The 72,089-nt window shown below is 41.9% G+C and overlaps 2 protein-coding genes across 5 annotated transcripts; both read right to left on the bottom strand.

The window, feature by feature from the left end:
• Nucleotides 1–26,505: 26,505 nt before the first annotated feature.
• scn3b (sodium channel, voltage-gated, type III, beta) lies at nt 26,506–42,561 on the bottom strand. 4 transcript variants are annotated; one of them, XM_061216188.1, is made up of 8 exons: nt 42,314–42,555; nt 42,046–42,091; nt 40,366–40,454; nt 37,595–37,758; nt 36,362–36,587; nt 32,695–32,833; nt 29,723–29,808; nt 26,506–27,854 (listed from the first exon to the last, which is right to left on the bottom strand). In XM_061216188.1, exons 3-7 carry the CDS (start codon nt 40,415–40,417, stop codon nt 29,745–29,747), a joined length of 645 nt encoding a protein of 214 aa, XP_061072172.1. In that variant the 5' UTR covers nt 40,418–40,454; nt 42,046–42,091; nt 42,314–42,555; the 3' UTR covers nt 26,506–27,854; nt 29,723–29,744. The 4 variants fall into 4 exon arrangements, with proteins under 4 accessions (XP_061072172.1, XP_061072171.1, XP_061072174.1 ...); XM_061216187.1 differs by having other exon boundaries at nt 42,318–42,554; XM_061216190.1 differs by lacking the exon at nt 29,723–29,808 and having other exon boundaries at nt 42,318–42,561.
• Nucleotides 42,562–49,262: 6,701 nt separating this feature from the next.
• LOC133107550 (uncharacterized) lies at nt 49,263–59,007 on the bottom strand. The gene is made up of 20 exons (XM_061216540.1): nt 58,850–59,007; nt 58,080–58,227; nt 57,831–57,963; nt 57,478–57,639; nt 56,944–57,070; nt 56,439–56,650; nt 55,807–55,969; nt 55,596–55,672; nt 55,231–55,391; nt 55,045–55,132; nt 54,140–54,291; nt 53,368–53,449; nt 53,151–53,279; nt 52,450–52,773; nt 52,149–52,246; nt 51,964–52,067; nt 51,324–51,403; nt 50,594–50,619; nt 50,079–50,195; nt 49,263–49,975 (listed from the first exon to the last, which is right to left on the bottom strand). The coding sequence occupies exons 1-20, from the start codon at nt 59,005–59,007 to the stop codon at nt 49,340–49,342; spliced, it is 3,177 nt and encodes a 1,058-aa protein (XP_061072524.1). The 3' UTR covers nt 49,263–49,339.
• Nucleotides 59,008–72,089: the final 13,082 nt, after the last annotated feature.

The raw sequence follows: 72,089 nt of genomic DNA, 5'->3' as shown, positions 1-72,089 counted from the left end.
ACGCCGGTAACTGGCTAGGTGGAGCGTTTGTTTTTAAACTGTGTTGTATCCGCCTTTTCCCTGGGATTCCGTATTTATTTCTAGTTTTAATAGTCGTACTATTGACAAACCAACTATTGATCAAGTTAGGTCTTTGGGGCGGCTTACTGTTTACGTTACAAACTATTTCCTTGGGCGTAATTCCCAAGGTGGCGTAATCGAGTGGTGTTATGCCAGGTCACATGCATGACTGTTTTAATGCTCAATGTGTTTTATGGTTACTGTACAAAATTTGTTTTAAGACATCTGCCGCGCTGTGTTGGATTTAATATCCATCATGCATAGACAGGATCTTGCATGTGGTCTATTTTAATTACTAGCCGGTCATAGCACGCCATTACTGATCTCCACACACACTGATAACCGTAAGGTTATCCTTAAGCTGTTTGGCAACTTTATGCGCCATAGTTTCCTCATTAGCTCCAGCTAGTTTAAAACCTCCCTCCATCTTAGCTTCCTTGTTCTGTTTGAACACATGTCCATGGTGCGCAGGTACGCCTGTATAACCGCACACATTCAGGAGAACATACAACCTGCACACATCCAATGCTAACACGCATATGCATGCACACACAGATACACACTCACACATTCATTGTACATCACTGTAGTGAATTGTGCTTTACCCAATTTGGTACTTTGTGTATAATAAATATTTTCCAAGATTGTTTGTATTAATATTGCTCCTGTTTTGAATGAAGTCAGCCTCTAGTAATTTAAAGAACTCCAAAAATGCCTTCACCTTCTTAGCTGAATCATTTCTATTAGTTCGGTATTAGCTGAATGTATATTTTATTCATAAAATTATTAATTGAAATAAAGTATTTTCTAACAACTATAAATTGCCTATGAGACTGATATTTTACCAAACGCCACTCTTTGCAGAAGGATGGTATAACCATCTCTCACATAATTGGCGCCATGTGATCCTCCTTGCCCAGCCCTTGGTCCTCCGCCCTTCTCCTCCTCCGAGCCCAATCTCTGTTCCTGCCTTCCCCCTCGGACTGCTCTCCTGGTTACGACCCTCACCTGTGTTCAACTTAGTCTCGCCTACTCTCCATTGCCTCTGGATTCTGACCCCTGCCTGTCCCTTCACCACAAACTGCTTATTCTTTGTTGTTCCCGTTTACTGGCGATTGATCCTGGACTGGCTGACCTTGAAAATAAAAATCAATTTTCTACCAGTTGAGTCTGCACTTGGTTCCAGAGATTCTGCCGGTGACAAGTAGTACTTGTTAAACTATGCTTATGAATGCAAAAACAAGAAATGCTTGCGTCAATTTCAAAGTCAAAGTGAAGGCAAATGTTTCTGAATCTACAAAATGTTAGCTCAGTGCATTTCCTGAAACTAATAGCCCAAGCCTGTCAATGAAAATGAGGGCAATTACAGAGAGTATGAATTGAAAGTATCCAAAGTCCAGGCACGGACTTTCAATGCACTGGAAGGCAAGGATATATTTTTACATTTACTGGTTACAAGGATGCAGATGTTCACAGATGTAACACAGATGTTCTGTCCACACTCATTAGCACATAATTAGTACTTTAACACTTGCTCTAACACAGATGCTGGCACCTTGCAATAACCCCTCAATCAATCAGAGGAGTCACTTGCAGAGTCAGGAGTCAGGAGTCAATTGTGGAGTCAGGAGTCACTTGCTGATTGAGGAGTCAGAAGTCAATTGTGGAGTCAGGTGTCACTGAAGCCCTCCCTCCCTGGGTGACACTACGGCCAACAGCTGCGGCCAGCAGCATGCTCTTCTGGAGTGCATTTGCATTGTGTGCTCTCCCGAGCTGATAAAGGGTGAGGTACAGCCAGGCATCTGCTTAAAATGAATATAAAAATATTAATTTACAGGGGAAGCTATATGTTACATTCAAAAGTCAGATATATATTATATAAGCATTGCCCTTAGATTAGGGTAACTTAACTAAAATTAAAAAGGGGGTATTCATTCTGCTTGAGAATGCTCTCCACAGACAAGTAATGACCGTAGTTGATATCAGGGTACAATTTCCTTGGTTTTTAATTAATTCATGCATCAACAAAGCTCTGTGTGATGAATACCAAATTACTGCAGAAGTTTAAGCTATGCTATTTGTTTTATACATTAAATAAATATGAGAAAAGGTATAGGCAAAGCATCTGAGGCTACTGTGGCTGCTGGTTGCCTGGTCCTGTAAAGGAACTATGCTAATGCCTGGATGGGCAGCACAATTTGGTATCAAATTGAATCAGGGTTCTCCAGCACTATACCAACCTTGCCCCCTACAATACATCCCATCTGATCACCGTTTAGAGGTGTACTTATCAGTAGGCATACACATAAGACCACTGAAAGTAAATATATTCATAATAGTGTTTTTCATTGAGCAAATTTGTGTTCAATTGGTTCTTAGTTAGGTTTATTCAAATGATAGATGTGTGTGTGTGTGTAATTTTCACACAAAATCTGAGTGGTAATATGTGTAAGACAGTCATAAGTAACATTTGGTCTCATGCGCTGGTCAGCTTGCTGACTTCCCCCTCCTGGAGCATACATTGTTAGCCCCCACCGTTGGCACACATGCCTGTGGGGGAGAGCTAGAGAGGGATTCTTAGAGGCACCTTCTTGGGCCCTGGGGGCCCCCCTTTTCTCACATTCCTACAGAATTTGAGTACAGGAGTACTGGAGATGGCATAAAGATGTTTCATGATAATCCCAGGTCAGAATATAGTGATGTTTGGTGTTATTCTGATTGGTTCAGTGCGACTGGTGTAATGGTCTAGTTTTTGTAACAGTCTACCGTTGATATCATAACCATTCAGGAGCCGAGGGGAAACTGGGCAAAAGCTAGCTCTGTAGAAGCCATGTGTTTTAGCCCCCTGCCTGGTGGGCCTGGCTGTAAATTATAGATGGGTGACTCACGTTTAGAGTCAAGAACTAAGGCCTGGATTTCGGAGATAAGGAGAAGAAACCAAACAGTCTGGGATGTCTCCTTTCCTTTCATTCACCCAAATCAGGTTTATCCAAAAGGTATATTACCATGAGAGGCACAAAGACATATTTACAGCATAATGCAGTTATCATGAAAACTCCCAACTACAGCATTCATAGATATGATGGGGCGGCCTGTAGCATAGTGGTTAAGGTCAGGAAGGGCTGCCATTTGTGAGGGGCCTGAGAGCTGGGGTTTCAATGTTGTTTAGACTACCTGTTGGGGAGTTAAGATGTATGAGTGGTCCAAGGCCAGTTGGGTCATGGGAAAAGAATCCTCCCGAACATTGGTGACCTCCCTGTGACCCCATACCTGGTCACTTCCAAGGGGGAAGACTCCGGACAATGCCACAGTGCCCTCATTTGGGCACTGCTGTCATTAAACTGGTGACTGCTCTCTTGGATTAAATATTCAAAACTGCTATTAAGATAGTAAATATACCCGGTAACACCTTGAAAACATTGTCCATGTGATCCTTGTATTATTGCATTAAGTCTTATGTAATGGTAACAGGGATTGCATGTAAAATGGATAATCAGGAGGGAAGTTTAATGATAACTGCAACATAATAAAACATAAAGGTAATCTGTTTGGTATGGATGTGATCTGGTAAAATCAAGGAATCGGATGAGATACATTTCATACCAAATGGATGTTAATAAACCATAGTTTCAGTATCCCAAGGGAAAACCTCCACGTCCTCTCTTGGTAATCATCTCATTTTCCCTACTCAACAACCCCCAACGGTGGGGGTCTAAATTCCAGATTTGACCACCCCTCCAGGTTGATTTATGGCACTGCCGCCTGGTTTCAAACGTATGATTTGGCATAAAAGCAAGGGAGACAGACCAATCTGGGAAGATCGTATTCGACTTCCCACACAGCATATTGTACGTGTATGTAAGTATCAGGAAGATCGTATTCGACTTCCACACAACATGTCTTATGTATGTATGTATGTATGTATGTATGTTTAGCAGCGGAAGATCGTCTTCAACGTTCCACACGGCATATTCTATACTCTGTGTTTGTGTGTAGTCCAAGCAGGCTAGGTGTGATTATTTACTCTCTCTATTCTTAATTTGTGTATTTTATACTTGATTGTGATATTCTAAAGCTAATAACCTACCTGTCCGCGAATAAACTATTTTGTTTGGAACTTGCGTGATCTCCATGACTCTAATTCATCCTGTACCTTTTCAGCCTAAGTTACAACTGAATACTCAGGGGGAAATGGTGGCCGAAGACCGACCGATCGGCAGGGCGGTACACCAGTGGTAGTTCTAAGCTGTGCGGCCAGCAATTTCTGTCCCTTAAAGGGTCGGGTGACGCACGGCTCTTGTGATTTGGTGCGAAGGGAACCCTTGGGCGTTACGGCGCTGGTTCCTGCCAAATTAGCTCTAATGCTACGCCAACCTGGGCTCGCAACTATCATGGCAGGTTTGCATGTACTGTGTTGACTGGACCCGCAGCCTCTGAGTTCTCCACCGAACTGAGATTTCAGCAGTAATGCTAATCCCGGGAGCATCTATTGAGTGATGGTGGCGCAGGTACAAGTCGAATGTAATCACTCCCGAGGTCCGTGTAAGTTGCAAACCCAAATTTCTAAATTATATTTTAAATGGAGTCAGATAAACGAGTAAAACTATAGTAACCACTAAGCGTACAATATGGCCCCGTTTGAGAACGGAGAATATTAAGAATTGTACTGATCCGTTTCTGGCCAGCTATAAGCGGGATATGGGGCAGGTCAATCCATAGCCGACCCATGGCAACGGACCCAGTATATTCTTAAACATAATTGTGCTCTGTTCTTGTACGGAGGATAAAAATTAACCCAACTAATGTTCTCCCAGCAACGCCAGAAGGACAAGCACGCAAAACCCCCTTCGGCCCCCGCTAAATTCCGTCATTGGGTTAGCTGTGGGGTTTTACATATGGTTGACAGAAAAGTTGGATTTAGCCAGAGGTGTGTGCAGTTTCCAGCTTTGTTAATGGCATAGAGATTTTTGTTTAGAGTTTTGAGAACTTGAGGTATGGTTTCAGAAACCGATTGGCATTGGGTAAACAATTGAACAAAACCGTAAGTTTGACTTGCAAATTGATGCAAAGAGTTGCTTGTTTTTCTGTATTCATAAGCATAGCTTATCAAGCTTTGCAATTACAACATTCAAAGACTTCAGTTATACCAAATGAACAGACATGCATGTGGAGGCTAATGACCCATTGATTTCATTGGGTCAGTTACTGTCAAACTATGATATAATTTAAAACAAAGCAATGTCACAAGATGTAATAATCTTTCTGAAATCACATCAGATGACATCAGGAATGGAGATGATTATAAAAGAATATTCAGGAATAAAATATTATAGAAAGGTATACTCAGGAAAGACTTGTGATAAAATGGGTCAAATACAAAATACGGTGGATACTGCTGAGTGAACACCAAAATGAATTTATGAAAGCACCACCCCTATTCCAGGATCTGTGCCTACTGAGCTACATGAGATACAGTATGACATTTGATGGGGATCAGTGCTAAACCATTAACCTGGTCATAGCACGCTTGGACAGGAGACAGTTGATATATTCATTAAATATAACCTTGACAGCGGTGTGTACTGTGGATTTTCTGTAAATATTTTCTTCCCTTTAATTGCATTCATTGGATTTTGACGACTTGGCATATCTAATTTGCTCACTTCACTGCTTTCTGATTTTCCATCAGAAATAAAGTCTTGATTCTAGTATAACATCCATAAATATTATTCCCTCCACATTGCAAATTCACTCCACGTCACACCTTACTCTGACATGAAAGGGCTGCCATTTTGGAATTAATTTGATTTTCAGATTACAGGTAGAGCTCCTGTGACCCAACTTCTTGTTTTTTTTAAAATCATTTAACCCCAGCAATAGTGTCCTAAAAGAAACTAAGGCATTGAAATTAATTTGAACAATTATGAAGTTATGGAATGGAAACACAGTCCTATAGTAGCGCAGATTGTCCCGAGGGAACCTGAATCCAAATGCTGTTTTCCAGGCATTAATCATTCCTAATTACTTGATGTCTGGGGTTCTCAGTCCAGTGGGGCATTTTCAATTATTCCAAAACAATTAAGTCAGCACAAAGTTGAAACATTTCCAACAACGATGTTATAGCCTAAATGACAGATTTCCCATTTGGATCACTGGATTAAGAATTTGCAGGCATTGTTTCAGCCAAAAGTTTAACCATAGCCAGCTAACTAGCTAGCTAATCATCATTTTTTGCAATTATCACCTGTCACCATCTAGAAATGTACTCTTATCAAAACATTCAAAAGCTAGAGGGGGCAATAGGCAGTCAGTCCCAATCCAAGATTGACACCAGCAAAAAAATGAACAAGCTCCATTACATAATTTTTGTCATGTGTGACATTGATGTACTGTTATACAAATGTAACAGGAGGCTACAACTAATTTCTTATCAATAGTAAGATCAAAAAGATTTACTGAACACACCCAACTTAGTTTTGGAGCTTGAAAATTCAGATGCTTTTACTTTTATAAATGGTGCATGTGGATTCATTGCTCACACAAATCGAAACACAATTATTGATAGCACAGTGGCAGGTAACTCATTCAAACTAATAATGAAGTAACATTATCTCTGTGGGGCCTATAACTCCACAAACCCCTTGGGAAAAAAACAAAAAAACAAAACATTTAACACACATTTGAAGGGCATCAGCTCTAGAGCATGTCTGAAATGACAACACTTGAGTAGCACTTACGGACTGCACTGTATAAACATTCACTATAGATCCATTTGCTGCACACGCACACACAAGGCACTCTGAAGGTACAGTGTAAACAGTAAATATGAAAATATAGGACGCATCATGGGAACAAAATGACATCAAGACCTGTATGGCATGACCTCCAGCTGCAGCATTCCTGTGCTAATCGCCCCACTCCCCAAGCCTTTGCTCCTGAAGATTAAATAGACAAGCCCTCTGTGTTCATTTATAATACTCACCGGGGCACGTTGTTTACTGTAGATCTAATCTTGCTGCGGATCGAATGCGCTTAATCCCAGGATCCCAATGCTCATACCAGGTGAGATCAGAGCTTGTTATTAAATTCAGATTTATCCGTTTGCACAAGGTTCCCATGCCCACGCAGCCATGTCTGGGAAATAACTGGCAGTAATTCTAAATGTTACTGATATAGATATATATATTTATTTATTTTTTGTTCTTTTTTCTGCTAGCATCTTAATTGATAGAATCAAATTTGTCTTTTTATTCACTTTGTTTTTTCATTAGAAAATTCACTTTATCCTCACTTCTTCATAAACATACGAACATTCTTAAACTATACATTCTATGTATTCTTCCCCCCCAGCATCATAGGTTACAGCTCTGCTCCCCCCTCCTCATTTAACACCAGTCGAACTGACTCCACCACCCTGCACCAACCCCCCCCCCCCCGAAAGAGCAGTTTCACTCACGTACATTTCATATGGCTGAAACTAGTGCGGCTCTACCTTCCGTTTCAGCTTGTCTTTAGGGGACAGAAGGCACAGTCAAGCGGCCAGTCTTCCCGTTTCTCAGAGCTGGCCATTGTAGCAGAGGTTTTAATTTTATTTCTCAGACAAAAACTATAACTTTGATTGCTTGTAATGTAGATGCAATCTTTGGCTTGTTAGGTATTACTAAGGCTATCCAGTTTTGGGGTAGAACATTTTTGTACCATTAATCTAGCTGAACAGGCAACTGTATACTCATCCAAGTCCGCAAAGCAAATGTAAGGCTGAGTACTGGAGTGACATCACAGCCAATACATACTGGTGTCTGTGGGATTATCAGACGTCCAACAGCCAGGTGTTCTGTTCATCTGAGGTCCAGATGTCAGAGGTGACCAGCTTGGATGAGCGTATTACGAAGGTAATGCAAAGATTACACATTACACAGGGTGGGATGGCATTATTTTTGTTTAAGGTGTGTTGTAACCACAAGTCAAAGTTCTGTTTGAAGAATGTGTGTATGAAATAGTTGAAGAGGAAGGGGACATTGCAATATACTTCAGTCAGAAACCTTGGAAATATATTTGGATTTTTTGTATACATGTTACATTTTATACAGTTTGGTTATTTAGCTGTGAATTCTTGGATGTTCCTACACCATGGTCTGTCCTTTGCTGAATGAATGTATTAAATTATAGAGGGGGAAGTACAGTAAAACAAATGTACAATGTTCTGTTATTCCATCACACAGACTAAACTCCAGATCATCTGCTCTCCCAAGCTATAATCAAGATGATACAGCTGACATCTGAAAAAAGATCTTCATGAAAGGGGGAACCACAACCAAATTTGATTTGAACATAGGAGCGTCACCTCATAAAACCCAGGGAAGTCCTGGGTTGTGCATGTCCAATCAGGGTGATTTAAAGTACTATTCATTGGTTGCCTGGGCAGTTTCTAAATTCACTGTTGTGTTATTCACCAACAGTGGCATTGGGAGTAATATTAGATTAGAAAAAATATACAGGTATTCTTTATTTATTTACTTATTATCCACGCATGTGGAGATGTGGCTACACATGCAGCAGTGCCGTTTCAGTTCGGCTGGAAGAAGCTTGAGCAACAGCTCCAAGCCACAGAAAATAAAAAGGGAAAGGGAAGAATTAAGGATAACGAACAAATGCCTCTACAATACTAACAAACAAATGCCTCTGTAAAAATAAATAATTATGAGGGGCTCTGGAGCTTATAACCCCAAATAATAATAATAATAAAAAAAAGTAAATACATTTTTTAAAAACCACACGCACACAAAATGGTGGCTCACTAAACCTCACTACCCCGGGTGGATCAAGGTTGCTGCGTGTTCAGCTCCCATACCCATAACCACCACTAGGAGGTAAGTTTGGACAGTCAGCCCAAAACAAACAAATTTTACAAACAATTAAAGCCTGCAGGGATGACTATTAGGGCTGTCCAAAAGGTTCTAGCAAGGCTAGGCCCTCAGTCCGGAGACACAAGAACAGTGGAACTAAGCCCCAAATTGGGCAGCAACTAGAGCAGAGAATTCTCAAAGGAGATTTCTAGTTTTCTAGTTTCATGAGGACTGCACTGGAGAAAGCTGGATCATGGAGGGAAAAAAAACACAGGTGCGCCAGTTCTTACCTCTTTCAAGACCACAAGAAAGGGCGTCGTCACACCTTGATTGGCTATGAGGGGAATGCACAAGGCTGCACATAATGACCAATTAAGAGCCAGTTCCCACACCCTGAGCTGCAGGTGAATCAAATCATCTTCCAATGAACTCGGAGAAAGTTTGCTCTGCTGCAAACTGAGGGAGGGAAAAAATCTTGAAATAAGCTAAATGAAAATAACTCAGTAAAGAAACTACTAATGAGCACCATTACAGACATAAAACATAGGCCATGTACTCATAGATACTAATAAAAGATTCTACAACAAAAATGTGCAAAATCACAACCATATAGTAAATTGTATTCAGAATGCTCTTCTTACCTATTTTAGAGATTATTAATGAGTTTTGCTATCCAATATTGCTTACCTGAGGGGAGTTGCATGAACTGTGAGGAAAGGGAATGAGATTTATCATCAATAATTTCTTGTTTTCCTCTGGACGCGTAAATTATTAAAATTTGTGAGCTGTGTCTGAGTTTTCCGCACAACCTTACTACCTCAGCTTATGACTCATGAGTCTGCCCTTCCTCTTACCATGGAGATGACCAAACCAGTCACATTTTAGCACAATACAGGTTCAACAAGGCTCTTGTATGCTATCTCAACAATAATAGCCAAACTGTAATGGAAATAGAGAGTTTTACTTCAACTTCAATCCTTACTTACTCACCATCTATACACACCATGGATACTTACATTCTTATGCATGTATGTGTTACCTAGTAATTGATTTAGTGCATCATACCCAACTATAACCCTGAAATGCACACCATGAATACCTTTTTGGACTCAAGTGCTGTCATTATGCAGTGAAAGATGATCCAACGTAATCACCTTAGGGTAGCCTATCACTCGCTGACATCTTCTTTTTAAAGTGCCAATATAAGATTTCCTTTTGGTGGATTAAGCAGCCACCCATGGTGTAGAATAACAGGTCTATTCTACACTGACTGTTGGTGTGGTTTCCTTTTTTCAGTTACTTTACTACTTGTACTTTCATCCATTGTTGTAAAGCTACTACAAACAAAGACAACTGCGCTCAAATTCCTCCTTTATGTTGCTTAAACTCTCCTGCATTACTGCTCGAAGTTTGTTGCAAATTACACATCTTCGCATTCCCAAAACTGATTTATTCCATAGGTTTCCAGAGTTTCCCTGCATACATCTACATTCAGTGGAGGGCCCGGCACAAACTTTTCATTTGAATATGTACTGTATAGAAATTAAATTAGACAACACAAATCGTCTCGATTGGCATTGCTAGAGAAATGCCAGTGAGAATATATCACAAATATTGTAAAAAATAAATATAAAAAAATCATACATAGCTGGCTAAGACTCCATTTCCCATTTTCTGTCACACATTTGTAGCCATCTTTGACCAGTTCAGTTATAAATTGTTTTAGTGTAATATATTATACATTGCCTACAACTTCAATATTTAGGATGTTTTTCCCCTTCAGTGAACCCACCCACCTATATTGGAAAATTCGATTTTGTGTTTGGAATGACTGGAACATTCCTAGGAGATAGTTGCCTACAGTGATAACAGTGGGCTGCTGCCCAAACATTTTCAAATTATTATTTAAAAATTCCCTGTTACCCAAGGCATTTAGCATGGTTACAGAATCCACAGGTAAAGCTGAGATGAGCGCTCTGGTGATCATTTTCTAGGAATCTTTATTCCCAGCATTGATTTTGTAGTGCTGTCATGTCCATCACTCAGTGTAAGTTCACAGAAGGTTTTAAGGGTGTGATTTTTCAAACAGTAATGGGTGTACTGTATGAAAACAGTCAGATGCTGCAAGAATCTAAAGCTCTGTGCAAAGATCTGTGTCCAGAAACTGAATTAGAAGCAGAGGTGAAGAGGGAATTCTAGCTCATCTAATCTCCTATTATTTGTAAGAAAAAAGATAGACAGATTGCCAAGAGACTTAAGAAAAAGACATTTTTATGAGTTTGGGGAGATATCTGAAAGTTACTGTAACATGGCTTATTTGTATTTCCAGTTATTTTATTGCATTTTTAATTTGAGAATTGCATGATGTTATGATGTGTGAATAGGATCTTTGCTTCACTGTTTTCTTCCTTTGAAAATCAGCCATTGAATCATTGAAGTGCTGTTTAGTCCCTCAGCAGGTTGAATGATTTCTGCAGGGCACTGTTGAGATGGGCGTGTGGGACCATGGGATACAGTGCATCCAAACCAAGCTTCTTCTGTTTTGATGTCAAATATTTGACATTTCACAATCATTATCTTTTTATTTGTCTAGACCCGAATTCCCTTTATAGAAAATAACTTTCAATCACTTTCAGTAGAAGTGCCGTCAGTCTGAACCAAAAGTGAGAGGTAAATGTTCAAACAGAACGCAAAACAAGAAAATACTGCTTTCGTTCGACCTCCATTTCTGTCCAGTCACCCGAGACCTGCTCTGCTCTGCAGTCCTGCTCTGCAGTCCTGCCCTTTGTATGCAGTGCCATCCTCTGCCTGGTTATTGGGGTATGAAGCTGCATTGCTCCTCAGGCAATGCGAAAAATCACATCGGGCCCTGCTCTGAGGAGTGTTTTTAACCACACTTGCTGGACTTCAGGCTTGGTTTTAGCCATTCTTTGTTCTTTCTTGTTTCTGTAAAGAATGCTTATGACAGTGTTGATGTAAAGCACCATACAAAGAAAATTAAATTGATGTGAATTGAACCCAAATAATGCAGTTTCTCTGCCATGCTATTCTTTTGTTTATTCATTTTTCAAACAATTATATTCTCTTTTTTTCATTTTTCTCCCTATTTTATATATTTAATGTCAGCTTGTCTCATTGTTGCAACACCCTCTGCGTATTACTTGAACTTAAAGGGCTGCCAGGTAATCTGTCCAATCTTTCCGTGCACGACCGGTTCTTCTTTGAATTTTGCGGTCCAGTCCATAGAGCTGAACAGTCATTGTGCTGGGGGAGTACACTTCATGTGCAGCTGGTACAGTCGGAGTCCAGACACCCAAATTGAATATAGGAGTCAGTGGTGTGCAATGAGATGAGGGTTAATCTGCCACCTGAAACCCTCCCTTGACAATACAGTCAAATTTAGCCCCGGTCACTGCGGTTAGCATTTGGTACCAGATCGTGACACACAGTGAGCCCCAATGTCCTCGCAGGTTCACCTGGCAGCTCTGCTCTCCTGCTGCTCGCTGCAGCTAATGGCGCCAATAATAGGGCACATATTGCTATTATATAGCAGATTCTTCATATTATTTTTCGTTATATATAAATCCCAGTATGCGCATTCTCAGAAATAAAGTGACAGCGGAGATACATTTTTGTTCTCCAATGATGAAATTTTCCAAATGTACCTTGAAAGTACAATCATTTTCTCTTCGGGTATAAACATGTACGTTTTCCAAACAAAAATTAATTATATTAATTATAATTAATTATACATTGTTGCTTGGGGTACAATTTTATGTACTCATTTTATACCTTTATTTCTGAGACTGCACCACAGGGCAGATCAACCGTCTCCATAAAGACAAACTGTGGCATGAAGTGTAGCATGAACAGAGGAAACATTCCTGTGAAATCATGGAGCTGAGTGCAGAGAGACCCTTTTGTGGTCAAAACCAGCTGTAACAGCTGCAAGTAATAATGTGCTGGTTGAAAGAAATTCTTCTGGAGGTCAACAAGGTTGTAATAATGCGGAGGTTCCTCCACAAAGTCAACATGTTTTGACACATTGGTTATTTATTGCGTTGACTGCGCTACACATCTGCTCTGCCAGCATTTGGTGTTCATTTTTAGTTCATTCAATGTTATTGCGCGTTCCATGCGTTCTGATGTCGCTACTCTCAAACACTTCTGAGCAAGCCTTTTACCACATGCTGTGATTAACATGGACTGTATCCCTTGCTGCACAACAACTGTCTGAGCTGTGCTAGCACAGCAGTATTTGGTGAGATGTCTATTTCCAAGTCAACAAATCTGGAATAGAAATTGAATGGGAATGGTACAGCACAGCAGAATACCAATTGCCTTATCTCTGTGTGATGTCTCAGGTGGGACTTTACCGGTAGGTCTTATCCTTGCCCCATTATTGCCTTCTTTATAAGTGTTCTGCAGTGCAACTTTGTGTTTGTCAGCTGTTTAGCTTAGCTGGTACATTGTAGGGTGAAAACGGGAACTCCCAAATTGATGGAGGTCATTACTATGATGTGATGGGCCTGCCAGTATTCCAGTCAGGAGAAAATATGGGATCAATTTTTCTTTCCTTTTTTTAAAGTAATGAACTCTAAGAAAATGTTGTTTGATCTTACTGCAGTCCAGCCAAAGTGAAGGAATAGGAATAGCATAAAACTGATCAGTATGAAAAAGTACTAAAAACTGATTAGTATGAAAAAGCACTAAAAACTGATTGGTATGAAAGACCACATAAAAACCGATTTAAACATTTTAAAAAACTTGGGGCCAACCTAAAGATAAGAACCCTGTATTGAGCTGCTGCATTAATTGCATTGTCGCACAGACAAGAAAAAACAAAAGGGAAGAAATAATACACTCATCTTCAGATATGCATGCTTAGCCCCAGGCATGAAGGTGAAATGTGAGACTCACATGGGGAAATACAGCTCTCTGCACTCATCCTCCAGAGAGCCAATCCAAATCCTACCCTGGAGACTCGGGCTGTGTCTGACTTAGCCTCCTAACTACTGTGTCCTCAAATGATGCACTGTTTAGTGCATACGTTTTAGTATGTGATGGGCAGTTTGCAAAAAATATCTTTTTCTACTGTATGGTTGAAGTGTCATAAGACGTTCCACCCTTGTGCAGTCATGCTCACTTATGATTGTTGTTATTGAAGGAAAATGTCAGTGAGGATGCTCGACTGCTCCTCAGTTTTAAAGCAAACCTGTCTGTCATACTTATGGGAACAAAATGGTCATTTGCTTCCTGAAAAGTATGCTCAGGAATGTACTCAGTCAATGTACTCAACCACGGAAATAAGTATATCATCCTGGGGTTGAAAGTACACTATGATTATGGAAAGTTTTGATTGCTTAACAACTTTTTCATCCAGTGTACTACACAATTATACTTAGTAGTAGGCCAGTGTGCTGATTCGGACCCAGATGCCTTCGTATGCACACCATGGGGAAGGCACCCTGCTCATCGGCGGGCCGCGGTTACTGCTGGTGTTTGGAAAGAGCAAGCACATTACACTGTCATATGGGTTTCAGGAAACAGAGCAAGAAAAGGCGGTCCGCTCTCTCGTCTCACAGCGAAGAGGTGCGTTCTGAGCCCAAACAACACCGTGACGGAAACCTTTCAAGGCAGCGGGTCGACGAGGCATCGAGGAGCGGGCGGTGTGAATAATTAGAGAGGCCCCGACGCGACCTTCGCTGTTCGGGATGAACAGCGGGGTGTGAGGACGCTCCGCTAGCTGCCTAGCGCAGGAACGGGGAGAAGAAGAGAAGATGGCTCCGATGGACGGGTTTGGTATGCGAGTGCATCTCAGGTAATGTAATCTAAGGTAAGGCACCATGACGTTGCGTCTGGCAGTAGAGGCAGACCCAGACTCTGCTGGAGCTCTGGGGATGTTTAGTCAGGGGTAGCATGACCAATCGGGTGAGATGGAAGAAGGAGAAAGCACAGATGAAGCAGGTGTGTGCCTGATTAGGAACGTGTCCCCGCTTTGCGTTAAGTACCGGTGCTGTGTCACTGGTAAACATGCATTTCTCCCTCTAATCACAAATTATTTTGTCATCTGGCAGTCAGAGTGTTGCCACTTCGATCCTGCCCTAGGTGTGTCGAATCGTCCCTGAGCAAGACACCCAAATGCTCCTGAGGAGCTGGTTGGTGCCTTGCAGGGCAGCCAATCACCGTTGGTGTGTGAGTGTGGGTATGAATGAGTGAATGAGAAGCAGCAATTGTACAGCACTTTGGATGAAGGCCATTTACCAAACTCATTATGAGATATTGATCCCCTATGATCCCCTATGATTTATTTATTTAATATCTATCATCGGTTCAGTCCAGCAAATAGGCAATCTTATCAGTGAGCGTGTGTCAGTGTTATCTCATTTTAGGATGTACGATTAGTGGACTTGAGCTTTCGCAGGGTTTGAGGCCTAATTAGATACAGCAGGGATGAATAATTGCAATTTGCCACACATTTCCTTTTCAATTTAATATACAGTAGTTCAACCCATAGTCACTGAATTTCACATAAGAAGATTTTATATCAGTCCTGGGAGTAATGAGAATCCTTAAGTGATTCGATATGGAGTCATAAAGGATGATTTTGGAGGGACATTCTGAGGCAAACCCTCAGTTACATGAACTTGCGAAACCAGTTTTCTGTATTGGTATAAAAATGGTGGATTAAAAATGAGGTAAAGATGTGCATACACTCAGTGAGCACTTTATTAGGTGTCTATTAAGCTTGTATTTTATTTTGCGTTACTGTCACCTTCCTGTCAGCTTCGACCAGTCTGGCCTTTTTCCTCTGCCCTCTCTCATTAACAAGGCTTTCTGTCTGCAGAACTCCTAGTCACTGGATGTTTTTTTTGTTTTTCGCACTATTCTCTGCAAACTTTACAGGCTTTTGTCCATGAAAATCCCAGTAGATCAGCAGTTTTTGGGATACTCAAACCACTCAGTCTGGCACCAACAAACATTCCACGGTCAAAGTCACTTAGGTCACATTTCTTCCCCATTCTGACATTTGGTCTGAAAAACAGCCAAACCTCTTGTCAATGTCTGCATGCTTTTATGCATTTAGTTGCTGCCACATGATTGGCTGATTACATATTTGCTTTAACAAGCTTTTGTACAGAGGGCGGCACGGATGGTGCAGTGGGTAGCACTGCCGCCTCACAGCAAGGAGGTCCTGGGTTCGAATCCCCGTCGGCCGGGGCCTCTCTGTGCGGAGTTTGCATGTTCTCCCCGTGTCTGCGTGGGTTTCCTCCGGGTACTCCGGTTTCCTCCCGCAGTCCAAAGACATGCAGGTTAGGCCAATTGGAGAGTCTAAATTGCCCGTAGGCATGAGTGTGTGAGTGAATGGTGCGTTTGCCCTGCGATGGACTGGCGACCTGTCCAGGGTGTATTCCTGCCTTTCGCCCAATGTATGCTGGGATAGGCTCCAGCCCCCCTGCGACCCTGATCAGGATAAGCGGGTTCAGATAATGGATGGATGGATGGAAGCTTTTGTACAGGTCTACCTAATTAACTGCTTGTAGTGAGTGTAGTTGCAAAGACATGCACTGTATCTTGTAGAAACATTTTGGAATGAGTCCTTCCTCTGTGTCATTTCACAAGCCATGGAAAGCTCACTAGCTTTTTTTAGCCATGTCTAAAATCAGGCGTATTCATAAATATAGCTGTCTTCAACCTGTTGTATCAGCTGTGTCCATCACCCATTTGCTTAAAAGCATGAGACTCAGACTTAAAAGCATAAGACTCAGACATCTGCATAAAATGCAATATGCATGCATCATCAACTACTCAATAAAATTCAGTGTTAAATGAAGTCAGAGGAAATTTTACTCTGATTGAATACATTTGTTCCCGTCTTATATCATATCTTTTAAATTGTTAAATTAGGAATGGAAATTGTGTTGTATAAACTCCTTTGAGAGGTCCTTGCTTGGCTGAACATCATTTATACTGAAAAATGCCATGTTTTTATGTTTTCTGGTTATTTGCACAGCTCTATGGGACTCTGGACAATGTGCTATGGGCAAAATAAGTACAATAATGAGGTTTTTTCTTATTTTTTTCTAAAGCCAAATCTTTAAAAAGCTATTTTCCAGCAATAAGGCAGAAAATGCTGCATTGTGAGCTTTCAGAATTGTAAATAAAGGCAGGTTTTATGCACGAACAGACACCGCCCAAACTGCTAGCATTGTGGTGGCAATTCACAGTAATTACAAAAGCAGCACCTCTATTCTGCAGCCAAACTCACTTCACACCAGAGGCCCAGTTAATGGAGTTCTGAGTTAACACATGCTGACTGGAACAACAATGGCAGTACAACAATTGGCTGTTTGCTCTGTCTCAGTTACGACATCACCACTCCAGTTACATCCGAGAAAATATTAAAAAAAGGGAAATTAATTCAATATAACCCCCGGAGTGGAATGATTTTGTTTCATCATTTTGTGACATCATTTTGTGACATCATTCACAAATGCCTGCAGCCACTGTGTCCCGAATTATCTAGATAGTTGCGGCATAGTTATAGACTTTGTAAAAATGTAATTAACTTACTGTATACGTGCATATAGGTAATTTATATATGCATGTATGTATGTATGTGCATGCATGTACTATATATGCTACGTGTACTTCGTACAGTAGACATGTATACATGTTGATCTATCCGTTTCATGTATGTATGTGAGCATTTGGAATGTGTGATCTCTTTGTTTTTAGAACAATAAATCATACAATATATTAGAAAAAAACATGGTACATTTGTATTCTTTTCTGATGGAATTTTTATGAATTGGTCACTTGAAACTGACTGATGAACTTGAGTGACTATCTACATTTGTGCTGTGCCACCTAACCAGTGAGGTATATGTGTATGCTTGTACATTTGTGTGTGAGTGTGTGTGTGTGTGAGAGAGAGAGAGAGAGAGAGGGAGAGAGAGAGAGAGAGAGAGAGAGAGAGAGAGAGAGAGAGAGAGAGAGAGAGAGAGAGAGAGTGTGTCTGTGTGTGTGAGAGAGAATGAGAGACAGAGTTTCTTTCCTGTCTCGAAAAGGACAAAGCTCAAAACAGAGCCTGTCCATCCAAACAAATCACCCTGCAGTAACACACACTGCTCTGGGCAAAATGAGGTCACTGGACAGCTGAGTCTGCAAGTTTCTCCAAAACTTTACAGGGAAACAAGACTGTTCTTATTAAAACCTTGATGGGACTTCCACCGAAATGCATTAAAATAATGGTGGTGATTTTATTAAGGAACATCATTTGAGCGGTACTCCATGCTTTGAAACCCCATCAGTGACATGTGCAGCATATGAGCCGGGTTCCGTAATGACTGTGCGTCCCGCCTCTGGAGTGTGTTTGGAAGGCGCCTCGCTGCGTAAATGAGCCCCGCGCCGGCGTCTCTCGTGACTCTGCCCCCTCCCGCGGCGCGGGGCTGTGAGCTCCCTCGGGTGTGGCACGTCTGGGACTTTACTGACGCACACAGCTCCTCCTGTGAAGAGCTGCTCATTAGCCCCATATCTCGCATCACATGCTAGGGGTGAGAATATTACTCATTGGTGAGACACCGTCTACACGGTGAGTCTGTAGCTCTAACTAACTGTACTCAGCAGTCGTCTTTTACTGCCTGATGGACGAAGATAATCAGGGGTTGTTTGTTTTTGTTCAAACGTGGATGGGTGACCTCCTGGTTAACCTGTTTGATACTGGAAGTGGTACTGGGCCAGTACTGGACAGTCTCCACTGCAAAGCACGTGGTGAACTCTTGGCTCTCATTTGCCTCACACAAGCCTGCTTCAGTCTATGACAGCTCATAGGGTAAAGGGCTATAATTGTCATCAAACTGTCAAGAGACATTATATCCATAGTCACGTTAACTGCTCAGCTGAACCTGATTAGATCAGCAAAGCTTGCACACTATAACCAGCATGCCATCATATGGTCACCCACCTCCAACTCGAACACGACCACAGAAATAACCATGAGTCATGAGTCATGACCAGCCAAATCTCTGAACATTACTGTACACACACTCACGACCACCAGCCTAAACCCTGAACCCAACCATACCAACACCTGCCATCAGCCCAAACCGTAAACACTTCAATATACACCCTGCTCACCACCATCCTAAACCCGGAACCCAACCATACCAACACCTGCCATCAGCCCAAACCCTAAACACTTCAATACACACCCTGCCCACCACCACCCTAAACCCTGAACCCAACCATACCAACACCTGCCATCAGCCCAAACCCTAAACACTTAGATACACACCCTGACCACCACCACCCTGGACCCTGAGCACTACTGTACACACACTTCCAGCCCAAACCCTAAACACTTAGATACACACCCTGACCACCACCACCCTGAACCCTGAGCACTACTGTACACACACTTCCAGCCCAAACCCTAAACACTTAGATACACACCCTGACCACCACCACCCTGGACCCTGAGCACTACTGTACACACACTTCCAGCCCAAACCCTAAACACTTAGATACACACCCTGACCACCACCACCCTGGACCCTGAGCACTACTGTACACACACTTCCAGCCCAAACCCTAAACACTTCAATACACACCCTGACCACCACCACCCTGGACCCTGAGCACTACTGTACACACACTTCCAGCCCAAACCCTAAACACTTAGATACACACCCTGACCACCACCACCCTGAACCCTGAGCACTACTGTACACACACTTCCAGCCCAAACCCTAAACACTTAGATACACACCCTGACCACCACCACCCTGGACCCTGAGCACTACTGTACACACTCTTCCAGCCCAAACCCTAAACACTTAGATACACACCCTGACCACCACCACCCTGGACCCTGAGCACTACTGTACACACTCTTCCAGCCCAAACCCTAAACACTTAGATACACACCCTGACCACCACCACCCTGAACCCTGAGCACTAGCCGTGCCGTACGGCAGCTGCTCTGAGTTCAGCGCTGCAGTGCTGCAGATGGTATGGAGAGGGCAGGAGTCGGGGAGATTAATGCCGTTGTTTGAATAACAATAGGTATGCCGTATACATGGAGGAGCATCCTCTCCCCCGCCTCTCGTCTCTGCAGCTTATATTTCATAAAGGTACTTTAATGAACACATTATACAGTATATTACCATAATGAATTTAAGGGACAGCTCTCAGGCCATCAATTTCAATTAAAACAAACATATAAATAAATAAATGAATAAGTGAACACCGGATAGCATCGTATGGTCTCTAAAGAAAAACTAGTAAACTTGGTAATGTGGTGAGGAGGTGTGGTCTGGGACCTCAGCTGCTATCTAGGAGGTGACATGAGTCGATCCTCAGGGAGACATACTGCTATTGTTCGCCGACAGCAAGATTGATAATCTGGAATGCAAAATGTAAGCATAAACTCTAAAAATTGCTCAAGGATAAGGCATCTGTTAAATCATAAGGTGAATAATTTGCATGTATTACATTAATGGAGAGTGATGACATGAATAAGGTTGTTGCATTTGCAGCAAACTTTCAAAGTTATGATGTTGATGGACAATATGATGGGGAAACTTGATATGGGGGTGAATGTGTGCTTGTACGTAGGAGTACGTCATTTTGCATAACTTTCCTCTTTGCTGCTCCAGTTGCCCATCCGAAAACCCAGAGCTCCAAGATTTGCAAAAACATACTTCCCTCTAGTGGTAGTTTATATGCACAGCACTATTCTGCAGATAAGCATTCATTTCAGTCCTAATTAATCATTCGACAAAAATATTGGCATTAAAATCAGGTTGTACAGGGTGATTAATTTAATATACATACATTATGCAAGATAAAAGTGGCATGTTACTTGATTGAATGTAGGAAAACATAAGTAGCATCATTTTTGGATATAGCATATTTAGTTTCTATTAAACAAATTGGTGAAAATGTTGTTGTAACTTGGGATTACTTTGATAAATAATGTAACATGCAGACTTTAGGAATCATGTTTTGTTTTTTGTTTTTTAAAGATGTATTAGGTATAAGCTTTCTAAATGCAAGTTGCCTTTTTAAAATACATTTCTTTAGATGCATTGATGATGAAATGAAATATTTATTGAGAATATCAGTTCTTATCTACTATTATCTAAATTGTAAATAAACTGACACACTGAACTGCTTTATAGTCATATTTGCTGAACACTGATACTATAAAGCACCCTCTCCCCTGTCTCTCTGGTCAGACAGGCCAGAAATACATTTGTCACATTTAAAACCATGTAATCGCTGGAATATTCCTTTCAAGTTATCCCAATTGTTCAAAATTTCCAGTTAATTATTTGTAGTTTTCCATTTTACTATATTTGATGAAGTTCTATATCAGATAAAAGCTTCTTTAAAAGATAAACTGGGAAGAGAGTATCCAACAACTAACCTTATAAACAGTGAGAGGGATCACAGATGGGTCTGCATCTGTGAACAGCTGAAGGTTGCCAGGGGAACAGACCGGGTCGCTGCAGGGGGAGGAGCTACCACTGCAGAGCCATAGAAGCGGGCGGGACCAGAAATCCAGACAGGAACAATCAAAACACAATGCAAAGAGAGATTAGAACTGCATATGCTGACAGGATAAATGAATATGGTTGTTACAACAGTTAACTGTGTAAAAAGTATAATGAGTTTTTAATGCTTCCTGTTGCACTGGTGCTGCCCCTTTCCTGTACTGTTATGAATGATATATTTCTCCACCACACCAGAGGGCAACAGAGATGAGGGAATACAAATATAAAATATAAATGTAAAATCCAACCCTAGATTGAATTTTTTTCAAAGAAAACATATCTGGACCTCGGCAGGTCTAGGCAGCATTGGTTTTGTATGAGGACAGCACAGTATTATGGTAGCCGTGGTTCTAGACTGTATGTGAACATTACAGTAACATGGCAGCAGTACATAATACTGGACCAGCTCAGATCATATTTGCCTGCTCTCCGCTTCAACAGTTCCCTGGCACCATTGCTAGATGTGAAGCAAAATGAATGGGGCTATAAACTAGTCAGTGAATATATGACAAGCAATTCCAAAGCAGCGCTTATCTTCTCTGGTTTGAACCATTTATTTCTTAGCAAAATATGTGGTGCAGTAAAATAACTCATGTCTAAGGGATTAGAATATCCTTGTGTGCTTATTTCCCAAAAACAGAGATCAAAAAGAGTGAGTTGTTTTCCCTCATGATTAATCATAATAAAGAGCTACTTCTTAACGAGCCTCATGTTTTATACACACACCTCTATAATAAAAACTGTCTGAAGTATAAGTGTACACGATAAACTAAGAGCTTCCGCTGGGAGATAAAGTTTTACTCCTCATGGCAGTCAATAAACAGACTCAATCCCTTCAAACAGGCTGTTGGGGCTTTTAATATTACTATCCTATACACTCACTGATCACTTTATTAGGAACACCTGAACACCTTATTCATGTGATTATCTAATCAGCCAATTGTGTGGAAGCAGTGCAATAAAATCATACAGATACAGGTCAGGAGCATCAATTAATGTTCACATCAACTATGAGAATAGGGGAAAAGTGTGATCTCGGTGATGTCGACCATGGCATGATTGTTGGTGCCAGATGGGCGGTTATGAGTATTTCTGTAACTGCTGATCTCCTAGGATTTTCATGCACAACGGTCTCTAGATTTTACTCAGAATGGTACGAAAAAAACAAAAAACATCCAGTGAGCAGCCGGTTTGCAGACATAAATGCCTTTTTCATGACAGAGGTCAGAGGAGAAGAGCCGACTGGTCGAAGCTGACAGGAAGATGACAGAAACACAAATAACCATATATTACAACATAGCACAGCATAGCTGAACACACAACACATCAAACCTCAAAGTGGATAGGCTACAGCAACAGAAGCTAAAAAATAAGACTAATCAAATAAGAAATCATACTGGCTAACATTCTCATTCCCCTGTGAGCTGAATTAAAATAATTGTTTCCAGAAGTAATATAAACTGAGCTCATCATGCCAGCACACTAACGTAAAGTTATAAATATTAATGTGATGATAATAATGTGTTTGATATTAGATTAAAATGTAATTTGACGCTGATATAATTGTTTTAGTGAGATAATGTGGGCTAGGTTACTAGGCTAGAACACCATGGGCTGATTCTGAAATCTCAGGTCACAGAGAAGAACTGTCTGTACTGCATTTATGGCAAGGCTTGCAGGCATCAAGGGGAAGTTGAAGGTATTCACGCAACCCCAGGATTACCATTACCCGGGTTTACCAGGATTAACCTTCTCCCCCAAATGGAGGGATTCAGTCATATCAATGAAATAAACAGGTAAACAAAATTGTAGGCATACATTATAATCTACAGTAGAATCTTTTTTTTACTGTGCTCTACAGCAAAGGTATACATACTTCACCTTTAAATGTTCTCCAGGGGCCTGCTCCACAAAGCAGGATTACTTGAGTCAGATAGTTAGTCAGATTAGTCAGATAACTGTAAACTGTAAAACCTGAACACCCCCAGATCTGGAACATGGACTGAAGAGCTTTTCCGGGTTTATAACTAGAGTAATCAAGCTTTGTGGTGTTTCTCTGTGCCTACAAACGTATTTGGCCATATGATTTTAAAAACATATCTTTGGGTGCTGTAAACAGAAACAATATCCACATGGGGGTATTTCTGCTAAACATGTATACATTATTCAACAAATATGCTGTTAGCTCAGCTGTAGTAGGAGTATCACGCAATTCTTTCAAATAAAGGGCTGTGTTTTCTAAATGTTTATATATATACAGTTTTTTTGTATTTTTATCAAAGTACTTTTGAAAAGCACCCGTTCATTATTTTTGTCTTGAACTTTCTGCCAAGGAAATAGATACACTCAGAAATAGTAAACTTACAGAAGGGGTAAATTGTGTACTCCCAGCACAGGGCAGCATATAGCACAGTATAGCACAGCATACAGTATGGTACAGCAAAGCACACAATGCTGCATATAGCACAGTATAGCACAGCTTACAGCACACAACACAGCATACAGTACAGTATAGCACAGCATACAGTGCTGCATATAGCACAGTATAGCACAGCATACAGCACACAGCACTGCATATAGCACAGTATAGCACAGCATACCGCACACAACACAGCACACAGTGCTGCATATAGCACAGTATAGCACAGCATACAGCACACAACACAGCGCACAGTGCTGCATATAGCACAGTATAGCACAGCACACAGCGCTGCATATAGCACAGTATAGCACAGCATACAGTATGGTACAGCACAGCACACAGTGCTGCATATTGCACAGTATAGCAGAGCATACAGCACACAACACAGCACACAGTACAGTATAGCACAGCATACAGTGCTGCATATAGTACAGTATAGCACAGCATACAGTGCTGCATATAGTACCGTATAGCACAGCCTACAGCACAACATACAGCACAGTACAGTACAATAATTCAGCCAGTCGCCACTTTTCCTTCCCTTTGACAGCTCTAAATGCTAACTGTCAGACTTGAACAGCACAGGACAAGCACAAGCTTGATTAAGAGCCCTCCTCTGGGATGCTGGTGTGATTCACACGGGTATTCACTGCACACAAAACAACATGACTTTCCTCTTAAATAGGAGAGAATAGACAGTTTTGCGGTATCACCATAAAGTGTTGTTTGCTACTAAATTTAACTTTGCCATTTTGAGCTATACACCTCAGAGGTGGTTCAAGGGTTTCTGCCAATCAAAATTAATTATAACGGACTGAAGCTGGAGGAAAATGCCAAATTCTTTGAGTTTAAATCTAATTTAAAAGAGTGAACATATTAGAATGCAGAGTTTAAAAAGCATTTAAACTCTCAATAATAAAGGTACTCTATGGCAATACATAATGAATTTGTACCTTTTTTTGTTTGGAAAATGTACTAATTTGTTACCTAAAGAGATTACTCATTACTGTACTTTCAGGGTATACTAGGGAAATTTGGTCCTTGAAGAACAAAAAGAAACCTTCACTGTCATTGTATTACTGAGAGTGTATATAATCTCTCGACAGTGTCAGGCAAGCTGATATGCTGCAGAAAATGTACGTTATCTGATGAGGCCTAGCTGGCCATGTGATTGGCTGCTTGCTCAGGCTGAATAATCCTTCTTCAGTCTTTGCCTATTGTTTACTTTTTACCCTGAAACCAACATCTTTACTTGATTTATAATACTTGAAATCTTTCACTTTGAAGTGAAGAGCTTTGCCTTCTAGAATAAGTCCGTGCCCACTAGGTGGTCATGATCATGTGTTATCACAAGGGCTTTGCTCAGGGGTGTCGAATGTGTTCTGAACAGAGGAAGAGTTAAAGAACTCAGGAGAGAACTACAGCAGTTTCCTGAGCACTGGACCCTACAGAATAAACACTGGATCAATAAGAGGAAAAACAGGCAATCAATCCCACATTCAAAGCTGTTGGCCAGCTCTGACACCAAACACAACAGTTTTTCTTGGCGCAGTTACACAGAACAGGGCTTTTCACAAAACAGCAGTTTTTTCCCCTTTTACTTTCAGCTTTGATGTGTGATGCTTTCAACCCCATATGTTAAATTCATTACAATTATTACCGTTGACAACTTAAAAGCTTCTGTAATCTCCAATGTGTTTCTTATTATTAAGACAGATGTTTTATACATTTTAGCTACATAACACAATCTGCAATATTTTCATGAGCTTTGGAACTGAATGGACAGTGGACCAATGTTAAAACGTCTTTCCTAATCAATACCTAATAAATCACATGCCTACTTTGTTTACCTTTACCATATAGAGAATACCCGACAGCCCGCTACATACAGTATTTGCCGTTCTACAATGCATAAACTTTTATACTACACCTTACCATTCAGTAACACGGAACACAAAATGCTTATCAAGCATTGCAATACTGCTGTTCATTCAAATGTATAAAGTTATCCTCTTTCTCCTGTTCCGCCATCTTGGCTCTTTCAGTGCTCCCCGTTCAGTAAGGCCCGGAGGCCTGGCTGACCATGAATAGAGAGAATAGAGAATAGAGCAATAACTGGGGCAGTAGAGCACACAGAGAAAGTGTTCAGGGAAATACACTTTATAGGGATTTATATCAGTTAATCGCGCAAAACAAATTCTCTTTAAAATGCTCCGTGTTAATGGAAAATCACAGTCAGGGAATGTCCAGTATCTGTGGATTTTAATACTGGTTTTACTGTGAACACTGCTCAGCGGCGCGGGACCTGTATTTAATTAATATTGTCATTCCCCTATTTGTACAATTTCTTAATTTCTATGCAACATTGCAAATCCAGAATAAGAAATAAACTGCGCCGTACTGGCATATAGCACAAAAAAGAAAGAATATTGTGTACATGTTCCAATTTTAGTTTGATTCATCTGTGGAAAGATCAATTGTCATTGATTTAAGGTCCAGTAACACGGGTGATAATGGAAACTCCATGCTTTGTGATGTGTATTTCAGGGAGTGTTTTACTATATGCATTATGTCATGTTTCCGAAAAGAAGACCATGTAATGGAAGGCTAAAAAGGGTTTTGACATTAATTACTTAGATTTTTATTTGTTCAAGACAGTCAACATGAATAAGTAATATAAAATGGAAAATAATGAGCACACTCTTCACAGTACTTCTAAAAATGTCAGGCACAATGTATTTAATAAAAAAAAAACCACTAATAATGGCTGCAAAAGAAACTGCTGAACAGAAGATTGTATTCAATGACAACACTGCTTGATGACATGCATACAAAAGCCCTCTCTCTCCATCACTGACTCCCTTCTTCATTCTCTCTCTCCTTCCCCCTCTCTTGCCCTCATTTTCTGCCCATAACCTGACAATTACCTGTCAATTCAAATACAAACTAAAATAATCTATTAGAGCAGTGAATTGGCATAATGACAATAGTGTGAATATAAAGTGGTTTAACTGTATAAAAAACTGTTTCTGAGAGTGCTGCACTTTTGTTTTGGCCCTCTTCATGACTGACCCCACAACTGTTAAAAAAGTATTTTACCATCTGACCCAAGCACGCTCTCATAGAGGGGGGCATGTGTCGCACCCCACAGGTTTTTGTGAGGAATTTCAAGCTTGTGAGGAGCTTTCACCATAATATTTTCTTACAGTGATGTGAAATCATTCCATCAAAATTACATAAGATGTGTAAAAAAGTATATGTATAATAGAACGGACTGGACACAGAAATATTTCCACTAAATAAATGCCAATACATCTGGAACTGGATGTGTACCTCATATTAAAACAGTCATTTCAGTCCTTAAGCTGGATCGGGATGGTTGAAATTATTTTGCTTGCAACAATTCCTAAGTATTTGTGTCAGTAAAATGTCAAAGCACACACAGTTCATTCTAATAAAACAGTGGTCACTGTGTGAAAGTTGTGTATATGACAAAGCAGAAGACAAGAAGGTTTAATGACAACAGCTGATTACATCAGAACTTTGGCCTGTATCCTTGTTGGCAACCAACCGGTGGCCTGTTGACAAAGAGCTTGGCAGCTATGTTTACCAGGCCTGCACTGTGTGCAAGGGTCAAGGTCTCTCTCCAATTTCAAAATTCGGAAAACATTTTCATATCTACTCCACAATCCCACCACATTCCAAGTACTTTTTGTCCTCTGTTGCTGACAGTGGCACAAACATACCACAGCTGTTATCAGATACTTCACAAAGGCGTGTGAAATAAGCAGGAAGCTTCGACTGATCAACGATGATATCCTTTGCACAAGCACACAAAGACAAAGGGACGGTGGGGGGGTTGGGTCCCCATGGCGGAATTTGACACCTTCGCTGCATGTTCCACTGAAGACTTCAGCCTACAGCGCAATTATGCCAATCGACAGCGGCTTACGGGTGCTTTAGTACCTGAAACAGAAGAGAAATAGCAGTCATTTTCATGTACTTCTTTCTGCAAAAACGGTACCGGTTCATTTCTAATGTGTATATCTCAATATATTTGCTCAAAAATATATTAGCTGCTTAAATCACATGATTAGTATTGAGAGTTATTAGTAAGGAAATGGCATGCCTTCGTACAGTGTGATTTATACTGTTGCCTTCTCAAACAAATGAATGCCCACAGACTCCATAGGCAACCTCAGATGCATGCGTCAATGAGTCAAACAAGTGAAAAGAAAGGGTAGAGGTGAAATGTTTGGTCTTAAAACAGTGTGTTTTTTACAATATTCCCTCTACAATATTCCGTAATACATCTGTAGGTCATCATCCAGCCTTCTTAAATGCGCTGTCAAAGGACAGAAGCTAAAGGCTAAAATAAATCCATTTTGTTCTGTTCTAAAATTAGAACAGAACAAATCCAGCTCTCACTTAAAACATTTTTTTTTTCTTGCTAATTAATATATGCTGAAGCTTGAAGCACTTCTGTGTAAAGATTTTCCATGTAAATCTCTCTGGATAAGTCTACCAAATGATATAAATATAATTGTATGGTTTTGTAGAACTAGCCATCTTCATATAGCTGCAGTACTGTCCAATGTAAAAGATTGTGTACATTGTGGTACAAAAGTGGTTCAAATGCATCGATTCTGTGTGCAGTAATGTTCATGTGAAAAAACAGCTTTCTGAAGCTAATACTGTACATAGAGACACAGAGCTCAGGGAGATGTAAAATTAATTATAAAATTATAGGCAGATACTTAAAAGGTTTGCAGTACACAATGTTTTTTTGATCTGTAATGATGCTGAATACTGAAGACTGCTGAGCCAACCCTGACTAACAATTATATTACAACTCACACAATGTGAACAGCATTAGCTGAATGATCCATTGGTCAGGGGAAAATGAAAAATTACTTGATTCTGATAGTACAAAATGCCAAAAATGAATTTTAGCTCTATTGCATGGAATCAGTAGGTTAGTCAAAGTGAAGCATTTCAAATTAAGTCCATACACACAGACCTTGGAGCTTGTTATAAAGAAGCACCAGGTAGTTCAATCATGATTACTGTATGTGCCAGGGAAATAATTGAATACAACAGAAAAGGGGAAAGAGATTTGCAACACACACGGCCAAAAGGTAAATTAAGGACAGGTGTCTCTTCCTATCCATCACTAACTTTCACAGGAGACATTTTCCATCCAACACTGATATTTCCAAATAACAAATACACTTCGGCAAAAAAAGGTAAAAAAAACTAATACAAAACACATTTACTGTAGATTCAATCAATATTTTCCTAAACTTTGACACAATGTGGTTTTCTTCAATAAAATCAAATGTGTGTTTTTGCAACAACAAAAAAATCCCCACTAAAAATCAAAAAGTATTTGAGAGTCAAAAGTCAAATTGAAAGACAAAATGTTGATGTAATCCAGGCCCTAATATATTAAAGATGTCACAAATAACCAGCAATTGAAATAACTTTCAATTTAAATATTTTCAAAAACAAGCCAGTGAGTGAACACAACCCCTCAATACAGCGTGCTTTACCTCTCTTTCCATTGGCTCTGCAAGTACAGAAATCTTTTTTCCTTGACAGCATTACTCTCTGTGTGAGGGGAGTTCACAGGGACAAGAGTTACAGCACAGAGGGGGTCTGTCAGAGAGGTATGTATATGGATGGGTGAGTGGAGCTCTGTGCGGGGAATACAGGAAAAGGGGGGAAGGGAGGGTCGATGGAAAATTAAATATACCTAATGGATCCAGTTAGTCACATACACGATGGGTGATGTTGTTGATTAAGATTGAATTGAGAGTTAAATTCAAAAATACCGTTTTTTTGAGTGTGAGAAAATCACTCTGTTACTGGAGCAGCGAGGTTCTCTTTATTTTCAGAGGGAATGGCTAGGTAGTCTGTCCTGTGGGCAAACGGGCACAGAAAGAAAAGCAGTTCTAAGCAGAGCCAAGGGAACCCTGCCATCCCCAGGACAGGATGCAGATACTGTGCATGCCACCAGCCACTGCTGTTGACTCATGGGAGCTCCTTTCAGGACTCCTGTTGATTGGCTGAGGGGGGAACAATTAGGTGCACACTGATACTCCCCGGAATATATTTTGCAGCTTCACAAGCGTGTTTTTGACCTCTTAAATATAACGCAAACAATCCATCACAATATACATATTGAAAAACAAAATGAGGTTGGAAGCCAGAGGTTTGACTACATCACTGGTTGGTTCATAGTCATAAATGTAAACAAATACTCCAAATGCTTCAATGATATACTGTATCACATTTCTTTTTAATTCGTCATTTTTTTTATCATATTACTAATGGTGAACATTATTTTTTCTTTGCTCAAATTGTGATTTTAGAAGTGGTTCTAGGCTTTAGAAATGAAAACAAGCTACAGTTTGTGTTCCGGTTTGTATATGTTGCCCGTTTGTATATAATCACTAGCAGTAACTGCATTGAGTGGCATCTGTGAGTATTACTTTACAGGGGTGAGCAGATGAGGTTGATTATGTGTCCTGTCACCCGCCTGGCAAGCTGCACCAGCATTAAATTATTCATTAATTAATCTGCAAATTCGTTAAATTATTCTTAAACCCTGAAATACCACCACGCATCCTGTAAAAAGAGTGCAGTATTCTTGCAGTGCTATCTACAATCTCTGTGTAAAGTAAGCTTTTAATACATAGGTCTAAAACCTGTTGAGCACTGTGCTGCCTGTGCCTACTACACAGTGTGTTGTTAAGATAAATATATACTTCAGCATGGACATAGAGTACATTTTGTTTCTGTGCAGGCATCAGCAATCTCATCCATCACTCCTTCCATCAATCCAAATTCAACAGGCACACACCAACACCTTTATTGTTTACTGACAGCAGAAGTAAAGTACTGCTCTTCAGTCCAAAAATGTTCCATGTTACTATGAGAAATCTTTCAAGTTTATTTTAGACCAGAATTAACACATCAATATTTGGACTTATCAAAAATAACGTTAAATATTCATGCCAATTAATCCATGAATTATTCAGTACAATTTGTTTACCATTTTTGCACTTTTCAGAGCTAAATATTCATATCAAGACATTTTAATGTTACTGAAGGGATCTGATGAAACTAAAGGCATTTCATTATTAATTAAAGAACACTGAATTTACCAGGATTGGTTCTACTTTGAATACAAGGAAGTCATAAGCAGAACATTACATTGCACAAAGATATTCGGAACACACAGACATTACAAAATTAATAATGATGTAAATATAGATAGTATATTAGCCATTTAAACCTAAATAATAACTCACAACAGACAGTGGCATATAGAAATTGTATCGCTTCTAAGGGCCCGAAACCCCTGTAGCTGTGATAATACAATACAATTAAAAGCATTTTTTATAAACAATGTCATTGCAATTTTTTTTTGACAAGAAAATAGTTGCTGCTGGCTAGTGCTAGGCAACGTTAGTAAACTCTAACGTTGTTCTGCCAAACTCGCAAGCTAGTTAGTTTGCAAGCTACCTTGAGTGACCAAACAAGAGTTTATGCCTTTTTATGTTTATTTGCACGTTCCCAACACTGAAACTGTCCAACATCAGTGGGATCACTTTGCGTAGGTCTACTCATTTTATTACTTTGAGAATTGCTGCTCTGCTCTCTCCGGACCACAAGTTTCAGTCACCCTAGAGGCCTCGCACTTCTGCCTGCTTACGGACTCAAATCTCTCTATCAGAGAGAAATCAGATAGTTTCTATCACGTGGAAGTCGAAGCAGCGTGTAGCTCCGTGTGCCTGCTCGCAAATCCTGGGCAACATTGTATTTTATTTTAAAGCTAGATATAAACCAGCACTCTGTGGCTTCAGGCCAAGCCTTCAATTGTACTACATATTGTTCTACACAACCAGCTGAGCACAACACTGACTGGCGCAGTTAAACGCCCCAGAGAGCTTATTCATAACCCAGCAGAGACAGTGGGTGGAATAGCATTATATTTGTCTAAAACGCAGTACTGTAGTAGGACACAGAGGAGCCATGGCTGGAGTTAATATATTTAACAGACTGTGCACTAGAAGGGAAGAACAAAAAAGCACTGCACTCTTATCTTGCTTCCAATTATGGTAGCAAAGTGAGCCACTATGAAGCATGTGTAATATTGTCATTAGCATGCTTCATGTAAAGTGGGGTCATCACACCAATAATTTTATGTGCCGGTCTTTGTGTGAGTATCACATTTTAAGGATATAGGATTCCATCCACATACATATTATATGTTCTAACATTAATTACTTGACATGTATGTGTTTGTACTATAATCTGCCCAAGGGGTTGCACACAGAAACATCAGTACTCTACGGAGGGCATGACGACTTGCCATCACATGTAAACTTAAGAGTGAGTTTCAAGCTGTAGAGTGTATGAAGACTACAAATCACTTGCAACCATAACCATAAGGCCCAATCAGCTCAACTCCACTGTGGCTAGCATACAGCAGGAGACAACAGAAGTCACATATACCTGAGCCCTCTTAAGTCTGGAGACAGCTGTGCTGACCACAGTGTCCACTGAACACAGCCTATGTGCTCCAAAACAAATTAAATTAGCTGCTGCGAGCAACAACATAAATTGTGCCATTGCTACAGAAATTGAACCGGCCAAGTAATTTGCTCGATTTCTGTAACAATGGCACAATTTATGTTGTTGCTCGCAGCAGCAAATTTCTTTTATGTTTTTAAAAACATTGACACTGTACAAAACATTTGCTGAATGTGTGGATTCCCCCCCCCCCCCGAGAACTTACGCGCTGTCCTGCGTCTGCTCGTCAGACTTGGAGATCTTCCTGTAGCAGTAGATCATCTCCACCACGAGCCAGAAGGTGAGGAACACCAAAAGCACGTACATCATGATCTCAGAATACAGGGCTGTGGTGTCTTGAGGGGCTGTTCAGACAGTAAGACAACACGCAAAACACCCCACATAATCAGAGCCTTCCTTTGGGAGTCTGTCTCCTTCAGTCACACACATTCAGTCTACCAATCTACATATGTACTGTATGTTCACAAGTACAGACATATCTGTCCTTTTCCTACAGGGGCAGTATTTAACCGTTTTCTAAAAGGCCAATCAAATCTTATCTGATCTGTACCAATACTGTAATACAATGAGTGAGGCTTTATTAAGCACAAAATATGAGGAGCTTTCATGAGTAATCAATGTCTCACCAGAATCCGTCTGGAGTGTTTTTTCTAATAAAAAACATTACTTTGATTAGATCATAAAACAAATTGGAGCTCATGAAGACTCAAAGCGTAACAGGTTGCTGAAACCTCAGATTCACATCACCACGGTTACCCTGTTGAAGGGACAGACTGCAGGGCCATTAATGTTTCAAATACATACTGTACTTGGTTGACAAACCTGTCTAGGTGTGTCATGTTCATCATTGTTCATATCAAAGAAGCTCCAGCTAATTGTCCTCTACAGTGTAATATTGTACCATGAGAACTTTTCTTGCAGAATGACAAACTTAAACTTGTTTTCACAAGTGTCAGGCAAAAGTAAGTAGCAGCTAATTAAATACAATTGGAGGCAATCTACTGTACAGGAGAAATTTTGGAGCAGCAGTTCAGAATACCTGCAAAATGCTCCACATTACCAAATTAACAGCAATATTATGGTGATGTAGTACAAGTACAAACTGACCCAGTTACACATTTCAGAACTATTAAATGGGCCACAGTCATTTACGGAGATTAATTTCCCTCCCTTTAAAAATATCCTACTCATCCCTCCTAGAATAGCCACACCCCTGGAGACATTGCTTTCTCAGCCAAGCTGAGGTTCTGAAGTATCTAACAGAAGGATAAGCGATTGTTTATACATCAATTAATTTTTTTTCTTTTCCTGAATTCACCACCAAAGGCAGCAACACTGTATCAGCTAGCAAACAACAGCTATAGTAGACGCAGTTCAATTTCTGAATCATGAAGTTAAAAAAACAAAAAAATGTGGATAGTACAGACCTGTTCCTCCACCTCCTGCCATCGTGTTCAAATCCCCTGTGCATTGTACAGCGAAACAGATCTACCGTAATAATCCTGCTGGGCTCTGGAGAATTGGTTATAGCCCTTACATCGCAGGCTTTGCACTTCCATATCATTGTCTCATGACAAGGAAGCTATCGGTGCAACTCATTTGTGGACCAGGCGAAAAATACAATAAAATAAAAACAAATGCATAAATAGAGGAAGAATCAATCCCAGGTGAATGGAAGCATGCTTTGGGTCCATACAATAGATTTTTTTTGCTCGTTCAGAGTAATCAGTTTTGGAAAATACACTAGACATTTTAAAGAGGGGCATTAAATGTCCAACATCGCAACTGTTTCTAAATGCAAATTTTGGAGTAGTAGAGCTATCCAATTTGGTTTTTTTGAGCGACCAAAAAAAATAGTCTTCAGAATGCGTTTCGCATTTTTAACCCACATGCACCATGCAATCCTATGCATGTTTGAGGGCACAGGACGCATGTGTGGCCATTAGCATTGCCTTATGCACTAACCACCAGCTAAATATTGTAGCACATGTCAGTATAAAGCAACAATGCTTTTGTGGATGGAAGTTGTACCGCTACCCCCCTTGTGAATGAATACCTTCCTGACCGGCTGTTTACAACATTTCCTTACCCTTGCTCATTCAATCAGTCCCCAATCACATGAAAGCCACATAGGCATGTAATTAAATCTCCTGTTCCTGGAGATCTATCATCCTGTACAGATTCAATCCAACCCTAACAAAGCACACCTCATTCAACAGCTAGAGATCTAGTAGCAGTACTAATTAGTAGAATTGGATGTGCCAGATTAGGGCTGAAATGAAAACCTACAGGAACAGGGTTGGACAGCCCTTCCTTAGACAACCCCACTCTAACATCCTGGTCACATGTACATGCATTGTACATGCAGACTTTAAGTAGCAGTAACAACAGAGCTACCTGTTTAAACAACACAATATGTGTCTTCGGTTGCTACAATAAATAGACAAATAAACATAATATATTCAAAACAAAGTGCGGTCACACAGGTTCTCCATCTTGTCCCTTTTTTGAAAATATTTTTTTCTGATAAGCAGCTATACTGGTCAATGTTTCATATGACTGTGTGTGGAATAATTTGGCAGAAATAACACAGGGTGGAATAGCCCTATCTGGTCATTACTTTATTTGGTCTTGGTCTAGTGTTGGCAGATGAGTGCTAAACTGCAGCAGGAATTCTGCTGTGTGCACATCTGTTTCAGTGCCTCGTCACAGTCAGAGAATTTGGACTATATGTATGTGTTTCCTGTACCATGTGACCAATGCCCTTTGCACTGTACCCTAAGGGACTTGATGCAAACCACTGTGTTGTGATTCGGTGTCAAACTACACTGAGAGGCTGCAGTGTCTTTTAAACATGTATATGCACATCACACCTTTATACCTCCAGTGTACTCTCTCAGTCCACAATAGCTTAACCCAATCTCGATTTTTCTGGTTGAGTGAGAAAACTAGAACTTGTTGGCAGCTGATAAACCACTTCAACACTATGAAGTAGCTATACTGGATAAGATTAGTATGTATTCAGGGAGCTAATTCCACTTTTTCATAAAGTATCTGTCAGAAATACATTTGGGGGGGTGTGTAGCATTTAACAATGCCGAGTGGCAACCTTATGCCACCAACCTCCAGCCACCTGTAGTGTGACACCACGTTATGTAAACAAGTTGTTAGTTGATGTGCACAGTTGGTTATGATGGAAATAATACTATTAGGCTAATGTCAGCCAACAGTTCAAACGTGATTGCAAAACCCACCAGTACAATACAGATCTGCTCATCTCTATCTGCTATTCGTCAAACTGCTCTGCTTGAAACACAGATAGAGATACTACAGCATATTTTCAATGCAAATGTGAAACTTGGGAAAATGCATATAAGTATGATATATTCAATCAGGCTGGGATTACATATGTGTGTATGGCAATCTCAAGACAGATATTCATAAAATATTTTAAAAATCAAACCTTTTGCTGTACATTACCCAATAAAACAGACTGATAAGAGTAGATGGTTAGACAAAACCCTTCCCCTGCAAATAAGTGCTCTCCATTTAGCTGTAAGCTTTGATTATACACAAAAACACAAAGAAACAATATTATTGAAACAATATGCCACATACTACACAATATCAAAAAGTGAAAATGTTTTAAATGGACATAATTACAAAACTGATATTACCCCATATCTACAAAGGAAATACAGAAACATTATGCTTGATATTGATATGACACAGAGTACAAGACACAACTTCATACGGACAAATATAGATAGCCGCACCGTGCAGAAAAAGTGCCATATTTCCTGGGCTTGACGGTTAAGATTCAAGGCCATGGTCAATAACAGAAAATCAATGGGGATCCATTAGGTTCTTACCTTTCTCTCTCACCACCAGATTTATGATCTTCTCTCCTCTGTAGAAGGGTGTGTAGGAGTCAAAGTTGAACTGGCGGAACACCTCGCACTTGTAGGTGCCGGTGTCGTTGAGGGTGACGTTCCTGAAGCTGATGGAGACGTCCTGCAGGTCTTTGCTGCCGTTCCACAGGAGCCGTCCCTTAAACGGCCCCGCCACATCGTGGGGCTGCCCGTCATACAGGTACATCTACAAACCACAGCTAGCATTAACTTTCTGCTAGCCCATCGTACAGGTACATCTACAAACCACAGCTAGCATTAACTTTCTGCTAGCCCATCGTACAGGTACATCTACAAACCCCAGCTAGCATTAGCTTTCTGATAGCCCATTGTACAGGTACATCTACAAACCAGAGCTAGCATTAGCTTCCTGCTAGCCCATCGTACAGGTACATCTACATTACATTACATTACATTATTGGCATTTGGCAGACGCTCTTATCCAGAGCGACGGACAGTTGATTAGACTAAGCAGGAGACAATCCTCCCCTGGAGCATCTGCAAACAAGAGCTAGCATTATCTTTCTGCTAGCTCATTGTACAGGTACATCTACAAATCACAGCTAGCATTAGCTTTCTGCTAGCCCATTGTACAGGTACATCTACAAACCACAGCAATCATTAGCTTTCTGCTAGCCCATCATACAGGTACATCTGAAACCACAGCTAGCATTAGCTTTCTGCTAGCTCTGCTGGCAGAAACCAAGTCACATTAGATTTCAGGGTTACCAGGCCAAATAAATACTCTGCCAAGGAAGGTGACAGTTTTTTCAGCTATTGCTCATCTAAAATAAAACCCAATGTCTTCAAACCTTCATTTTTAAACAAGCAAGCACCAAACACCAAAAAGAAAAATGCCTTCCATGGCATATTGTGGTCTTCTCCAAAAGCTTTTTTGTCGTCAAAGTGTCATACAGTATCTCTCTGCTCCCAGTTGCTTGCAGAGCTGCATAAATCTATTTATATGAAATGCAGTTATCCAGGAGCAAGCTGAAGCAGGTGATGGCACTTATCAGACGCTATTAAAAGCCTGTGAGTCGCCGAGTGGATGAGGCAGCCGCATAACAAAGAGCTGAGACTGCTGACGTAATGATGAGAAGACAGAGGGCCAGACGAATGGATCCTGATTAAACACAGTAAATTCATTACTTCCTGGAAAGCAATAGCCAATAGATCTGTGACTATGTGTCTCACCGGGATCTCGTCGTTGTTGGAGGTGACGTAGGTCCAGTCCACCCGTGTCTCTGCGTTGACCTCCTCTCTCTTCATACAGGAGATGCAGGTGAGCTTCATCGGGTTCCCCAGAACCGCCTCGGTGTCTGAAGGCACCTCCACACACACCGGCCTGCTCACCCGCACTGCACACACCAATCACAGCACACCGTCCACATGCTGGTCATGAAGGTCCAGTGTGGAGCCTGTTCCCCAGCAACCACTCACTCTCTCTGATCTAGAGCCCCAGTTCTTGACTGATAGAGATCAAATTCAATAGATACATATGAATGTGGCCTTTGGTCTTTAACCATATCCATGCATTATTCTCAGTTTTTGGGACTGGTGACTTGCATTTAAGTGGAAAAAAAAGTTAAGGAAAAATTATTAAATCTATGGGCTTTGTCTGAGCATGGGCTGAAGATTCACTTTGACCACAAAGATGCTCTGTGTTGAACCTCTGTTGAAATTTTCCTCCCTTGTTGCTACTGAATCTACAGTAAGCCAAGATGTCAGTTCTGATGATCACTTTTCCTCCACAATTCAGCAGGAATTAGTTCAAAGTATTCATGGTTATGAATGCATGGCTATCCTCAAGACCCCACTTAATTCAGAGTAAAGACTGACTGCCACCTTTTAGAAAATAACACATTTAATAACAACCACACAACGACCAATGAGCGCCACAGCCATGCCATGCACGCTGAGGTTTGCCTCATGCTCACTGTCGTAAAACCAGGCTTGACCCCTACAGTCGTTTCACGTGTGAATTATAACGGGCGACAGGGAATGTGACTGCACCATGGACATGGCTGCCATCTTTGTACTAATGATGGAACCCAGACATGGCCCTGAGCACTTCCTGTCAACATTGATCTCATCATGTTATACTTCACGGACCAGACTGAAATCAAAAGTAAGCAGCAAAGATGACAAAGGCATAGTAACAGTCTAGTGACACTGAACTGAGATTTTGTGAAAATGAATGGTCGTATTGAATCATGAGTCAAAGTTGTTGATTGAATCCCAAAAAACCCCACCAAATCTAACAGTTGCGTATTACAATCTGCTGATCCAAAAGAAAATATATACACTAAGTGAGCACTTTATTATATAGACTTGTCCCTAATTTTCACGCACAACAGTCTCTAGATTTTGCAGAGAATGGTGCGAAAAGCAAAAAAACATCCAGTAAGCAGCAGTTCTGTGGGCTAAAATGTCTTGTTAATGAAAGTGGTCAGAGAAGAAGAACCAGACTGGTTATAGCTGACAGGAAGGTGACAGCAATGCAAATAACCACACATTACAACAGTGGTATGCAGAAGCGCATCTGTCAACAAGCAATGCCTCAAACTTTTCAGGTGGGTAGGCTCCAGCAGCAGAAGATCAATTAGTCTAAAAAATATAGCAAAGTGCTCACTGAATGTATGTATATGTATTATTATATCCATCCATCCATTATCTGAACCCGCTTATCCTGATCAGGGTCGCAGGGGGGCTGGAGCCTATCCCAGCATACATTGGGCGAAAGGCAGGAATACACCCTGGACAGGTCGTCAGTCCATCGCGGGGCACACACACCATTCACTCACACACTCATACCTACTCTCCAATCAGCCTAACATGCATGTCTTTGGACTGTGGGAGGAAACCGGAGTACCCGGTGGAAACCCATGCAGACACGGGGAGAACATGCAAACTCCGCACAGAGAGGCCCCGGCCGACGGGGATTCGAACCCAGGACCTCCTTGCTGTGAGGCGGCAGTGCTACCCACTGCACCATCCGTGCCGCCTTGTATTATTATATGTATGTATATAATATAGGCCTACTGTATATATGAAATGTCTCCATCTGTTGGAACCCATGATAAACTACACCCTGGAGATCAGGTGACAGTTTGGCAAAACTCCTAAATCCTGCTCTTTTTGGCCGAGAAATGTTCAACTACCATGAAGTTCCTCTGACTTGGCATTTTGATTACTTATCATGTTACTTTGGTACATGTCTGTGAGCTGTTCAGAACATGAGTTCACAGAGGGAATTGACAGGGTAGGCTATTTATTGGTGCTAATGGATTAGTTATACTGTGATATTGTCTTAAACTGGTAAAAACGTGATTTTTGGCGCTGTAGTTTCTGAACCACACGCTGATCATTTCACAGTTCATGTTTTCCGTGACGGTATTTCATTTTATACATTACACATTATTTTTGGGGGTTTATAGATTAGTTTATTCGGATCCACATTACGCAGGCGTGCTGAGTGATACTGGGTGGATTCACGTTTTGCGATCTTACTTAAATTACACATTTCTTAAAGTGAAATCACATACTGTGGTTTGATTCAAAACATTTTATTTTATGGAGTTCATCGCATTTATGTTTAATGCATTCTCTTTCTTTGGCGTTTGCATTGTTAGAGAGGGCCATGTGCCTGTCGCTAGACAGATTTCGCACAGGCCCAGTAGCTTCCAAACAGCTTCAAAATGGGTTTTGCGGGAAAATATGCGTGAATGTACGAACATTGCGTTAGGGCATACATAAGAATAGTAAACGCAAGATGATACTGTACTGTCTTCAAAATATTACTTGAGAGCACATTACATCATCAGACCATGTATAGATAGCCTACATATTCCAAAGATTACACAATAGACCATTACTACTTTGTGAATTAAAGTTATGAAAACGAACGGCACCACTTTATAAAATATGCATACAAAGTGCAAAAATTGTATATGAATATTACTTACCCACTAAAATCAAAAAGGAGAGAGAGTGCAACAGAATCCTCGTGTGTATCATCTTTTTCGGAGTTCTCGGAAGAGGACCGCCTCTCCCCCTGTGAAAAAATAAGCAATATACATTTTAAGAAATAGACATGTTATTTAACCCAGTAAGAACTTGTATTCTATGTAATTGTGATATTTAAAAACTATGGGATCTTAGGCGCACGCATCCCTCTTCAGCACCGCGGACAGCGCCTCGATTTTCCCAAAACAAAAAATCCCTCCTCGTCCTTAAATGTCATTTTTTCCAGGGAGAAAATAAGTAGTAAATACATTAAGGCATACTGAAAGCGCTGTAATTTCTCACGTACTCGACGTAAATTAATTAAAAGCCGAAGAAAATGAATAATGAACTCCTTCTCCGTTATACGTTAAAATCCACGAGGAAGAATAAGTGTTCTTCATGCATTGGTTCTGTTGGGTGAAATACGTGCAATCCTTTGTTCGTGAACTTCAGCTTTAATCCCAGCTATTCCATATGCTCAAACAGACACTTTGTGTTTCCATGGTGAGTAAAGCGCGAAGATGCATGCTCTCGGGTGTAGCGTGCAATACCCTTTGAGGATTTATGAACTGAAAAAAGGAAAGAAAAAAAAGACCTGTAGATTCCAAACATAACCTCTTTTTGTCTGTTCTAGGGAAATAGCAAACGAAGGTCTCATTCTATGTCATATTTTAAGTTTTTTTTTAAAGTTATTAAGTTTTAATAATGAATGTGAATCGGATATTAATTTACTTGATGTTACATTTTGTTTTCATCTCCACCTAAGTTCATAACAGAGAGCATAAGCAGACGACGACGTCCCTCGCTACCAAGCCCTGGCTTTGTTTTCAGAATAGACAGCCACTTAGCGCGCATGCGTTCACGTTACTCGTTTTTTAAGACTTGGACCGGAGTCTTTTGTTCAAAACCACGCTGAGCGATGCTTTACTGTCATTAACAGAATGCGGCAGACTTCGTCTGGAAAACTAATATAATCATGCAGTATCGTTCCAGTTTCATGAATGTGCTTGAGCAGACATTTATTTTCCATTATAAGGCTTGTCATTCGGTCTAGAGCAACATTTAGCTTTCACCTTGTTTTTGCTTCGAACGTGAATTTAGAGGAGACGAGGCGTGGGACATGGGACTCTATAACGCTGACAATCTTGGATAAAGCATGGATTTGAATGGGAACGCAAATATTACTACATGTCACATGAACAGGGGAGACGTGCGGTAGAGGTACGGAAGAGGGTTGGTGCCCTGCTACAGGCTATTACGTGCCCTGGTTTCAGAGATGTCGGAAGTAATGAACTTCAGATGTCACCGACGTCTAATGCCACATCTTGGTATTTTGCATACCACTAAAGTACGATGTAGTCTACATTAACATAGAATGTCCATATAAATGTAAACACATAAACATAAACACATAAACAAACACGTTTCCACCTGTACCCCCTGAAGTTATTTAAGTATCTGAGAGCACATTTTCATCTACCACATAACCGACAACTGAGGGCTTCCATTTTAAGACTTGGGCATAGCTAGGGGAAATAATGAAACTGGGCCACAGAGTCCCGCAAGGTTTCCAGAGACCAATTAATTCTTAAACTAGATGCTAATCTGGCTACATTAATTTTCAGATTGGCTTCCATTACCTTTCTGTTCATACACTTTCTTCACATTTTCAGGAGGCCTCGGATCCTGAAAAAAACAAAACAAAAAAACAATTATATTGTTTACAAGTGTGAAGCATGTACCAAAAAGGTTAACAACAAATGTATGAATGGGACGTTCAAATCAGTTCAATAATGATAAACCTTTCAATAAAGAAAACAAATCAGATGCAAGTTGACATGAAGCATTCCATTTGGAGAAAACTGTATTCATATTTCAGAGATTTCCCATGATGCACCCATTCCTCACCTACCGTTCGGCCGCGCACAGCAGATCTGTTCCCTCTTCGCCGCGTTCGATGAGAGAGCGGAGCTGTTGGTGTGGAATGGCTGCCGCCTCTCTCCCACGTGGGCGCTACAGTCCAGCGAGAGATGAGGTCAGTCCATCTCTATGAGGCACTCTAGGAATGTAGATGAAAAAGGCACTCCACAATTCACTCTGTCATTGGCTCATAATAAATCAGGCCAAGATATGAACGGAAGGGCTTTTCAAAATAACATGCAGCGCACATCTCCGACGTGGAACGACTCTGATATGCATGTTCACAGTTCCCCGTTATTTCCATTACAGCACTACTGAAGTGAAAGGCCTGGGGGGTGGGACTTGGTGGGGGGTGGGTGGGTGTGGTGTTATATAACCCTGTTTAGCAGCTGGAAAGAGGGAGTGTTCACAGCGTCAGCGTTTGCCACAGTTAACTGAACCACACACTGAAACAGTCGCCCTTCCTTTGGGCCGTCAACCACTTGTGTTAAGCATCAGCGAAGGACTAACCCTTGTGTCATCCTAGGGAAAAATACACACACTTTGTGTTGTACTGTAGCTGACAAAATGGCGGCATTCGTGGACTGTATTTAGTAAGTACAAATATTCAGCGAGCAATCAGCCGCAAATCCCAGCACCAGCCCCACCCCCACCCTTTACACAGTGACTCATTTGAGCTGTTATGAATATAATTACTAGGCAACGGCTAAACGATTGGAGGGCGCTGATGGGAGGAACGGCAATGGCACGCCGGGGCTGGGGAGCATGCATCACTACACAGCAGGCCCAGATACACAAGAAATATCAGGCCTGGTAGCAGCCATGTGCAGGAGATAAGGAAACCATGGCAACGGAAAGGAAAAGCAATGGGCACATCGGAGAGAGCGGGTTTTACTGCTCCTAGACTGAGATAGGTGGGAGAAGGGCACTCTCCCGCTCAATGGAAGCACGGTTATGCCGAACAGGAGGAACTGGCCGGGTTGTTTAGGTCCTGATGGTCGACTCTATTGCACATTTAGCAATATCAAAAAGTTCCTGAATGAGAATGATGACTTGATAAAACTTCATGACAGTATTTCGAAATTGGCAATAAGCATGCTATTTGTAGCCCAGTAATTTCCTTCCAAAATGAATATATATTTAATTTATTGTGAGTTATCATACGCTGAAACCATAATCTTGTCTAGCAAACATTTTTTAATAATATTCCTCAAAATAATTTATATTAGTATATATATTCTTTTTGGAAAATACAATAACTGCATTTCCCGCTAGAGAAGCCATTAAATTATATTTGTTCAGTTCATATTGTATAAATGGCTCTTTCAAAACTGGCTGATGGCAACTGAACTAAACCAAATTAAATCTAATAACCATTTTTCCACAAAATTATAATTTGACACTGTCTTATGCAGTTTGTCTGAATGTATGCAATGTGAATGGGCTATGGTTGAATTTGCTGTAGTTGCCAGCAGAAAGGCCAGGAGTTATTGCCATTTGCATCTTTATATTACCATGTAACTATCCATCAACTGTAATCTTCAGCTACATGGTCATATATTTACTCCATCCCCCCACCTACTTCAGCAGGCTGCACTTTGGATATTTGATTTGCCTGGGGGTGCGGTAGGGGCACTTTGTTAAAGCTGTGTATTGAAACTAAATGTAAATAGTGTAGTGTGGTGTTGGAGTCCAGGAAACACAGCAGAGCCCAACCATAAAGACATACAGTATACTCAAACAGACAGCTCTTAAGAGTGGCATCCCTTAACTAGAATGTTCATCACTGTGCTGCATGCAGGTGAGTCTTTTCCAATAAGAAGCTGATCAGAGTACAGCTGACACATTTTGTTAACTGTCTGTACGAATCCATTTTATATGACAACTATGAGAGAAATACTGTTTGACTGTCTGTCATGTCTGGTCTATTTTTTCCCAACCTCTGCAGATAACAAGCAAACCTTGTTTAACATCCACTGTAAAATATCGGTGCTTCTAGACAGCATAAAATTACACTGTCACTGCGAAAACGAAGGTAAGGATGTTATGATTTTTATATAGTATCATGTCTGTTCAGAAAATAAATAAAATTAACAGGTTAGTAATCATTTTTGTTTGAATAAGGGTTGACTAAACTATCACCTACAGCACATGTAATGGAAAGATACATGTCCATCAATCACTAAGATTTGATTGTGGTGGTTTTATAGAACACAAAAATTAATAATTGGTGAACATGTGGGAACCTGTCTATTGTTTGTGGCAGCTTAAGTATACACTGAATAAAAATGTACCACTGTTCCACGTGGCTCAAATATAGATTAAATAAGGATAAGCTCAACAGGGAAATATCATGTAATCATATCCAGCAATACACATATATGTGAATGTCCTCCCCTTTGTGTGAGTGGGAGGTTTCGTAATACAGGTCACCGAGACCACTGGTCATGCTGCGAAATTGATAAAGTTTAGCTAAATAAAATGTTAGTAAAGCACTGTTTGAGCACTTATTTTCTCATGGGCTCGTATACAGACATAGACCTTGTGGATGAGAATGGCGGGGTGAAGAACCTTCTAGATCGGACGGATGAATATGCCTCCAGGGCCCTCGTGGAAAGAGAAGAGTACGCTCTGGTCAGTGTCAGATGTAAGAAACATACAAACAAATCTCTGCTCTACATTTTCCATATCCCTTATAGCAAGCTTGTCGTTTCCCATTCATCACCACAAATATGTTCTAATCCAGTAAATATGAAGGGGTAGTTGATGAGCTAAAAAGAATCCTAACAGATGGAGATGGGATCAGGGCCAAATATTTAAGCCTACTGCCAGATTTGACAAATATGAACATATCAGATGTGTGCTTCTTCAGGGTGTGAAGACACATCTCAGCCTCTGTACACCTTACTGCTGCAAGAACAAGCCCCTCTGCATTCCACATTCATTGGTAGGTGATACTGTCACATGCACACTAGGTGATATAGTATGTATTTATTGGAGAGGATGTCATGAGAGCTGAGAGGAAATGGGGAAAATCCAGAGACCCATCGGACCTCACAACCTACCAGTCTCTCCTGGTAGCATTCTCTTCTGCTGTCACCACCGCCAAGGTAAAATACCATCAAACACAAATTCTTAACTCTACTTCTAACCCCTGGAATCTGTTCTCAATTTTTTCCTCTCTTGTAGATAGACCAGGGCTGTTCATTTCTGGTCCTGGACATCTCACGTCCTGTAGGTTTTCACTCCAACCCTAAGCACACCTCATTCAACATCTAGCGATCTCCTTGAGCTGGGTGCTAATTTCGTAAAATGAGGTTGAAATGAGAAGCACAAGGATGGTAGATCTCCAGGAACAGGCTTGTTCTTTGGCTAAGCATCAAGTATAATAATTAAGTAATATAGTATTTCACTGCCAGGGTTGGTGGAACCATAGCCTTCTGGACTTGAATCCTCAGCTGTGAGTGAGAGTTAGTTTAGGTTAGTACTAGACAGACCTTTTTACATCCTCATGTCAAGTATTTACACTGAATTTATTTTGTATGTGCAGAGTTGTCTATAATATTTGAGCATCTCTTACCTATGCAGCCAGGCTAAGGAGTAAAGGGGGTTCAAGGGCACTGGGCATTCAACCACAAAGAAAGAAGACCAAGAAGAAATCAGCTCTGTCCAATCCACCACTGTAAGCATGTTACATATAAACATATTTACATAACTTACATACTTACATAACTTCATGAACCAAAATCAGAGCACAAGCCTAGAGTTTTCCTTAAAGCCACGTTTAAGATGTGGAGGTTGATGCAGAGATGTGGAGGTCACTCAATTTGCATGACTCCACTTTTCAGGGATTATCTTTGACATTCTTATGAATCATATCTTACAAAGAACTGCAAAACATTTTCAGCTCTCTATTCTGCTCTCTCCAATATACTGTATGCATACACATACTCTTTCCCTCTCTCTCTCTCACACATGCATGTACACACACACACACACACAGAGTCATGGAATGTACATGCAGAATGTTGTGCCTCAGCTATTTAGTGGATATATAGGGTCTAGTTATAAGATCTTGAAATGTCTTGAAATATGTAAATAATGTGCTTAATTTGTGGTAATACCTAAGTAATACTGACATCATTTCAGGTAAGCAGTTCTTTTTCTGAAAGACTGTGTTTGGCCAGTTAACAGCACACATGAAGCTGAAGACGGAAGACCCAAATTAAATTAATGTCAAAATTATCATTCAATAAATTTCATTCATTTAACAGCTGTTTGTCCTTATTCTGTATTAACTATAAAATGGCGTCTGCCCTTGGCATTAACTAGTTATTGTAAGGCTATTGTTCTCTGAAGTGCCAAGTTTTGATCTATGGCTATACAGCATTGCTCTGATAAGAGCAGGTCAGATTTAGGCCAATAACTTCCTGGTTACTCTACATACATTTTAAGGAACAATGTGGGGCTATAGTTTTGTTTAAATATTAACACAGGAGACAGAACTAATACATATTTAAAGACTCCAAATGCACCACTGTGTATCACAAACACAGACATGAAGCTGTGTACACCCCAGAGCCGAGAAAACATGATTCTCCTTCACTTGCTGGTCTATTTAGGTCACACAGTGCACTAGCTAAGATGCAATGACATAAAAATAAATAAATAAATAAATTATGCCTGGAAAGGATATACTTAATAAGGATAACTTAATATAGCCATGTAACGTCTGATCACAAAAAATTAAATGAAGAGCATAAATACGTGCACACACATTCTGTCTCTCTCACACACGCACACATCCACACACACACACACACACACACACACATACTCACACACACACATCCACACACACGGGGGGGGGGGGGGGGGCACATATCCTCATGGATTTGACAGATTTGAAGATTACTACCTGATTACACACACGCTCACAGAGGAAGCCGTCTGAGATGAAAAACCTTATTTCCACCCCCAACTCAACATTATTTCAGCAGCGACATCTTAATGAAGAGTGGAAGGTCTGTGCTGATATCTCTCCTCAGAAATATCACAAATCCACTGTGTTTATCACACAAGATTCTGATGTTTCAGGGAACCCTTAGTGAGAGCAGGTTGCAGTGCACAGATAAAAAGGAGCAGATGGCATGTGAGTGACCCATGTATTATACAGTATAGTATAGTATGTATAAGTTCAGTTTCATATTCTGCTACATGATGTGGCACATCAGAAATATAATGCATACATCATATGTATGAATGGGACACACCATTAAAGATACTCAAATATGGATATGTTGTACACTCTCAGAAATAGAGGTATGAAAAGATACAAATGCTTCTCATTGGGGCGGTACCCTATAGGTACACAGAATAGTTTCAGCACATTCATGACCATGTTTAAAGTAAAATATGTACACACATATTTTTAGAACTGGTGTAATCCACATAGTTGTATAATACAGCAAGTACATAAAATAAATTAATCAATTAATGGAAAAAATAAAAAATAAATAAAAGCATGAAAAATGACTTACAGGACTGTGAGGCCATAGTGTTAGACATCCCAGACTTGGCCCTTGATTTCCTGGCAAATATCGAAAATAAGGTCTAATAAAACAATAGAGTACAAGCTGTCCACCGCTGTCCAAGTGACTTTGTCTGTTTATGTTTACTAGATGGAAAGTCTGGTTCAGGTATTGCAGCTGTCCATATGATATGAAAACAGAGAAGGGGACAAGAATAGTACCATTGGCTACCAACAGAAAATATGCCAACCTTCAGAGGGGCACACATACAGCAGCCCCTGTGTAGCTTAACATTGAAATCACTGACAACTGGACTTACAGTACCGTGCACAGGATAATCCAAACCTGTCAAAAAGACTAGAACAAGTGCACATAGAAATGCATAGGAAATGTGTGTACAGTACGTGTGTGTGTTCCCAGGTGTCAGGAAAGTTGGATACAGTGACACTCTGCTGTTAATCTGAGGGCTGTCAGCTCAGTGAGTCAGAGGATCTTGTCCAGTGCAGACACGACGTTCTCGCCCAGGAACTGGCAATGAGGAGAAATACTGATAGCAGCTGGGGATTGCCCCCAGCTGACCCACTCAATCTGTTCACACTTTACTTCCCTCACCCTAAGAATACGAGCGCTGGGTTATCAAGGCTTCTCATGACTCTACAGCACAGAACTGGCAATCGGGTGCACCTTTCACCCTGGAGGAATGTTCCAGAGAGGTGATGAATGACATAATTATTGCAAATTTTCACATCACGGTAAGGTTGGGCGAACAGTTTTTTCACCACCCCAATTCAATGTTGTAAATTGTTCCTGGTCACATCCAACAAAATAACACGAACAATGCCCGGCATTAGGTCCAACAACCGTAGAACATTTTCCAAAGGTAATTTCATTGGCTGGGATGAGACTCAATACCAACACTCAATGAGGAGTCATTTTATCTAAAAGCCTGAATACATTGTCGTTTTTTATGATGCAGTTATCGTGATTTGTCTCGGTGCCACATCTCTGAAATGTCAGGCCAACGGGGCCTGGCGCCAGGCTGGCTGTCCCTCCACTTAAACTATGACGTTACTGAGGAGGTAGCAGTAGCCACGAAATCAAATGCCCTGTCTTTTAACCTGGCTGAGCTGCATGCAATGCTTTCAACTGCCAGCTGCCACTTCCCTCTTATAATTTTATAATGTCTATAGAGACCATTTTAAAAATGGCACCAGTAATAATTCCCAGAATTGTGGATACAAGGAATTACTACATAAGTATTGTATCTCTAAATTAATTGTATCTGCAGAATAAATATTTTATACATCTGAGGGTTGCCACAACCCTAGTAACCACATTTAATGGATTTCCCTTTATTAAAAGTTTTATTAATATTTAATAACAAATAACATTACGTTCGCACACAAGAGAAAAACATAAATATTGGATGTGTAGTTAAGAGACTCAAATGAATGGTATACAGGAAAAGGTACACACATTTGTGCTAGAATACAGCTGGCAAACCACCTTCCTCAGTAATAAGACCCTCTGATGTCTGTCTGTTTGGTCCCAGAATTTCTGGCTTATGGTCCTCTGATTTCTGGCTGTGAAATGTCTGAACAGGTGGCTTTTGCTCATCTAGATCCGTTCTGAATGGTGTCTGAATATTCTCTGTTAATTGAGTCTCTAGGTTATGGCTGTCCTGTTTCTGAACTTCTGCAAGCTCATTCTCTGGTCTCTGGTGGTCTGGTTTCTGGTTGTCTGATTTTTGGCTTGCCGGTCCCTGGTTGTCTGGTTTCTGGTTGTCTGGTCCCTGACCAACTGCTTCCTGGTTGTCTGGTTTCTGGTTGTCTGGTCCCTGACCAACTGCTTCCTGGTTGTCTGGTTTCTGGTTGTCTGGTCTCTGACCAACTGCTTCCTGGTTGCCTGGTTTCTGGTTTTCTGGTCCCTGCCCAACTGCTTCCTGGTTGTCCAACTTTTGGCTCTCTGGTCCCTGACTGCCTGGTTCCTGACTGCCTGGCTGCTGCATGCTGAGCTGGGGCAGTTGCGTCTGCATCTCACTGAGCCTCTGGGCCACGCATCGCCTCTTCAGATCCAGGAGAAGAGTTCCATGACGACTGAGGCAGGATTCCACAGTTCCCTGCATGAGAGACCGCATGGTCACTATGAGTCAATCCCAGGCATCCCACACAATCACCGCCCTCCCCCCAATTCGTCTGACGAGGAAGTCTGTGCTTCCTGACCTGTGTAGGGCTGCTGAAGCCATGCTCTGCCCTCTTCTCTGCCCTGCCCTGGAGCCCCACACTCAGCTGCAGGAAAACTTCATTCAAACGGTCAATTTCCTGCTCCACACTGACAACCTGGACCACAGGGGAGAGTACAGGCTCTGTCAACTGAGGGGCTAACAGTGTCGGCTTCACCAGCTCAGGAACTAGCATGAGAAGACTTCATAAACTCCACCTAAATCAGCAAAACATTTATATTAAATACTAAAAAGATCAGGACAGTTACATTTTTGCCTGAACTGTTCTGCTGCTTCTAGAAAATATCAGATTCAGGCCAAGTGAGTTTTCAAAAAACATTCGTAAAAACCTACTATTCAAAGGGTGAAACTGTAACTACACCCGATTCAAGACCTCAAAATCTATGGAGCATATGTGTAATATGAATGAGGAATGTAACTATACCACAGAAGTATATACTACATACTGTAATAAAATTCACAAGTGAGAGAAAGGAGAAAAAAGGCCAAGCGTACCTTTACTGCAGTCTCAGATCCAGGCTCTACGAAAATAGACAAAGTGTGATTACATAGTGCTGCAATATCTGCACTTCAGAAACACATCTTTATCAAAAACTGGTGATCCATCTGATATGAACAACTCTAGACCAATCTGTAATCTCTCAGTTTTAGCTATGATCATGAAGTCACACTTGGATTCTCTGAATATTTTAAATAATATGGAAACTAGTTTCAGATCTAGGCACAGTACTACGACTGCAACGTTGATGATTTAAAGGCAGCCAGTTACAGCAAATCCACCTGCATGGTCTGGTTTATTGATCTCACTTAGGCTTTTGATACTGTGGACCATTCTTTATTAATTATAACACTGCTTAGGGTGTGTTGGAGGCAAACCAGCCAAACAGTTCCTGAGTTATACATTTGAAAGACATTTGAACAGACATGGCATATCAGATCTGATTGTTTGAAACAAGGTCCTTTAGGGCAACAAACACAAAAAACAAAAATAAAGAAGGCAAAAGAAAGTAAGACCGAGAGACAGCTTTTCAGCTACGTCTTCCTTCTCTAATCCTGAGACGAACTGAAAGATTAAGAAAGTAAAACAAAAACTTCACCACAAAACTAGCGATCTCCCAGAAAAGATGCTTTTATTAACTTCCTAGTGAAATAGACACGTAACATGTAACCTGACATAGATCATGCTTCTAAATGTTTCTTATTTGTAAAAAAGAACGTGCCTCACCTGCCACTTTCCCCTGTGATTGATTTGACTTTCTGTCTTGGAGATACTGCTGTAACTTGAAGAACTTGAATTTCCGAAGTCTAGGAGGAAACACTTAATGTTAATGAGTACTCAATTCTATTTAAGCCTTTTATGGTTACAGTTCAAAATGATTTAGATAAAAAAAACATTTTTAATTGTTGATTTAACTTGTGGATGTGGGACAGTGTTACCTGTACAGGAATCAGTGAGGTGTACACTTTTCTTGCAAACGGTCAACAGTATATGTTTATTATCAATTCATAATAAATAAATAAAAAACCCTGTTTAACTCCTATCTGCTAGCTTTTGGTCTCTTTTGGTCTCTCTTTGGTAAACTGCAGGCAGTGAATGAATCTAGAACGGTGATTAGGCTTGACCGGAACTATCCACCAAACGTTGACCGATTATATGAAAATAATCACCATCTGGCATCCAATCAGAATCGAGTATTCAGCCTGACTGGGGTATAAATGAAAATAATCACCACCTAGCATCCAATTAGAATCGAGTTTTCACCCAGACCATGGTATCATACACAATAAAGCATCACGTGTCCATAATGGTACTAGTTATAAATAAATACCTGAGTATAAACACAAAATGTATATAGTATGCTGACCTGTCTGCAAGCTGATGTTCTGAGAAGCCTGTTATAGTCGGAACTTTGACACTGAGGAATTCTTCAGCTAATGCACCAGTCAATTCTTCTTTAATCTCCCCTGTCTGGAAACAAAAGCCACTGTGTTGAGCATGGCGGTCTATGAATTAAGCTTCCAATCAATGTTTAAGATGCTAAAACAAAACCTTGTTTATTCTGCTGGTGAAGGATGAGTGGAACAGGGCCAAGCTTAGAGCAGAGACCGCATGGTGGAGAGTCTGGATGAAGTCTTTCGTTGTTGCACCTTGTAGGTAAAGTAAAAAATGATAATGAGAAGTTATATTAATAATGCAACTAATTTGTTTCATTTGAAACTAGTGCTAAACCATGACAAAACTGGAAAAAAAAACATTGTTACCTAATATATAACTGAGGGATTTTGACCACATATAAAGGTCTGTATTTGACATTTTATGTATTAGCCCGAAAATATTTTACTCTGTTAACCTGAAGCAATGAAGGCCATAGAATGGAGAAGCGTAGCAATGAATTCTCCAGCGTTCCCCAGCTTATCTTGAAGGAGGTAGAGGATACAGTTGGTGGTGTCGTAATAAAAGTCCCTGTGGCAGTGCTCTGCCAGGCCAGCGATGCGCGAGACCGGAACTGTCTGAGCCAGGAGCAGCGTGAGCGGGGGGAAGCCGTGGACACTACACAGCAGGGTCACGATGCGGCAGCCGAACAGGAACACGGCAAAGTGATGTGGAGACAGGTTGCCCAGGGCAACGGGAACTAGCTGCCCTACTGGTTCCTTCTCAGACTCATGGAAAACAGCTGGAGGGAAACAAACAGCTCAGACACACATCAGAGAAACAGCTCTCCTGATACAGCTCTGCACCGGCTTTGTGTGGAGCAGGCCGAAGCCTTTTTGTGAAACTGCTGGATTACTTTTCATGTGAAATTGATTTCTTTCCCCCGGATAGATCAAACAAACTTTTCATATTTGTTATTACAATGATGGGGAAACTGTGATTCAACAGCACACAAGTGTCATCCTGCCACCTATTGGCCACTCATGGTACTTGAGAAGATTGAAGATTTGAAATGCGAGCCCCGTTGATATGGGATCCTTGAAGTACATTAGGCGTTGGTCTGTGATTAATTTGAATTAAAGGGTCTTGAGTTAGCATCCCCTTTATACAGGTCCTTACCCTCCTCTGCAGATGGCAAGCTCTGGAGAGACTGCTGGATCTCCTGCAGAGTTTTGGAAAGTGGTGTGAGGGCCATGAGCTTGGAGAGGTCCTGTTCACTCAGACAGCCCGCTGTGCTCTGTTGGTTCACTATGAAAAGAGGAGGCACATTCAGTGAATGAGATAAAAATGAATGAGATCACATTACGTGAGGAGAACCACGTATCCTGGATCTTACCTGAGCTGTGAGGGGCTGTTACCTGGAGGGTTTTTGGTTTGGCCATGTCAGGAGAGGAGAACTGCGTAGAGTCAGGGAAACCCTGTGAGAAAACAATCAGTCCTTTAAAACATACAGAGCATAAAGCAGACCAAATAAATATGTCCCTTTCCAACCTGGCAATCTAAACCAGGTCAGCAGCCCCATCTCTCTCAGCAAAATGGCTGCCTTGCCAACATATTGGTGGTAATGGTGTCTCCCTACACTCCATTCAGCCATGAAGATCCTCAGCTAAAATGCAATCCATTATTATCCATTTAAAACAAGTGTTTCGTTTGACACAAAAGTTAACATATAAATTATGACATAAGTTTAGTCTTTTGCTAATTGGAACTTTCATAATTAATACATTGGTTTTGTGTTTCATTTGGTGGTTTGCTTCTATGGTAAGAATGCCACAGGCTGGGAAAAAATGCTTGCAAGGTTTCGACAGTAGAGGGCAGTCACATTGCATTTCGGCCTGGAACAGGCATGACAGTCATTTGCAGCAAGATAGCCCATAATCCATAGTGGTCTAGGTGTGATGGACTTAATTTGTCCAGGCCTACCAAGATATTGAAATATCTTGTTTTGAGTAAAATTATAGTCAATGTATACACAGTAGCACAGTAGCTAACCTACAATGTGACTAGTGTTAACCATGTGTTTCACATGCAGATTTAAGAAATCATAAAAAAAACTACACAGCAGAGCTGGAACCTGTGTGTTCCTCCTGTGTTTTGGATGCACTCACATGTATATACCCTGTGTGTACCCCACAGTCCCCCACATCTCCTGGGCAGGCCCCTGCAGCCACATCCTGCCGAGCCCAGCTCTCTCCCTCCGCTCTGTACATCAGCCCCTCCACCGCTTTGAGGGTGGCCTCCAGCAGGGTCACGGAGCGGTCTAGAGGGTGAAGGGGGCAGATCTGGGTTGAATATGTAATTGTTTTATTGTTTTTGATTCAAATACTTTTCAATGCTTTACTGAGCTCGTCAGGTGTATTGGAACCTATTAAATACTCTCAAAAAGTGCAACACCAATCTTCTGATCCTCTTGGTTGGCTTAATTGTACCAGGCAAGATCAACAAAGCACAGAAGAGTATTTGAATCCAAAACCGTTACAAAATTGACAAGTCTGGAAGAGGGATGAATGTGACAGCTGCATCCTCATAAGCCACAGGCAGAACAGTGACACAATACTAGAATAGAAAAATGGAAGATAACTTAATTATCCAACAAAGGCCGGAAATGTATCATTGGTCTCACCTCAGAAACAGAAATACATACACAAAAACAAAATGCAATACAATCACACAGAAGTCATACAATACATTACATTAATGGCATTTGGCAGACGCTCTTGTCCAGAGTGACGTACAGTTGATTAGACTAATGCTCCCCTGGAGCAAAGCAAGGTTAATGGCCTTGCTCAAGGGCCCAACGGCTGTGCGGATCTTATTGTGGCTATACATTGGATCGAACCACGTCCTTGTGGGTCCCAGTCATGTACCTTAACCACTATGATACAGGCCCCCCTGCCATACAAAAATAGACAGCTCATCATCTGGCTTTGGTCAACTGCCGTTGGGACAAAGGGTCTCTGATAGATGTTCTCTTTGCACTCTGAAGCATCTCACAGAGCTGAGTAGCCGCTACCTTTAGCCGCCTCCTTCTCTCCTGGTTTCAGGGAGAGGAGCTCCTTCAGCTGGCTCAATTTGGTCACATCCATGTTCTCCAGAAAGTCCTGGAGGAGGACAGATTACTGATCAGACTCAGGTTTGAGATATTAGATTGGACTTTGGGGGGTATTGATTTGAGACAGGTTCTCTTAAGGTCCCATACCTTCAGAGAATCTGTCTGCTGACAGATATTGCGGTAGAACTCCAAGTTATCCTTGCGATGCTTTGCCAGTTGGGAGACTAAGTGAAGGGTCTGGTCTTCCAGTTTGTCATAAAGAGTTTTGACATTGAACTCCTCTAGCTCCACTCTTCCGTTCTTATACCCTTGTACAAACATATTGAAGAAACATATTGAAACAAATATATTGGGGGGCTGGCCAGGACACAAAACCAGGAAAAATCCCTCTAATATAATCACCATCTCAGAATGATACACTGTACATTGAGAATAGCATGTTCATATGGACGGATATGGCTGATGGAACATACAGGGTGTGAGTAATGAAATTAAAGCTCTGTGATCCTCACCCCTGCAGACAGCTGGCTCCTCAGCCTCTGCTCCCTCTCCCACACCCCTGTGTCCCAAGACATCACAAACATCCACACTGGGACACACACACAGGCCTGATTACTCAGCCATCTTTAAAACAACACTACTGTCTACAGGTTAGCAGTACAGTTCACCAAGGAAGACAACATTAAATTCCTCGCATTGCACAGTGTATTGATTCAGAGTCACCTGCCGCCAGCATAGACGTATCCAGGAGGGATACTTGGCTCCCCAAGGCTTCTCCATTTGGGCTTGGGTCTCCTCTGAGTGATGAGTCCGACTCGGTTGGGCTTCAGAACCAGAGCTGTGATGATTAGAACTACAATCAGCAGCACCAGGAGACCCAGAACCCCTGAGGAACAGCAGGAGGCACCAGTACAGTTAACCTTTAACCTTTCCCATGATTTATAGCTATATCTAGGAATCATAGTCATGTTTTTTTTATTTAAATGCATTGTGATATGTACTGTAATGCATCTGTAAATGTATTTTACATGGTAAAAGTGATGAAGCTGGTCGGTGATAGGATGTTGCAGGATTTTTCAGTTATATATTCACCACAAGCAAACAGACCAAATTGCATTTTCTCTCTAAATCGAACCCTGCACTGATGTATCACTTTTTTCAAAGCTAAAGAGATATATTTATCTTAAGGTGGCATTATGTACAGGCAGTGCAGTACAGAAACATTACAGAGATTTAATCCTATCTGGATTTAGGCCATCCTTGATTACTTCCTTTCAGACAACACTCTCTGACTCAGTCTCTGTTCTTGGCTCAGATTACATCAGACACATGCTTGGTTAAGGGCGCTGATGTACCTGTGATGAGGCCCCAGTTGGGCTGCAGGTTGAGTCGGGGCTGCTGGACGATGCCGTGTCTCACCAGCTGTGCGGGGGAAGAGGGCTGGAACACAGAGCCCGCAGGATGGCACTCTGTGCCTCGTTCACTCACCACCACCATCAGGCTCCAGTCCGACACGGCATTGTCCAGGAACACGTACTTCCCCGACTCTGTAAACACGTGCGCAAACCTTCCGCAAACACACAACCGCCACCATGAGGGAACCTTTCTGAAGCCGGTCTTACCTCAGAGTCAAAAGTGACTGAAAAAGTACTACAAAGTCACAGTAATACCTGCTTTAAATTCTGATTAGTCAAAATCCCAGGTTTTTTTTGACAAATAGATTTAAAAAAATATAACTTAATACATTTTGGAATTTATGACAAAATATAAAAATATAACAATGGTTTTAATGTATCAATATTTACATACACAGAAAATCTGAGCACCCCTGAGAGAGGGGAAATGGTATGCTCCACACACCTGGAGGAGTTATACTGGCTGTGCTTTATGAGCTGCTCCAGCTTGCGGAATGCACCAAAGTCCCAGCTGGGGTTGCTGCTGAAGAGATGATCTTTCTGGTACACTGGAAAGTGGCTGAGATGGCGGTCTGCATGCAAACAAACAAAAGTTATTATCATATTTATCTCTACACAAAGCACAATGGCCTGAATAATGGCCATCTTGTTGTTGATTATGTTCAGGAAAATTTGTTTATCAATGTTGAGGCTAATCTAGCATTAACATATGCATTCTTCTAGTATGTCTAGATTTGAAAATGTGCTGTTGATGTATGCAGATTCAATAACCTGGTGATAAGAAGATAAACTTGCTTTGGGCAACCCATATGCATACAGGAAACTCCATCTCTGAAAAGCGTAATGTACTGTATAATGCATGCCACAAAACAGCTCAGGGCTGTTGGGGGTGGGGGGCGGTGTTCATCTGCCATGTTGTGACCTGAAGTCATGTACTGTAGTCATCCATCTCAGTGAGTCATGCGTTACGTGGGCGTACCGGTGTAGTTGATGCTGAGCTGAATCAGGAGCATGTCATTGGCTGCCAGGCAGGCAATGGGGTTGGGAATGCGTGGTACAGGGGGAGAGTTTGAGAAATCCCGGGAATTATTGGAATCCGTTCTTCTCCTGGACTCCCTCTCCTGCTGTGTTTTCGGCTCAGCTACGGTATCAGAGCCATATGAACAGAGTTAGAGAACACAATCTAATGGCTTGATTGTGTAACTTCGTCTGGACAGAAAAACAAGATATAAAGAACGCCTAACATGTAGACATGTCACATCTAGGACAAACACTTCTCAGCTTCCTGCTAGATAATTTCCACGCCCCACCCTTCACAAAACATGACATCACCTGAAATAAATGTGTCAATAAGCGTTTGGTTGGTGAGGATCCATCCGAACACCCCATCAGGGGAAAACTGGACAAAGTGGACATTTCCAATGGTCTTAACATGGACGTCAGGACCCAAAATGTCTACCACTTCCTGAAAGAGAACAAGAAAGACAAATAAATACATTATTTTTCAAGATTATACTAAGCAGGAGACTGGGATATTAATCCAATATCCAATCGAGGCTGAGATGGATAAGTGGGCCTCACCCTGCTCCACACACTGCTCTGCTCCTGACCTTTGACCTTCAGCAGCAGCTGCCCGTCCGGGGCCATCCTGGCAGAGATGAGCGGGAGCGATGACAGACAGGAAGCATTACAAAGCTCCTCCACGGCAACATAGCGCTCACAGTGACAGCTGGGGAGGGAGAGGGCGCTTTTTAACCTTTCGCTTCATATTATATCGGCCAGGCTAAAAGGTCACAGACTACTTTAATGCGCAGGGCTTAAGCTTGGTTATACAGTAAGTGCCTTGGGTAAAACGAATGTGAATTTTACAGCCAACCTCTATTAAATGAAGTGTTCATAATATCCAGAAGCCAACTGATAACATGTTTTGTTTCATAACTGCATTGTTTGGATCACATTGACATACAGTATATGTGTTTTTTTTTTAAGAAATTGAGCATTGGAAGTACACTAGTAGCCTGGCCACAGGAGCTATGGTCCATAGGTTCCACCTTTTTTAGGGATTCATGATAATACCAGGGCCATTGGCCTAAAATAGTTAAAAATAAACACCAGTTTCAGACCAATGGCAAGCTGATGGCTGATAAGATGATGCAGCATGATTGTACCAAAATCAACAATCTCACAGTGGACAAAAACATTGAATACACAGTAGTACTGTGCAATTGAAGAGGATGAATTCCAATGCAATGCAAATTTTGAGCGCATAATTGATTTTGGGTTTTGGATGTGGTGCTGAAAAGGGTTTATAGGTGCGTGTGTCACTGCTGTGTCAGGGCGTGTTGTCTCACATGCCCAGCTCCACACTGAGATGTCCCCCTTGGGGGCCACAGGTGAGGTTACACTGGTGTGCAGACGGGGAAATGCACTCCCGCGACGATGCCAGCCGCACTTTCCCCCCACCACAGCGTTCATTCACCTGAAGGGCCAAATGGTCAGCTTCACCCATTCTCTTGTTTCATATAATATTTAATGTACTTCTCATGTTATTTAAGTCATCGGTGATTCCGGTACCTGTTGTCTACCATGACTAATAATGCCAGCATTATTATTATTATTATTATTATTATTAGTAGTAGTATTAGTAGTAGAAGTTGTAGTACTAATAGTAGAAGTAGTAGCAGAGTAGTAGTAATAGAAGTTGTAGTATTTCTCGTAGCAATAGTAGTAAAGACACTACATCCCTGATATTCAGGTTCTTTGCCAGACCACATGCCTCAGGTTGGCAGTCCAGGGCACTGTCTGCATTAGTGCTCTTGTAGTCCAGCTGGTTGTAGAAGACAAACCCGGTCTTGCACAGACAGGACCCATCAGAGTGCTGGAAGGCCCGGTTCTGACCCAGACAAACACATGAAGCTGAACCTGGGAGAGATAGAAATATTCTGTAAAATACAACACAATGACACTGCAGGCGTTACCAGGACAGCCGACAGACAGACAGACAGGCAGACAGAGTGAAGTGGAGAACGGGTGCTGAGACCTTCCAGTGACTGAGAGGAGCTTCCACAGGGGAAGCAGGCCCTCTGTGCAGGGAGGTGGTTGAAGGTGCCCGCAGGGCACGGGTGGCATTCCTCCAGACGCTTCGCATGGGTGTTGTTGCCATAGGTACCAGGTGGACAAGCGCTTGGCTTGTCAGAACCCGGGGGGCAAAAATACCCAACGGGGCATGGGTTAGTCCAGTAGTGCTCTGTCCCTGAAATGCACACAAAGCAGTAATTAAATACAGTAATACCATTTATTCTACTGTACTCTGATAAATTAATAATACGACCAGGTACTCCTACTGTATTTAATGGGAGGAAGTCATAGAATTTGATGAAATCAGGGCACAAGGAGTCTGGAACTGGAGTGTGACTGTGTTTACTAAACTACAGGCACAGCCCTAAGAGGAGAAAGACTGACTTTCTCTGTTGCATTACAGATATACTGTAGTTCTGAAAACTGGAGAAAGACTGACAATGTTATCTAGTTCAGAGACACAGTGGTGAATGGAGAAGGACTGACTGCATTTCAGACACACAGTACAGTGGGAACGTGAGAAGATCTGTCCAGCTCTATCTCACCCGGGGAACAGTGGTACCCCTCTGGGCAGGTGAGGCAGTATGGATTTGAGGATGAGCCGGGGCGATAGGTCCCCCTCTCACAGAGCATGCAGCTGGTGTCACGGGACCCACGGGGGCCACTGGTGTTCAGGGGTGCGTATCCGCCATCGCAGAGCCGCATGGAGGAGCTGTTCTCCGGGCAGTAGTACGGGAACACACAGCTGTGCAGGGAGAGAGGAGGAACCCAACCGCAGGTCAGAGGTCACCTGGAAACACTGCACTTCACACTGTAAAAAAAGCCCGTCTTAACAAGTGTTTTAGTCTTAGACATAAGATCTTTTTTTGTCTCTCAAGTAGAAGCTATTAGCTTGTTTGAAGTTACTGTTTTGTTTGACAAGTGAAATTATTGAACCCCACTGGCCAATCTCGAATGAGTCAAACGGTCTTATTTAGCAAAAATAAGATTTTTTAGTATAAATATAAGACTAAAATACTTGTAGAGATTCACTTATATTTCGGTTGTTGCAGTGCATTCAGTTATTGCAGACATGGGTGTTGATGTGGAGCTGGACGCACACTTGCTGAGGGGTGTTGTACGTGTGGGACCCCTCGGGGCAGATGAAGCCCCCCGGACAGGGGGAGGGCTCTCCGGTGCCCGGGCCACAGTATGAGCCAGCATGGCAGGGCGTCTCCATCACCGAACCTGCAGACATCGCCTCATTCACTACATCTCACTACTCACAGAGCACACTTCAAGAGAGCTTCTTTCATATACAATGGTGGACGGCCCAGCTTAAAGCACATCTAAGGGAGCGAAGGACTTCAGTCAGTTCGTCCTCAGTGTAACATCGTGTACCAGTGGCCCATTCTGCTCAGTACGCCTGCATATGAGACAAAGCGCTGTATAAAGCCACTCAACATCTGTGCAAGCATAGCCCGAGGACTGTGGAGTAAAAAAAAAAGCAGTAATGGACATCACGTGTTATTGTGGAGTGTGTGCTTGTCTGCGCTTTCCAAAGTGACAAAGTGCAAGAGGTGCTTGCAGTAGTGAGTAGGAACACCATTTTGGCAATTTAAAATTGGGAGAAAATAGGGCCACATTTTTAAATTGCTGTAATTTACTGTAACATGCTGTACTCTCTACCTGAGGCAGAAAATGAGATATACTTCTTACCAAACAGGTAAAATGTGTCATCCCTGGCCTTTTGTGCTGACTGCCAGTGTTTTTCAGAACTCATTTTAAAGTCCAATTTCTAACTTGGAAAGTATTACATGTTTTGGCTCCAAACTATTTAAATGATCTGTTCATTCCCTATAATTACAGTAGATGAAAGTATGATCAAGGGCTTTATCTCTGTCCAAGTTACTTGATTGAAAACAAAGTTTTGTGCTGTAAATATGATATTTTCTTAAAATAAATATAGTGTGTGTGTGTGTGTGTGTGTGTATGTATATATATATGTATATATATATATATATATATGTATATATATATATATATATATATATATATATATATATATATATATATATATATATATATACTTATCTTTGTTGAACTCTTAGCACTTAGAGATTGTACTTCCCTCTAGGGTCGTTCAGAGCACTTATCCCTGGTTATGGGTATGTACAAAGAGCGTCTGCCAAATGCCAGTAATGTAATGTAATGTCATGTAATATACTGAATACCAATGAAGGATATTCTATTTTCCATATATTCAATTCCATTCGGCACTGTTCTGTTCTGAATACAGTAAACACACCGCTCGTGGCCATGTGACCTCCGCCCTACCTGCAGGGCACTGGAAGGCGGCCCGGCAGGGCGTGCCGTGGATGTTGGGCCGGCCCGTGGCCCTGGGGTCCGGGCAGTAGGAGCCTGCCTCACAGGGCACACATTGGCTGGGGGAGACTGCGCTGGGCAGGGACCTCATAGTGCCTGCTGGGCACAGCACAGGGGGCCCGGCTCCACTGCACCAGAACCCGGGGGGGCAGGGGTGGCTGCTGTAGTCAGTGAGCCCTGGTAAAACATGCACACAGACACGGACACATCACCCGCCCGGCCCAGTGTTAGTTAGGGAGTGGCATATGGCTGTACTGTTATCATAACTATAACTGTGGTTTCTCATCACTCAGCTGCCAGTTTTGGCCCAGTAATGCCACTTTACATTTCCCTAACAATGTCTCACCTGTCACCTGCCATTCTGAAAGTCACAATAACTTACCCCCAACAGATGCTTTTGTTATTGCATCTGGAACAAACTGTGGCTATCCTCTGATAAGTCATACTGGTCACATTCCAACTACCAGCACTGGCACACAGCTGAATATACTTAACAATGTCAATGTAACAGTCAGCAACTTTTTTGAAAGACATTAAAGGGCATTATTTCGCTGGGGCTACTTCTGATAGCCAGCATGTTGACTTACTATACCCCAAGGAACACTGGCAAAAAATGTCCACCATTAGTTATTAGCAAAAATAGTTAATAGTATAAACATTTTGTCTGACCTGTGTCATTACAGAAGGAGCCAGCGGGGCAGGGGTGGCAGTCCCCCCTGTTCCCTGCCCCTGGGGTAGATCGGTAGGTGAAGAGGGGGCATTCTTTGGGGCCTTCTCCCCCAGACTCACCCTCCCCCTCCCCCAGTCCACTGCAGTAATGGCCAGCAGGACAGAGGTGCAAGGTGGGGTCTCCTGTGGAAAATATGAAATGTATATTTCAATACGAGCCTGTGAGAGGTCACCGTAAATAAGTATTATTATATTTAAGATAGTGAGTGAATTCTTGTGCATGGTATTTGGCACTGGATAACATTGCTACAGCCGCTATTGCTATTTGGATACAAATAGTAATGATACTATTGTTACATATAGCACGTACAGTATATACAATATTGTGTTTTTTTGTAACTAGACCTACACAAACTGCTAGTGCAATACTACTGCTGTTTACAACTAATTCTGACACTAATATTACTACTACTGCTGCTGCAGCTGCAACTATTGCAACTATTACTACAGCCACTGCTTCAACTACTCCTGTTAATCATCATTATCATCATCATCATCAGCAGTGCTACCATATCCTACTCATACTGCAAAACTCATAATCACAGTACTGTTCTCTGATCTGCTTGTATTGATTGGTTTTGCTGTTCTAAATGTATTAATTTTGTTACAATGCGAGTTAAGAGTCAGTTTTCAGTGGTGGGGTGTGTATGGCATACCTTCTCTGCACCAGTGCTGTGGGGGGCAGGGCAGGCAGTCCTGTCTGCTCATGGCACCAGGGCTGACCCTCACTGTGTGGGAGGGGCAAGCCTCCGGTTCCTCTGTCCCTTCCACACAGTAGAATCCTGTGTGGAGGGTACAGAGTGAAAAATCACTTGCCACAGTTACGCTGTGTCAGTCAGTGTTAATCTGCGTCAGTGTGACTCATTTTAAGACAAATTATCAATAATGCTTCTGAGAGCATATTTATGGAGCCTATACAAGATCCATAGCCCACTGTGAAATGACTGTGATGATGTTGGGCAGGAGACCCACCTGCAGGGCAGGGCCCAGCACACTGGACACCCCTCCTACACTGGCTCCCGTCCTGCAGGGGCGGTCCTTGGGGGGTGACCTCAGCACTGCCCGAAAAACACAGGTACCCCGCGGCACAGCTCCCTAGAATCCTGCCAGCCCTGTGCCCACATAACCCCAGTAATGACGTCATCACTCCAGTCATCTCTGGGAGTAACTGTTTTCTATTTACACAGAGCCACACCTGTCAATCATATCTGATTGCTGTTTATATACAGTAAATCTAGGTCTGACATTACTGACAATAACTTCACTTTGTAAAGCAGTTAAAGTACAAATTACGGATAAAGCAAACTAACGTAATATATAAACATAATTTGTATTGACTAATTTAATGTGATAAAACCAATGTGATGACAATAATTAATTGATTGATTTATGAATAGGTCGCTTTGTTGCTTGGGGTTTTCCATGTAGAAGATCGTAATTTTTGCACGTCTTTGCTTTTTGTTTGTGAAGATTGTGAGATGTTTAGATGTTTAGGAGATACTACCTGCAGAACCTGCCAGGGGGGCAGGGCAGACACTCGCCCTCCTCCTGCAGGCCCATCAGGTCCGGTGGGGTGAACGTGCCATTTGGACAGGGCAGGGGAACCTTGGTTGCTGAAATGCAAAGGCAGACTAATGGGGCTCCAGTTCCCCACCATGCTAAATATTTGTTGCAAACCACTGCTGTTTACTGCACTGTAACAACATGATTTTCTAGTGCACTGTAATGCACTTGTAGTAGGGGTTCAAGTCATATTGGCTCACCAGGGGTGCTATTCTACATTCTGTAGTGGACATTCCCGTGCTAGCTCATATCTCTAAACTCCATTACACACTGAAATGTGGTGCACATTAAGCGTATCTGTGTACCTGCGGGGCAGTAGGAGTGGGCAGGGCAGGGCCAGGGGTCTCCGGTGATGGTCTCCTCGCAGTAGAACCCCGCGCGGCAGGGTATGCAGCCTGCGAAACCAGGGTTGGGCTGGTACTCGCCTGTAGGGCAGGGCTGAGGGTGCCCAGAGCCCTCCGGACAGTAGTGACCCTGAAGACATCATCATCATCATCATCATCACAATGACGGTGACTATCAAACATCTGACAGAACTAGATCCCCATCACTGAGCAAGGTCATTGGTTCAATCCACATGGATACTATGTCTTTATTGCCTGTCTGTGCAGTCGGGAGTACAGGCAGTTTCATGGAAGATTTTCCTCTTGATGACAGAACAACTTGGTTTACCCTAGAGGTCTCTCATGCCAAGTACAAACCAAACCCAACCCCGTTTAGCTTCAGCATAAATAAACTCAGCAATGCAAGGCTAGAGCAAAGAAAAACGAGCACGTTCAAGGGTGGTTGGATTGTGGACTGATAATGTCAGCTAGGACGTCGAGCTGAAACATTACTGGAGGTCGGGGGTGGGGCTTACCTTGGGGCAAAGGAAGCCGATGGGGCTGGTGGAGGAAAAATCAGGGGGGCAGTAGAAGCCGGGAGAACAGGGTCCGCTTGGGGCTTTCTGCCCCTCACTAGCGCAGTACTGCCCTGGAGGGCACGACAGGCAGCTGTCTATGCTGTGACCCCCTGCAGGGGAAATGAGCAACAAGCAGGCCATCACTCACCGCCTGTCCACCAATCAGCCACTGAGGCGGGACTGACCCAACCAATCAGCCTCTTTAGGTTTTTATTACTGTACCAGGTGAAGCATGTGAAGTATGTGGTCACAGCTGAACGGGGGCACCCACCGGTGTGGTTCAGCATGCTGCCAGTGGGACAGGGCAGGGGAGAGGGGGTCCCAGCTGGGCAGTAGTGGCCCAGGGGACAGGGTCCATTTCTGGGGAAGCTCACAGAGCCCTGAGGGGCTGGGTCTGTGGCCCCACCCTGGCAGAAATACCCCGCCTGGCATTGACCTAGTTACACAGAAAAACAACATTAATAAATACTGTTGTCCCTGTTTACTGTTATTGTCGCTCTCGTTGGCTTTGTTGTCTCAGCGGCTGTTGCTGTTGACTTGTTGATAAATCATAATCCAAATAGTTAAGATTCAAAATAAATAAAAAAACAGCACAATATGAGGTGTAAATCCGTGTCCACTGCATACATACTATGCGTATTTTTGTATGGTTAACAGGTTTGTATTCGACCTAGCCGCTGTATGGTAATGCATTCAGTATCATGAACAGGTTGCGGTAATGTAGTTTATGTGAGTAACCTTGTGTCTGAGAGGATCCAGGTGTGCTACAGTACTTCCCCCCAGGGCAGGGCAGGCAGGTGGAGGGGGACTGAGCCCCCGTCAGCTCGCTGAGGGTCCCGGGGGGGCACGGCTGCTCTAACGCTGTCCCTCCCTCGCAGTAGTGTCCTAAACATGGAGCAGAGGCTATATTTCTCTTCACTTTTTTAAAAGAAATTTAGCTAAAAGAAACAAATTGCTTTTTTTTGTTGCATCCATTCATTTTTTTTACTGTGCACTTTTCACTATGGTAACAGGATGTACTGTTTGAAAGCGTTAAAGGAACGAGCACTGTCGCGCTTTTTTCACTTGAGCTTAGTTGGAGTAAATGCTTATTACTTGTGAAGGCATTTTTTAAATCATCGTCAGTGTAGATATGGGGAAAACTCAAAACAAACAGGTCCAGTGATGTCACCCATCCAGGCGATCATGACACTCCCAGGAGAGTACGCATACAAATATCACGGAACCTAACTTGGCTAGCCTATTGCGTTTCTTACCACATCAGCCACAGCCACAATAATCTGTATCCATTTAAAAACAGAAAATCTTTTCAGTGAGAATAAAAGCTTCCTCCTGTGTTTGGGGTTCTGTAACTGTTTTAGTAATATTTAGAGTATTTCTGACTCATGGAAAACAAACCCCAAAAGGTCACCTTTCAGAAGAGACCAGGGTTATGCCTTTAGTCAAAAGGGTTAGAGAATAGTAACCATTTTATTTTTGGTATGTCATTTTCAAGCTTGTGTCAAGAAAAGGGATGATACTTCAGTGGTTAACAATGACTACAGGAAATAAACATACGTATTAATACTTCACAGCATTCAGTCTAACAAATTTCAAAAGGATAAACATGAGTTTGAGATTGAATCACATTTAATTACATTGAAATTTGCTACATATTTCAAGCTCTCTTTTCATCCACTGCATTAGCCACAAGTTTATCCAAGGTAAGGCAACCTAGTAAACAGTATAAGGGATATATGAATTTGTGGTGGTGGTGAGACTGACCTGCAGGGCAGGTAGAAGGCTCTTGGGTGGCAGGGGAGGGGCACATGGTGCCGGGGGGGCAGGTTGGGCAGGACGCCAGGCCGGGGCTCGGCCCATAGGAGCCCGGCTCACAGGGAACCTGCGTTGCCGTGCCGACAGGACAGTGAAACCCACGGGGGCACAGGTAACCCTGGAGACCGTCAGAGGGGCGAGGGCTGACGCTCCCCCCCAAACACACATACCTGTCCCAGGACAAATAACAATAAGGCACACCCAGTTCTTATACGTGGTATTATAGAGAACAGTGAGCACCTTTATGAGTGGATTCTGAGGGAACATTGCACTTTGTTTGGTTTGCGAACTCAAAAGATGTGTGAGGGTGTGGAGAGCATATGAAAGGCACTTCACAGACTCTGCAGCTGTATGCTGAGTGTGTGTGTGTGTGTGTGTGTTTGTGTGTTCAAACATGTGTGTGTGCATACTATGTGTGTGTGTGTGTGTGTGCAGATTTGTGTGAACGTGCATGTATGTGGTTGCATGGTGTGTATGCATGTGTGCGTACATGCATTTGTGTGTGTGTGTACATGTGTATGTATGTGTGCACCACTATGCATGCTGAGTGCATGTGTGTGTGAACGTGTAAGTTTGCAGGTGAATGTGTGTGGGTGTGGGCGTGAGAGTATGTGTGTGTGTATCTGCGTGTGTGCGTGTGGGTCATGGTAGTGCTGGTTTGCGGTTCCCTGTAGCACGTTTACCCGGCATCACACAGAAGAGCCTGAGACACGTCCATCAGTGCAGGCAGGGGGCAGTAGTGTCCCCCAGGACAGGCCTGGCACTGCCCCGCCCGCCTCAGGCCCACAGAGCTGGAGTAGGAGCCGGGGGGGCAGGGCAGGGGGTAGCCCTCTCCAGCCGGGCAGTAGTGCCCTGGGGGACACAGGACGTTGGCAGCAGACCTGACCTACACATCACAGCACAAAGAGCTAGGGTGAGGTCACAAGTGGTATATTGTAAAGGCATGTCAATGACAATCAATGACTGTGTCAGCAAAGCACTGGTATACTGTAACTGAGAACAGAGTACGATATCCTGTGTCACTAAAATGTGTAAAACATCCAGTGCTGTGTAAATTGTTGTCTTTGTGATTTACTTTGTGTATCGGTAGTATTAGTTGGCTAGGTAAGCAGTGTTTGGATAGTTAAGTTTGGTCACTTTTATTATTGTTTATTTGTTCGTTAAAAAAAATTCAAATTCAAATTCAAATAGGCCCTGGTCCTTATCTTTGTTGTACAGGTAGCAGTTGAAATTGTACTTCCCTCTAGGGTCTTTCAGTGCACTTATCCCTGGCTATGGGTATGCACTTTGTTGTACGTCACTCTGGATAAGAGCGTCTGCCAAATGCCATTAATGTAATGTAATGTAATGTAAATGTGGAATGCCATATTATGTGTAAACAAAGTGTGCATAATATTCCGTTTAAGTGCAGAATAGCATTAGTGTTATGTGGTATGTGTGTTATGTAGCTGAAGAGTATTACATTACATTAATGGCATTTGGCAGACACTCTTATCCAGAGTAACGCACAGTTGATTAGACTAAGCAGGAGACAATCCTCCCTGGAGCAATGCAGGGTTAATGGCCTCGCTCAAGGGCCCAACGGCTGTGCGGATCTTATTGTGGCTACACTGGGATTCAAACCACCGACCTTGTGGGTCCCAGTCATTTAATTTAACCACTACGCTACAGGCTGCCCCACGTATATCGTGTAATGTAAGTGTGGAGTGGTATGTGTGTTATATAGCTGTAGAGTAATGTATATCCTGTGTAAGTGTGGAGTGGTATGTGTGTTATATAGCTGTAGAGTAATGTATATCCTGTGTAAGTGTGGAGTGGTATGTGTGTTATGTAGCTGTGGAGTACTGTATATCCTGTGTAAGTGTGGAGTGGTATGTGTGTTATGTAGCTGTATAGTAGTGTATATCCTGAGTAAGTGTGGAGTGGTATGTGTGTTATGTAGCTGTATAGCACTGTATATTCTGTGTAAGTGTGGAGTGGTATGTGTGTTATGCAGTACCCTGTATCCTGTGGAATTTGGGCTGCTGGCCCCAGGGGGACAGTGGAAGCCAGCCTGGCAGGGTCCCGTGGGCTGGGCTAGCCCAGGCAGAGCACAGAACATCCCTGTGTGCAGAGGAACAACAGGGTTACTGAAACAAGCCAGCCCTTCTCCTTCACCCCCCGACAACATTCAACAGACCAATCAATTTCTATAAGCATCTGTATACATTCATGTATTTAAAAATGCAGAAGGGAGCTATCTGAAAACGTGTACATGATGAACGAATGTACGCAGGGCTCAGGGCTCTGTGGATTTAATTCCCACCAAACGTAAAGAGCTGATGATTCACAGGCCTATATACTGCATTATATACGAGTATGAGGTGCAGTAAGTACCATGAGCAGGTACTTACCAGTCATTATGTGCTTTTATGCTTTGCTTTTTAAACCGATGACATTTTCAGAAGTGTCATTTACTCATGACTGCCCCGGTTGAAGAGAGGGAGCCAGGAACCATGCAAAGTGCACAATTTAGTCTCCCACACACCCATCCAGTTCATACCTTCCGCTCAGAAACATCAAAGCTATGCCGCAGAACCGCCTCTCCTCCCACACACGCTCTTCTCACAATGCACTGCTGAGTGGTCTCAACTGAGCGTGTGTGAGTGTGTGTGTGTGTGTGTGTGTGTGTGTGTGCGCATATGTGCATGTGTTCACAGGTGTGAGAGAGAGAGAAACTGTATAAGTGCATTTTTTAGATTAAATAATATGCGGTAGAGCCTTCAAGATAAAATTTTACGCGTGAAAGTGACATGAGAATACAAAGAATTGGAATCCCTTACTTATGGTAATCATATAATTGCCTGACGATAACACTTTGAACAAATAATTGCCTGACAATCTTTTAAAGGCTTTGAGTTTCAGGCTGTAATCTGTAGCAAATTAACAATAATAAATGCAGTCGTGACCAAAATGTAATTAGAACATTTTTTTTATTTCTACATTGGCTTCCTGAAGAAAACAACTGTTCAATGACTGCTATTGGCTTCTTGTGTGAATTGTTAGTTAATATTCCCCTTCTGTGCATGAGATACTTTTACTTTCCCAAATTACATTATGCAATAACAGTGCCAAGATGTGTCCCTCTGTCTAAATTTGATAGCATTTCATGTAAATCAATGGAACCGTAACATCTTTTGTGTAATGTTTGCATTTGCCTCAATGATAATAAGCTTATGCAAATACAATTTTTATAAGATATAATTGTGTATGCTATCTCTGGCTTCATAGCCTCTGCAGTTGACTGATCCTTTCATAACTCTGAGCTTCCAACTGTATATATATCTCATTCGTATCTTCAGATTTCGAGTGTCGGATACTAAGTCAGACAGTGTTGAACCATTTTTTTTGTCTTGCAGTTATTTTTAAAACAAATGAAGCATTTTCATGATCTACAAGATTTTGATCTGATTATGACAATATATAAACGTGCATGACATGGTTCAGTAGAAGTGACATCACACATCATCCCAGCATCTCACCTGCAGGACACAGCTGGCAGTCCTCTGGGCCAGCGCCCCCGTGCTGGGGTCGCATTGTGCCCGGGGGGCAGGGGAACTCTGTCCCCACTGTTACCCCTGGGGGGCAGTAATGCCCCGATGGGCACAGCTCAGGCTGAACTACCCCTTCTCCTGCACCAAGCAAAGAACAAACCACACAGCAATGCTAAAAATGTGAGCACTGGTTATATACTCTCCTGCACCATAGAGCATAGTGCACTGTACACCAATGCTAAAAAGACTAACGCTAACTGAAACCTTATGAAGTTGCACCACATCCTGTATGCAAGTGAGGCCTGTGGTTAACAGCACAGAAAGAACATAAGAGTGCTCGAATGGAACAGACCATGCAGACCTTCTAAGCTCATAATCTTGTCTGCTGTTGAGGGCAGGGGTAGGCCAGCCTTGTGCTGGAGGGCCCCACAATCTGCTTTTTGTGTTTTACCTGTGCTGTCGTGCAGCAGCCCACTGTAACTCAGTGTTCTTATATCATGGGCTTCAAATCAGTTGTAGGAGGGTTTTAAGTGGGTCCTGGAATGAGATTGTTGTCCACTACTAGGCTATCCTAGTATGTGATTTTCATTTACATCCAGACACTAAAAATAATTTTGAATTTTGAATTTTAAAAAGTTTTAAGAACCAGTGTTGTACAGTGCCAAGAAAATAACTTTTTCACAGGGCTGAGATAGGGTGTTTGATGAATAAATTACCAACTGAAACCATTTTAAAAATGTGTCGTCTAAAAATGTGTTGTCTAAAGATTCAGTGTGACATAATTATGCAATCAAGAAATCAGGAAGGGGGCAAATACTTTTTCATGCCACTGTAACAGATCAACGAATCACTGATGAATGACATACACTACAAGTCTCTAAGACGAGCACAGTGCTGCCCCCACTGTTGTATGTGTCTTACTGAACGCGGTGTAAAGCACTGCTGAACGACAGCGGTCCCCCACCCTGACAGAAGTGTCCGGCAGGGCAGTCCACGCAGTCGTCCAGTCCGGCGTTCCCCCTCCTGGGGCTGAAGGTTCCCGGGGGGCAGGGGGCAGGGGCATCTGTGCCCCTGGGGCAGTAGGCCCCAGCAGGGCACAGGGTGGGCTCAGGAACGCTTGATCCCCGGTCACAGTAGTACCCCGCAGTGCATGGGCCGAATATCACCCCCTGCTGGCAGAAGGCTCCTCTGGGACAGGGGGACCCTGTCTGAGGGTCGGTGGGGTTAGGCACCTGGGCCCCCGCGATACAGAGAAACCCCGGTGTGCAGTGTCCCGTGGGCTGGACTAGCCCCTCTGACCCACAGAAAAACCCCTCTGGACACACCAAGCACTGACCTAAGCCACAGCACAGAGAAGACAAGACAAGTTCATTTGATGAACTAAAGACTTGCACATCCAAAAGAATATGACTTCAGGTGCAATAGAAGATAATAATTCCAATAGAAACAATAAGATATTCGCACACTGCTGAATAACTTGCAAAAAGTCACATACATTCATAAAATATACTTATAATATCAGTATGACATTTTGCAAGTTATTCAGTGTGTGAGGTGAGGATCTTTTTGTTATTATCAGTCAGTCATTTGCACATAAATATCTACTCA

The sequence above is a fragment of the Conger conger genome, chromosome 13 (genome assembly GCF_963514075.1).
Source record: "Conger conger chromosome 13, fConCon1.1, whole genome shotgun sequence".
NCBI classification, from domain to species: domain Eukaryota; kingdom Metazoa; phylum Chordata; class Actinopteri; order Anguilliformes; family Congridae; genus Conger; species Conger conger.
This window is presented reverse-complemented; position numbering and strand designations above follow the sequence as displayed.

Bases quoted from the DNA above. Each gene is read 5' to 3' on its own strand.
- scn3b (XM_061216188.1), bottom strand. From the start codon at position 40,417: ATGATACACACGAGGATTCTGTTGCACTCTCTCTCCTTTTTGATTTTA. The intron at 36,588-37,594 runs GTGAGACACATA...TGTGGTTTGTAG, and splicing joins CCAACAACGACGAGATCCCG to ATGTACCTGTATGACGGGCA. The intron at 32,834-36,361 runs GTAAGAACCTAA...CTGTCTGAACAG, and splicing joins TCTGGTGGTGAGAGAGAAAG to CCCCTCAAGACACCACAGCC.
- LOC133107550 (XM_061216540.1), bottom strand. From the start codon at position 59,007: ATGGGTGAAGCTGACCATTTGGCCCTTCAGGTGAATGAACGCTGTGGT. The intron at 58,228-58,849 runs GTGAGACAACAC...CTCCCTCCCCAG, and splicing joins CTCAGTGTGGAGCTGGGCAT to CTGTCACTGTGAGCGCTATG. The intron at 52,068-52,148 runs GTTTTGTTTTAG...TTTTGTTTCCAG, and splicing joins TCACCAGCAGAATAAACAAG to ACAGGGGAGATTAAAGAAGA.